The sequence below is a fragment of the Lithobates pipiens genome, unplaced genomic scaffold, assembly GCF_037356315.1.
Source record: "Lithobates pipiens isolate NorthernLeopardFrog02 unplaced genomic scaffold, aLitPip1_a1.2 Scaffold_157, whole genome shotgun sequence".
Lineage (NCBI taxonomy): Eukaryota > Metazoa > Chordata > Amphibia > Anura > Ranidae > Lithobates > Lithobates pipiens.
The window spans coordinates 1,586,272-1,658,360 of NW_027507746.1; the positions used below are offsets into that span (position 1 = coordinate 1,586,272).

Below are 72,089 nucleotides of genomic sequence, written 5' to 3' on the forward strand. Positions count from 1 at the left end.
GGCAGGGGGGCCCGACTAGAGGAGGTTCCTGGCCGCTCTGTGTGCAATTTCATTGCACAGAATAGTTAAAGAGGAGGGCCGTTTAAAAAAAATAAATAAAATTAAAAGTCAGCAGCTGCAAACTGCAGCTGCTGACTTAATAAGCCAACTTACCTGTCCAGGGCGCCCGCGATGTCGGCCGCCTGAGGCCGACCCGTCCCTCGGCTCTCGGGTCCAGGCGCCGCCATTCCTTCTAAGGGAGACAGGCAGTGGAGCCTTGCGGCTTCACTGCCCGTTTCCTACTGCGCATGCGCGAGTCGTGCAGCGCTTTGTGAATGGGACGCGCTGTGTTCTGGGACACACAGTTCCCAGAACACAGCGCGACCCATTACCCAGAAGACAACGCGACGAGGGAGAAGAAAGAAGATCTCCGCGGAGGAGGAAGAGGAAGATTAGGATTACGTGCCTAGCAACAGGCATTTCTGGTAAGTAAAAAAAAAATTTTTTTTCATTTTTTTTTTTTTTTTAGATTTTTTTGTAATTTTTAATATATTTTTTTTTTCCAGGGTGGCCCTCCACTTTAAGTATAGACATGTTTGTCCTTTTTTCTTTTTCTTTTAATTACCTTTACAACCCCTTTGAATGGTTTAATTGTACATGTTTTAATTAAGAACAATGACAAATTATCAGCAACCAACAAGGCACAAATAATGCATTAAAACCAATTACATGAAACATCTCAGAACCCAATACAAACATCATATAAATAAAGCACCCAAAAAAATCCCATAGTAAACAATTGTTATTGCACTTGAAGTGGACACAATCTTGGAGAACATAAAGGAAAAGTGGATCCATGATTACACAAGGAAAAATATCTCTATTTTTTTATAGAGAAACATAATTATTTTTATTTATAATTAAGATAATGTCCTGTAATCATGGACATGCCTAACATAATTTGTTGTCCTGGCTTCTACAAGGGGAAGAACATTCCCATTCTAATATTCTTTTTATATCCTTTATCTTCTTAAACATTCTTCTGTATCCTGATTTAGAGAACAAAAAATCTAGAAAATGTGATAAAGAAGAACATTGATATTCCACAAAGTATTGCGTTATTTATCATAATATTTAGACATAAAACCAAAAAAATCCAAAAAGTGCCAATGCCACATTCACACGGTTTATATTTTTGGTCACAGGCAGATTCACTACGATTCTGTCCTGACATCTAGCGCAGGTCAATATGTGGCCTCATGGCAGCCGCGCCTGTGCGCCAAGGAGCCGCAGATTTTCTTGCAACAGCGCCCGCAGTGCTGTGCCGGGAGTGCGTGTTGGCTCATCAAAAACTCCTGATAGGTGCTTGCCCTTAAACATGAACTACGTGACAGTCTACCAAAAAATCACCCCAAAAAACATAAAGACGCTCTTGCTTGACAGTTAAGCACTTGCAATTCAACACAAGCAACATTTCGTAACTTAACCCCTTCAATACCGGGGGGGGCACTTATACACCTTCCTGCCCAGACCAATTTTCAGCTTTCAGCGCTGTCGCACTTTGAATGACAATTGCGCGGTCATGCTACACTGTACCCAAACTACATGTTTATCATTTTGTTCCCACAAATAGAGATTTCTTTTGGTGGTATTTGATCACCTCTGGGATTTTTATTTTCTGCTAAACAAATAAAAAAATGACTGAAAATTTAGAAAAATAAAAGTTTTTTTGTTTCTGTTTCAAAATCTTGTAAATAAGTTTCCTCCTTCACTGATGGGCACTGACGGGGTTGCACTGAGGGGCACTGTTGAAGTAGCACCAACGAGGTGGCACTGATGATGGGTACTAATATGCGGCGCCAATGTGGCACTGATAGTCGGCAGTGATATGCAGCACTGATGGGTACATATAGGTGGCACTGAAAGGCAGCTTGGATGGGCACTGATAGGCGGTACAAATGGCCACTGATATTCACCACTGATGTACACTAATTGACGGTACAGTACGTATGGTACTCAATGCTTCTCCACATCCGTCTTTCCCTCTTCTAATGTTGGGAGGTACAGTGGTGTGAAAAAAGTGTTTGCCCCCTTCCTCATTTCCTGTTCCTTTGCATGTTTGTCACACTTAAGTGTTTCGGAACATCAAACCAATTTAAACAATAGTCGAGGACAACACAAGTAAACACAAAATGCAATTTGTAAATGAAGGTGTTTATTATTAAAGGTGAAAAAAAATCCAAACCATCATGGCCCTGTGTGAAAAAGTGATTGCCCCCCTTGTTAAAACATACTATAACTGTGGTTGTCCACACCTGAGTTCAATTTCTCTAGCCACACCCAGGCCTGATTATTGCCACACCTGTTCACAATCAAGGCATCACTTAAATAGGAGCTGCTTGACACAGTAAGGTCCACCATAAGATCCTTAAAAGCTACACATCATGCCGAGACCCAAAGAAATTCAGGAACAATTGAGAAAGAAAGTAATTGACCCAAAATTACCCCAAGAGTGCAGCAACGACTCATCCAAGAGGTCACAAAAGACCCCACAACAACGTCCAAGGAACTGCAGGCCTCACTTGCCTCAGTTAAGGTCAGCGTTCATGCCTCCACCATCAGGAAAAGACTGGGCAAAAATGGCCTGCATGGCAGAGTTCCAAGGAGAAAACCACTGCTGAGCAAAAAGAACATCAAAGCTCGTCTCAATTTCTCCACAACACATCTTGATGATCCCCAAAACTTTTGGGACAACATTCTGTGGACCGATGAGACAAAAGTGGAAGGCCGCGTACACACGCGCGGACTGTTCGGCCAACTTTGTCCATCCAACAGTTTGAGCGAACAGTCCGCTCAAACTTAGCATGGACGGACATGGCCACACACGACGAACGAACAGTTTGCTGAAACCGTGCGCGATGACGTGAACGGCACGTACGACGGGACGCAAAATACGACGTCCTATACACTGCATTATAACTTTCGGCTTGAAAATCCTTTCTGAGCATGCGCGGAACTTAGTTTGACGAACAAGCCTACACACGGGCGGACTGTTCGTTGAAACAAGGTTTCAGCGGACAGTTTTTCGGAATTTCCGAAAAACCTTGTCCGTCCAACTGTCCGCTGAAACTGTCCGCTGAAAGCCCACACACGAGCGGACTGTCCGCCCAAACACTGTTCAGCGGACAAAGTTGGGCCAACAGTCCGCGCGTGTGTACGCGGCCGAACTCTTTGGAAGGTGTGTGTCCAAGTATATCTGGCGTAGAAGGAACACTGCATTTCAGAAAAAGAACATTATACCAACAGTAAAATATGGTGGTGGTAGTGTGATGGTCTGGGGCTGTTTTGCTGCTTCAGGACCTGGAAGACTTGCCGTGATAAAAGGAACTATGAATTCTGCTGTCTACCAAGAGATCCTGAAGGAGAATGTCCGACCATCTGTTCGTGTACTCAAGCTGAAAGGAACTTGGGTTCTGCAGCAGGACAATGATCCTAAACACACCAGCAAGTCCACCACCGAATGGCTGAAGAAAAACAAAATGAAGACTTTGGAGTGGCCTAGCCAAAGTCCTGACCTGAATCCTATTGAGATGTTGTGGTATGACCTTAAAAAGGCTGTTCATGCTCGAAAACCCTCTAATGTAACTGAATTAGGACAATTCTGCAAAGATGAGTGGGCCAAAATTCCTCCAGGACGCTGTAAAAGCCTCATTGCACGTTATCGCAAACGCTTGGTTGCAGTTGTTGCTGCTAAGGGTGGCCCAACCAGTTATTAGGTTTAGGGGGCAATCACTTTTTCACACAGGGCCATGATGGTTTGGATTTTTTTTCACCTTTAATAATAAACACCTTCATTTACAAATTGCATTTTGTGTTTACTTGTGTTGTCCTTGACTATTGTTTAAATTGGTTTGATGTTCCGAAACACTTAAGTGTGACAAACATGCAAAGGAACAGGAAATGAGGAAGGGGGCAAACACTTTTTCACACCACTGTATAATTCTCATTACTACTGCAAAACTTATCTCCTCCCTTCTGTACTCTGATCTCTGTGCCCTATAATCTTCATCCAGCCTCACCCTGTGTAGGAGGACGTCACCCCTCCCCCATCCACATTCCTCTCCAGAGTCAGAGACGTTCAGTTTAGTCTCTCTTCTGCTGTCAGCGATGGCGTCTGGTGATCTGAGAGCTGAACTGAAATGTTCCATCTGTCTGAACATTTATACCGATCCTGTAATGCTGAGATGTGGTCACAACTTCTGCCGGGTCTGTATTGATCGTGCGCTGGATACACAGGAGGGGTCTGGAGGATATTCCTGTCCTGTATGCAGAAAAAGTTTCAGGAGTCGTTCTGCACTGCAGAGGAACATAACACTACGTAACATAGCAGAGACTTTCCTGTCTCCTCAGTCAGATCGGGAGAAGTCCGGGGTCTTCTGTACTTACTGTGTGGACTCTCCTGTACCTGCTGTTAGATCCTGTCTGCACTGTGAGGTTTCTCTGTGTGATAAACACCTGAGAGTCCACAAAAAGTCCCCAGAACACGTCTTATGTGACCCCACCTTGTCCATGGAGAGCAGGAAATGCTCCGTCCATAAGAAGATCCTGGTGTATTACTGCACTGAGGATGAGACCTGTATCTGTATTTCTTGTTGTATGATTGGAGAACATAAAGGACATAAGATGAAGTCACTGGATGAGGCTTCTGAGAAGAAGAAGGAGCCACTGAGGAATGTTCTGCAGAAACTTCTGACAAAGAGAGAGAAGACGGAGGAAAGAGTCCAGAGTCTGCAGGAACACCGGAGGAAAGTAGAAGAAGAAGCAGCCGGTGACACCGAGAGAGTCACTGCCCTGTTTAGAGATCTCAGGAGACGTCTGGAAGACCTGGAGAAGAGAGCCCTGAGGGAAATCTCCGGGAGGGCAGAGCGGATCTCCATCTCCATCCGGGATCTGGAAATAAAGAAGGAGGAGCTGTCCAGGAAGTTGCGTCACATTGAGGAGCTGTGTAACGTGACGGATCCACTGACTGTCTTACAGGAATCAGACACAGGTGACTTGTGTGATACTGAGGATGGAGATAATGAGGACAGAGAGAGACATGAGGAGCTCCTCCATGATGGAGGGGGTCTGGATGTGGCGGGGGTCTTACAGAAAGGTTTATCTGATATAATAACAGAGGTAAATGTATACTTCCCTATACAGCGAGCTGCAGACATATTACTGGATGTAAACACAGCTCATAATTATCTACAGATATCAGATGACAGGAAAACCGTATCCATGGCAGATATAGAGCAGAATTACCCAGAAACACCAGAGAGATTTCGGAGTCCTCAGGTGTTGAGCAGTCGGAGTTTCTCCTCAGGGAGACATTACTGGGAAGTGGATGTCGGGGGGGCAGATGGATGGAGAGTCGGGATGTGTTACCCCAGTATGGAGAGGAGAGGGGGGGAGTCATTGATTGGAAGGAATAAGAAGTCCTGGGGATTGGAGAGGGATAATAATCAGTATAAGGTGACACATGACAGGGAAATGATCCTCTTACCCCCCAATCCCTCCAGTAACAGAGTCAGGATATATCTGGATTATGAGGCCGGGCGGATCTCCTTTTATGATCTGGGTGACCCGATCCGACACCTCCACACCTTCACCACCACCTTCACTGAGCCCCTCCATGCTGGGATATATGTATGGAGAGGTTGTATAAAGATATGTGGGGGGAGGCGGGAGATGTGAGAACTGCGCCCACAGTCTGGTGATGTCACACAAAGCATTGGAATTCATTTATCGGGTAACTCCACTTTTGTTGAGAAATAAACATTCCCCTCGGGGTGATCTCTGTACATTGTAAGGATCAGAACAACCTTTGCTGTAGATTCACACCTTTTGCAATTCTGAAAAAAAATCCCTGTTTGTTCCTTTCTGCCTCTGTCCTGAGTGGGTCTAATGGGCGGGGTTTCTTAATGATCAGTTAGCTGTGCACCTGCAGGGCTCTAATGAGGAAAGTGGTGGGGTCTGCATCCCTTTAGATGTGATTTCCTATTGGAAGTATCTCTTCCAAAAATTACATTTGTGTTGCAGGGGATGCCTGAAATCTGACTTGTATCTTAGTGCAGACTTGTGGGGAAATCAGTCAGCCAATCATACAAGTAGGAAATTATGTTGCTGAGGGGTGTGGTCAGCACACTCTCTGTGTACACAGCACCTCCAGGTGGCCATTGTATTTACAGAAAATTACAGATTAAAAAGAAAAGGCCATTTTTAATAACATTCAATTACAATATGACTTGTGTCCCGATTGTATGCACTGGATTATTTTTTCTTTATTTGATGTCCCCCCCCCAACAAAAGTGAAGTCACCCTTTACTATTCATCCAATAGTATACAGCAGTGGGCGGGGCTTCAGTCTCCGGAAGGTGTTTCTACTATAAATAAATGTGAGATTTCTTATTGATGGCTGTGATTGGGTAGAATATCTGTCCAATTACTGGAGTAAAGCCGGATGCACACTATACAACTTCTGTTGTATGATTTCCCTTCAACTACGTAGTACAAGGGCCTTCCTGATTGGATAAAAATGAAAAGTGTTTAGGTGTGACCTCATATTATACGGTTTTGGAAAATCTAAAGTAAAAAATCTACAGAAGATTGTATAGTGTGTGTCCAGCTTTAGGCCTGATTCACATCAATGCCATTTTTAGTGCTTTTTTTGCATTTTGCAGATTTGCACTACAGAACGTCTTCCATAGGAATCCATGTTATATGGACTGTAGTGCAAATCTACAAAATTTAAAAAAGATCCATGACCAGGATCAGACATGGGGGGAGGGGTATGGTCACTGTGATGGGATGAATGGGGTCACCTCTCCTCTCTCTCCTCCTTGCCCCTCCCTCTCCTCCCTGCCCCCCCTCTTTCTCCTCCCTGCCCCTCCCTCTCTCCTTCCTGCCCCTCCCTCTCCTCCCTGCCCCTCCTCTCTCTTCTCCCTGCCCCTCCCCCTCGTCTCATCCTCCCTGCTTCACCCCCTCCTCTCTCTCATCCCTACCCCTCCCCTTCTCTCTCACCCCTCCCCCTCCTCTCTCCACCCTGCCCCCCTTCTTCTCTCTCCTCCCTAGCCGTCCCCTCCTCTCTCTTTCTCCTCCCTGCCCCTCCCCATCCTCTCTCACCTCCCTCTCTCTCCTCCCTGCCCCCCTTCCTCTCTCTCCTCCCTGCCCCTCCCCATCCTCTCTCTCCTCCCTGCCCCACCCCCTCCTCTCTCCTCCCTGCCCCATAATTTCTCTCCTCCCTGCCTCTCGCCCTCCTCATCTCTCTCCTCCCTGTCCCTCCCCCCTGCCCCTCCCCTTCCTCTCTCTCCTCCCTTCCCCTCCTCTCTCTCTCCTCCCTTCCTCTCTCCTCTCTCTCCTCCCTACCCCTCCCCTTCTTCTCTCTCCCCCAACTCTCTCTCCTCCCTGCCCCCTTCTTCTCTCTCTTCCCTAGCCCTCCCCCTCCTCTCTCTTTCTCCTCCCTGCCCCTCCCCATCCTCTCTCTCCTCCCTCTCTCTCCTCCCTAGCCACCCCTCTCCTCTCTCCTCCCTGCCCCCTTCCTCTCTCTCCTCCCTGCCCCACCCCCTCCTCTCTCCTCCCTGCCCCTCCCCTTCCTCTTTCTCCTCCCTGCCCCTCCCCCTCCTCCCTTCTCTCTCTCCTCCCTTCTCCCCTTTTTTCTCTTCTCCCTGCTCATCCCCCTTTCTGTTCTCCCTGCCCCTCCCTCTCCTTCCTGCCCTCCCCTTCCTCTCTCTCCTCCCTGCCCCTCCCACGCCTTTCTCTCCTTCTTGCCCCTCCCTGTCCCTCCCCCACATGTGGTCCCTCTGTGCGTGGTGGCAGCCTGTCAGGTTTTTACTTCTATCTGGGGCTCCATTAGAGAGATTTCTCCTAATTTCTTGTCCCGGTGACAACATTTATCTAGACAGGAAATGTGGGAACTTTCCACCAGGAACACAGACTGACATAAGAATGATCTGTTTAGTATAATAAGGAAGGGGGAGGTTTGGAGTCCCTGTCAGGTTTTTATATGTCTGTGTCCCATTGTCACCAGGACAGGAAGTGAGGGGAAATCTCTCTAAGGGAGCCCCGGTCTCCCCCTCCTCACCCTCCCCCACCAGAGAAGACGATATTCTACAGAGACACGTCATACATTAGTCTAGTAATATGTAGAATAGACGGGAAGAGGGTGAGAGCGGGGAACATGCTGATCACTAATATACATCACAGTGCTGCCTGCAGTCACACCCTCTGATTGGCTACTCCGGGTCTCACACTCTGCAGTACTGTCCACCATCCACCGCATTACCACTTCCCACCTGTAGGACTTCATATGACATCCTGGACTTTCAGGGGTTGTAGCTGCAGCTACAGTCATCATCCCGGTATCTTTCTTTTCAGCCGGTGATTTCCTGTCATGTAAAAGTCATCCTAGTGACTGATTAGCTGCTAGATTGCTTTTACAGGCAGCGAAAGGGGACATCCCCTCCCCCCTCCCCTCCCGCTGCCTCTCCAGGCTCTCCTATGTGATCGGGGAGCCCGGTACTCAACCCGACAATTCCCCCGAGTTTCCATAGAGCTGGCTGTGGACTGGATGGTCCCGGCCATCTCTATGGTCCTGGGAGGCTGGAAGTGATGTTGTGATGTCACTTCCTGTTCTAGAAGATGTAAACACCCCCATTTTTTTTCCCTGGATGAGTATATCTCATACTTTCCAGGGTAGAGGAGAGATCTGAGGTCTTATAGGCCCAACATCTCTCCATAAAGAGGACCTGTCGTGTCTTATTTCTACCACAAGGGATTTCCTGTTATAGCAATAAAAGTGATAAAAAAATAAATAAATACATAAATAAAGGTACAGTTTAAAAAAAATAAAAAAATAATAATACATATTTTTTTGTGTCCCCACCCCCCTGTGCTCACACCCTTATGTAAGTTGCGTCCATATATGTAAATGGTGATTGCCCCACACATGTGAGATATCACCACAAACCTTATAGTGAGAGCAATAATTCTATCACCAGATCTCCTCTGTAACTCTAAACTGGTAACCTGTAAAAAGAAAAATAATCATGGAGATTAAGTATTGTAGTTTAGCGCCATTTTACGAGTGTGCGCAATTTGGAAGTTTGACATGTTTGTTATCTATTTACTCAGCGTAACATTATCTTTTATACTATACCAAAAATTGGGTTATTGATTGTTTGTTTTTTTGCATTAAAATTAATTAAAGTGTCTTTTTCCCAAACAATTTGTGTTTAAAAAAATGCAGTGTAAATACCGTGTGACATAAAAAAAAATTGTAACAACTGTCATTTTATTCTGTAGGGCCTTATATGTATGTGTGTGTTTTTATATTATAGTTCTTCTCTTTATAGTACTTGGCAGTGTTACAGATATCTATGGAAGGAGGTTCCTTATCACAGTGGTTCTCAACCTCAGTCCTCAACTCCCCCCAACAGGCCATGTTTGCAGGTTTTCCTTTATCTTGCACAGGTGCTTTAATGTGGATGTAAACCCGATTCATGAAATGTGAGATGGGCACATATAGCTGCAGTGTTTTCTTATCTCTCGTCAAAGCACTGAGTCCATTGGCTTTCTCCTGCTCCATTCTTCTGTTATCAGCCTGACAAGTTCTCAGAGACAGGAGATAAAAGCAGCCTGAAATTTGTGTCTTGGGAGGTTGCTATAAATAGATCAGCAGAGAGCTTGCCTTCTTCCAGCATAGCTCTGCACAATACTTCCTTCCTTTGCCAATGTTGAGTAGGGGGTGTGTGCCTTTCCTCCAATCAGCTGTCTTGGATGTGTGCCCAGACTTCACTCTCAGTGCTGAACAGGTAGAGAAAATCTGTAAGAAGATGTGAACTTTGTAAAGAATATATAAAGCTGAAGACAGCAGATATACCTGTAATACTTATATAGGGAGATGTGTTTAATCTCTGTGCATCATCTGAAGCTATTCACATCACTGGGTATATGGAGGGTTCACATCCACTTTATATCACAGTCAATGGCTTGGTATATTGGATAGCTATTTTATCTAAGAGAAATTTCCAAAACATGGGGTGTAGGGGGTATTTGAGGACCGGGATGAGAACCACTGCCTTATAGAATTTCTAGGAATGACAAGGATAATCATTGAGGGTGAGGGGTTTTGGTCTCCCCCAATGGATTCTCCTATCATGGTGTAGCAGCTCCAATGGTGGTTTCCAGGTTTCTGTAACCAAAGCAACAGCACTCTTTGTTGTATACAAATGTCGTTTTTTTCTTGAAACATTTTGTAGTGTTGATTCTGAAACAATCCTCCATTAATTTTCTCCCTGAAGAAGCGGGTGACAATCCAGGAAACGTGTTGAGTTCAATCATAGAATATAAAAGTGGGACACATTTGTACAAATTAATTTGTGAAGGTGGAGATGACCATAAGTTCTGGAAATGGATAAATGATGTACAAATTATCTATGGCATATGGAGGTTATTTGAATGTATCGTTCTCAATGAATTTTTAACTTCATATTTTTTTCTGCAATAAAGTATTTGAAATTTTAATATATTTTGTGTGAGTTACGCCTCAAAAATCCTGCTATTCAATTGACACATTCTCTATATACATTGCCAATCTGGAGAGACACATTCTCTCCGCAGTGCCAAGAGCCTGAGCCACCATGAGCCTCTTGTGTGTTGGGATCTGGACAATGGCAGACCCATCGCTGGGGTGTCTGTGCCCACACCAGGGTCCAAAGGACTGAGAGGCTGAGAGGTCTCCTGCCATGCCAAAACCCAAGGCTGGAGAGACCTGTTGCCATGTGAGTGTCTATACCTGAGCTGAGAGATTGAGCTGCCGGGACCTGACTTCAGAGATCTGCAGACTGCCAAATGATCTGGACCAGATTTCTGTGTACCAGGAGGGGTGAGCTGACCATCCGTGTTTATCCCAAAACAGTTCAGGCAATAGGGATTTCTCTTTGTTCAGCAGATCACTAGCCATCTACTGCACACTCTAAAAGAGACAGCAACACATACACCACCTACAGAAGGGTCCCAATGAAAGCTGGCCAACACTAACAATTAGGTGCCAATACTTTATAGTCATCTGCAGGGGTACCCCATTGCCAGGAATGTATAGCCATCTACTGCACACTCTAAAAGAGACAGCAACACCTGCACCACCTACAGAAGGGCCCCAATGAAAGCTTTCCAGCACTATTAGGCACCAATTCTTTACAGACACCTGCAGGGGTACCCCATTGTCAGGAACAAATATACCCACCCACTATTGGGGCTGTATTCTTGGTGCACACATGAGGACCTTTATTTTCTTGGTTTAGGTGATGCTAATACTTTAACTCTGTTTGCATCAGTTGTAATTTGGTATAACAATGCTACAGTTAAAGTTATTGCCAGGTCATCACCCAGTTATCTAGTACAGAATCTTTAACCCCTTCCGCCCAGCATATTGTAATATGACGGCCTGGGCTAGAGCCCTACTCTTCTGGGAGGATATCCTATGATGTCCTCCTAGGATCGCACCTCGTGCACACCCCACAGGCCGCACTCCGGCATGATCTGTCACCTGCAGTGTCTAACGACAGATCACTCTATTGGCCTGCTGCCAGTACCATGTGATCACAGTGGCCAATCACAGCAGATCACATAACAATTGTACACGATAAAATACATTGTTTCATACCACTCACTGTGTACAATTGAGATGAGCTCTGCGATTAGTCCCATTGATTATATGGTACAGACAGGGCCAATCACAGCTAGTCATAATAGTAAACACTGAATTAATAGTTTTCATTCAGAAAAATGGTTGCTTATAACTGTACAATTCACAATTATAAGCAATCATAGTGTTTAAAAAGAAATACAAATCCTGATCACCTAGCCAGAGTAGGTAACACTTTATTGCTCTAGTCACTGTTTGTAAAAAATAAAATAAAAAATTGTATAAAAAAATAAAAGAATATAAAAAAAAAATGAAAAATAATTACTTGTCTTTAATTTCTTACTGTCACCAGTCAGTGTCCCTGATGATCACCACCACACCAGTTATATGATGACGCTCTACTGCTCTGCCAGTATGTAAAAAATTGTGCAAAATGTTTTTTTTTTTAGTTTCTTCATTTTCCAAAAAATTGTGACAACAAAACTTCAAAAAACTTGCCATGACTCTTACTAAATACATTGAACTGTCTAATTTTCAAAAAGCGGTCATTTGGGGGGTAATTGCACTGTCCTGTGTTTTCAAGAAACGAGATCGGCCATCAGCACATCAGGATTGATCAATTTTTCAGATACAGTGCCTTGAAAAAGTATGCATACCCCTTTTCCACATGTCATGTTACAACCTAAAACGTAAATGTATTTTATTGGTATTTTATGTGACAGACCAACACAAAGTGGCACATAATTGTGAAGTGGAAGGAAAATGATAAATGATACAAATAAATATGTGAAAAGTGTGGGGGGAGGTATTTGTATTCAGCCCCATTTACTCTGATACCCCTAAATAAAATCTAGTGGAACCAATTGCCTTCAGAAGTCACTTAATTAGTAAATCTAGTCCATCGATCATGTGTCATTTAATCTCAGTATAAATACTTCTGTTCTGTAAAGCCCTCAGAGGTTTGTTAGGGAACCTTAGTGAAAAACAACATCATGAAGGCCAAGGAACACACCAGACAGGTCAGGGATAAAGTTGTGGAGAAGTATAAAGCAGGGCTAGGTTATAAAAACATATCCCAAGCTTTGAACATCTCACGGAGCTCTGTTCAATCCATCATCAGAAAATGGAAAGAGTATGGCACAACTACAAACCTACCAAGACATGGCCGTCCACCTAAACTGACCGGCTGGGCAAGGAGAGCATTCACCAGAGAAGAGCCAAGAGGTCCATGGTAACTCTGGAGGTGCTTCAGAGATCCACAGCTCAGGTGGAAGAATCTGTCTACAGGACAACTATTAGTCGTGCTCTCCACAAATCTGCCCTTTATGGAAGAGCGACAAGAAGAAAGTCATAAGAAGTCCTGTTTGTAGTTTGTTAGAGGCCATTTGGAGGACACAACAAACATGTGAAAGAAGGTGCTCTGGTCAGATGAGACCAAAATTGAACTTTTTGGCCTAGAAGCAAAACGCTATGTGTTGGGGAAACTAACACTGCACATCACCCTGAACACACCAGCATCATGTGGTAGGGATGCTTTTTTACAGCAGTTACATGGAAGCTGGTCAGAGTTGATGGGACGATGGATGGAGCCAAATACAGGGCAGTCTTAGAAGAAAACCTGTTAGAGTCAGGGGCGCATGCCCCATAGATCGTGGAAGTCGTCTCTAACGAGAGCTCCGCTCCTCACAGGGCTTTCGGCCACAAAATGGAGTAATCTCGCTCCCTAAAACAGCACAGGTCATAGGCATCCCCGCACACAAGTAATTGTGCATGCCTACGTCGAGAAAGAAGAAGCAAGGAGGACAACAGAAGTCCTTCAACCACTACCTCCTGAGATCTATGGAGTGGAACAGCATGGCAAAAAATGGCACCAGTCCTCAGAACACCTCACCTGCTGCCTCTTTTCCTACAGAAGAACCAGTGCTGCCAAACAAGGAGATCCCAGGGAACAGTGAGTACACTCCCCTCACGAAAACAGATATGGACACTAGTCTGGGGGCTCTATGCTCTAAATGAATGTCCAATACAACCCTTTCCCAAGAAATCTCTGCACTGGACACATGTACCGACCTATTAGAGAACAAGCATTATGAACTAGCAATAGCTTTCAATGATTTGTCCAGAGAACATGATAGTCTATCCACTGCATGTACACAGCTACAAGCACATGTGGAGGATTTGGACAATAGAAACAGGAGGAAAAATCTCAGGATCAGAGGAGCCCCTGAATCCATCACAGATTTACCTGCATACTCCACTAAATTGTTCCAGTTTCTGCTGCCTGAGCAAAACCCACAATCCTTCATATGCGAACACATACATCATGCATTAAAGCGGAGGTCCACCCTAAAAAAAAAATCATAAAAATGTTCCAAAAGGGGGGGGGGGGGGTGTGGCCGGCAGCCGAAGAGATGTGAGGAGAGAGCTCCCGGAGTATCCAGTGTAATCCAGCGAGTGCAAGCAACGCCAGACAGCACTGTGATTCCCGACTACCCACCACCTCAGCTAACCTCAGCTAGCAAATTGAACAAAAGAAAAACTGGGAGGGGACCAAAAAAGCTGACAGATTTCTTCAGCATGGAAGCTCGTGGGTCCCAAGATGTTGACAAGGCCTATAACTTGCGGTGAGGCCATGGCCGTGACAGAGGCGAATGGACAGGACTGGACTGGGACAAAAATTTGGCCCTGGACTTCATCCAGACCGGCCCACTTTAATTTTGCAAACACACACAAAAACAGTATGTAAACTGTACGCAATTGCGCAAAAAAGCCTCCCCCTTACATCAGAGTCCCCAGAGAGCCCCCTTACATAAGTGTCCTCAGACAGCCCTCCACTTACATCAAGGTCCCCAAAGATCCCCCCATTACATCAGGGTCCCCATATAGCCTTCCCCTTACATCAGGGTCCCTAGAGAGCCCCTCTTACATCAGTGTCCCCAGACAGCCCCCACTTACATCAGGGTCCCCAAAGAGCCCCCCCATTACATCAGGGTCCCCATATAGCCTCTGCCTTACATCAGGGTCACCATATAGCCTCCGCCTTACATCCGGGTCCCCAGAGAGCATCTCCCTTACATCAGGTTCCCCAGAGTGCCTCCCCCTTAGACCAGAGAGAGGGCAGGCAGTGAGAGCTGCCTGCCCACTCTCCAGCACTCCTGTGCTGCCTGCCACACAGCTACAGAGAGCCCATGGCCCGGTAGTGAGCCGGGACCCTGTGGTTGGGGACTCCTGGTCTGACTCTGGGCTATGGGCCCCAGATTCAGGGCTATAGCCCCAAAAGTCCCCCCTAGCTATGCCACTGGCTGTCACTGAAACTGGCCCACTGAGCCATCAGCCCACTGGGAATCTCCCGGTAGTTCTGATGGCCAGTACATGCCTGCGAACGGACCACAAGTAAAGACAGCCGGTACCAGGCATGATCCCCGGGGTACAACAGCATACTCTCCCAATGAGAATCGCTGGTGCAAAGCCCACAAAAAGCATCACAAAAGCCATCGGAGGACCACAAGTATCCAGATGAGCAAGGGGGGCATGATGTGTCACAGGACAGCACTAAAGAGTTCATAGAACAAATGCATGACTTCCCCACCCTGCACCAACCATTACTTGGTACTCAAGTGAAAGACGTTAGTCAGTCTTAAGCCCCATACACACTATCAGATTGTCTGCTGATTTTTTCCATCAGATTTACCAAAACCATATAATATGAGTTCAAACCTTAGGGGTTTCAATGTGTATGCAATCAGGCAGGCCCTTGTACTACATGGTTTTGGTAAACCTGAAGGAAAAAAATCAGCAGACAATCTGATAGTGTGTACGGGGCTTTAGGGGCTCCCTGCACAAGGACTTGATGGAATGTACAACTCAGCTGAAAGCCATAGGAGAGAGAGTATCCCACACTGAGGACAAGATGGGGGAGTTTGCTACAGCCCACAATGAACTTGTAGATGCACACAATGAGGCTGAGGATGAAATTCAAGCGATCAAAAGTAAAATGGCAGATTTAGAAGACCGCAATAGAAGAAACGATGTAAAGCTGAGAGGGGTGACTGAGGATGTACTGCCTGCAGATCTCAGGAAATATGTGCAGAAATTCATAGCTACTCTGCTACCAGAGATACTAGAGGGGGAGGTGATTGTAGATCGTGCACATCGTCTACCAAAGCCAAAGCACCTACCAGATAAAGTCCCCAGAGATGTTATTGCACCCATCCATTTTTTTCATGTGAAAGAAGATCTGATGAGATTCTCCAGGAATTACTCCCCACTACCTGATCCCTATGCTGATATCTCTGTATACTCTGACATCTCACAATACACCATGCAGGCTCGCAGGAATTTAGCAATGCTGACAAAACATCTGCAAAACCATAAAATTCCTTACACTTGGGGATTTCCTACAAAAATCTTAGTCACGAAAGACAACAAAACATTTGTCATAACCAACCTTGAAAATGGATTAAAACTAGCCAGGCAATGGCAGCTTCTCCCGGAAGGTGAGGATCCCTGCACTCCATCACCCCCTCATAACCTACTGCGGTCAAGCCAGCCGTGGTTTGCAAATGCACGGTCTAGCCAGCCGCCAAAAAAAAAAAAGGTGTGTGCGCCTATTACGATGAGTACGGTAGTGACAAAACACACAGCCCGCCCCAAGTTTATGGGGGGGTGGGGCTGCGAGGCCAGTCGGCACAACCCTTTCGCGGCTCTGATCAGTCTCTGCAGCGGCTGTCGCAGCCGAGCACAGTGAAGCCGCCTCCCCCCCAGGATCGTTGTGCCGGGTCCCGGGTGTGCCGACTGGCTCGGATGCAAAGCCATTACCTTGGGCTCTCCGTGTCTGTTCTGAATGGGGGCTGTATTGTGTTAGGGGGGTCTGTGCACTGTAGGGAAGTTGTGTACTGAAGGGGTCTGCACTGTGGGAGGTCTGCACAGTAGGGGTCTGCACTGTGGGGGGGTCTACACTGTAGGGGGGTCTGTACAGTAACGGGGGTCTGTACTGTAGCGGTGCTCTGCACTGTAGCGGGGGTCTGTACTGTAGGGAGAGGGTCTGCCCTGTAGGGGGTCTGTTTAACATGCAGGGAGTCCAGAACTGTTAGGGGGGTGTCTGTAAGGGGGCTCCAGAGGTGCAGCAGGGGGCTGTGTAACGTAAAGGGGTCCAGAAGTACAAGGGCTGTGTAATATAAAGGGGTCCAGAAGTGTAGACTGCTGTGTAATGTGAAGGGGTCCAGAGGTGCAGGGTGCCATATAATGTAAAGGGGTCCAGAGGTGCAGGGTAATGCAAAGGGGTCCAGAGGTACAAGGGCTGTGTAATGTAAAGGGGTCCAGAGGTGCAGGGTTCTGTGTAATGTAAAGGGGTAAAGAGGTGCAGGGTGCAGTGTAATGTAAAGGGGTCCAGAGGTACAAGGGCTGTGTAATGTAAAGGGATCCAGAAATGTAGACTGCTGTGTAATGTGAAGGGGTCCAGAGGTGCAGGGTGCCATATAATGTGAAGGGGTCCAGAGGTACAATGACTGTGTAATGTAAAGGGGTCAAGAGGTGCAGGGTGCAGTGTAATGCAAAGGGGTCCAGAGGTGCAGGGTGCCATATAATGTAAAAGGGGTCCAGAGGTGTAGACTGATGTGTAATGTGAAGGGGTGCAGAGGTACAAGGGCTGTGTAATGTAAAGGGGTCCATAAGTGTAGACTGCTGTGTAATGTGAAGGGGTCCAGAGGTACAAGGACTGTGTAATGTAAAGGGGCCCAGAGGTGCAGGGTGCAGTGTGATGCAAAGGGGTCCAGAGGGGCAGGGTGCTGTATAATGTAAAGGGGTCCAGAGGTACAAGGGCTGTGTAATGTAAAGGGGTCCAGAAGTGTAGGCTGCTGTGTAATGTGAAGCGGTCAAGAGGTACAAGGGCTGTGTAATGTAAAGGGGTCCAGAGGTGCAGGGTGCTGTGTAATGTGAAGGGGTTCAGAGGTGCAGGGTGCCATATAATGTAAAGGGGTCCAGAGGTGCAGGGTGCAGTGTAATGCAAAGGGGTCCAGAGGTGCAGGGTGCAGTGTAATGCAAAGGGGTCCAGAGATACAAGGGCTGTGTAATGTAAAGGGGTCCACAGGCGCAGGGTGCTGTGTAATGTGCAGGGTGCCATATAATGTAAAGGGGCCAAGCGGTGCAGAGTGCAGTGTAATGCAAAGGGGTCAAAAGGTGCAGGGTGCAGTGTAATGCAAAGGGGTCCAGAGGTGCAGGGTGCCATATAATGTAAAGGGGACCAGAGGTACAAGGGCTGTGTAATGTAAAGGGGTCTAGAAGTGTAGACTGCTGTGTAATGTGAAGGGGTCCAGAGGTACAAGGACTGTGTAATGTAAAGGGGTCAAGAGGTGCAGGGTGCTGTGTAATGCAAAGGGGTCAAGATGTACAAGGAATGTGTAATGTAAAGGGGTCCAGAGGTGCAGGGTGCGGTATAATGTAAAGGGGTCCAGAGGTACAAGGGCTGTGCAATGTAAATGGGTCCAGAAGTGTAGGCTGCTGTGTAATGTGAAGCGGTCCAGAGGTACAAGGGCTGTGTAATGTAAAGGGGTCCAGAGGTGCAGGGTGCTGTGTAATGTGAAGGGGTCCAGAGGTGCAGGGTGCCATATAATGTAAAGGGGTCCAGAGGTGCAGGGTGCAGTGTAATGCAAAGGGGTCCAGAGGTACAAGGGCTGTGTAATGTAAAGGGGTCCAGAGGTGCAGGGGGCTGTGTAATGTGCAGGGTGCCATATAATGTAAAGGGGTAAAGACTGCTAATGTATCAGGAGTGATTCATCGACCATGTACGGTCACATCTGGCGCTCCCAGGACACCGGCACATGGCTCCGCAGTGTGGGCTTTTTTTAAGGTGTCCGCTGCTGACAATAGCGTTGCCATCTGCAATCTTTGCAGTCAACGCATTAGTCGCGGTAAGCCCAACACTCACCTAGGGACGACCGCCTTAAGAAGGCACATGAGTAGCCATCACCGAGCCCAGTGGGAGAAACGGAACCCACAAAGCCACACTGCAGGCTCTCACCGTCCAGCCTCGTCTTCTACTTCACCTTCTCCTCTCTCCTCACAATTGTCCTCCACTCCACCTTCCATCACGCCAAGCTCACGTTTTTCTGCAAAAAGGCAGGCTTCCGTGGGCCTATTGTTTGAGCGTAAAAAAATTATGACGCCGGATAACCCTCTTGCTCAACGGTTGATGGCTGGCTTGTCAGAACTCATAGCCCGCCAACTACTGCCATATAAACTGGTGGACTCGGAGGCCTTTCGCAAATTTGTGGCCATTGGAACACCACAATGGAAGGTCCCAGGAAGGAAGTATTTCTCACAGAAGGGCATCCCAGAGCTATATGGCCATGTTCAGCGGCAAGTGAATGTATCTCTGGCACACAGTGTCGGTGCCAAGATACATCTGACCACAGACACGTGGTCTAGCAAACACAGGCAGGGAAGGTATATCACTTTTACTGCCCACTGGGTGAACCTTCTGACAGCCATCAAGCATGTAACCCGTGGCACCCGTGTAGATTTGGTTTTACCGCCAGGGATTGCATGCAGGCCTGGCTCTTCTTCTCCTCCTCCTCCTCCTCCTACTCCATCCTCCTCCCTCTCCTCCTCAGCTGACTCCTCCTTTTCCGCTGCTAGCGTCTCTTCCGCTGCGCCGCCCAAGCTCCCCAGAACCTATTCCACATGCCAGGTGAGACGTTGCCATGCCGTGCTGCGTCTGTTGTGCCTGGAAGCCAAGAGCCACACTGGCCCGGCACTCCTTTCAGCTTTGCGTTCACAGGCAGATCAGTGGCTAACACCGCTCAATTTGACAGTTGGTAAAGTGGTGTGTGACAACGGTGCCAATCTGCTTAGCGCATTGAAACAGGGCAAAATTACGCACGTGCCATGCATGGTACACGTCTTAAACTTGGTCGTGCAGCGATTCGTTGTCAAATACCCTGGGGTCCAGGACATCTTGCGGCAGGCAAGGAAAATCTCGGCCCATTTCAGAAGATCTTACACGGCCATGGCTCGCCTTGCTGACATTCAGCAGCGACACAATCTGCCGGTCAGATGTCTTATTTGCGATTGCCCGACGCAATGGAACTCAACCTTCTATATGCTTGATAGGCTGCTCCAGCAGAAACGTGCAGTTAATGTCTACCTGTATGAACTCTGCGGCAGAACAGGTTCTGGAGAGCTGGGGTTTTTTTCACCGCGCCAGTGGCTGCTCATGCGCGACGCATGCAGACTTCTGCGGCCATTTGAGGAGATCACCAAACTGGTCAGTCGCAGCCATGGCGCCATCAGTGACATCGTGCCTTCTTTATGGAGCGTGCATTGCGTCGTGTCATTGATCAAGCTGTGGAGGAGCAGGAGCGGGAAGATGAGGAAGTCGCAATGCTGGATGAATTCCCAGGGGGGGCTACTCTATCTGAGACAAGTCAACAACAGGAGTCTGAAGAGGAGTCAGAGGAGGATGGTGCCGGGGCGGATGAGGAGGAGCAAGAAGAGCATGCTTTAAACCTTTCTGGGATCCCTGTTGTGCGTGGATGGGGAGAGGAGAATGAAGAGGACGACATTATCCTGGATGATGAGCAGGAGCCAGGCCACCACACCGCTTCCACTTTAGTGCAAATGGGGGCCTTCATGCTCCAGTGTTTTAATAGGGACCCCCGTATAAAAAGCATAAGGGTCAAGGACCAGTACTGGGTGGCAACGTACTTAGACCCCCGGTACAAACACAAAATGGCGGAAATGTTACCGCCGTCACAGAGGGCTGTCAGAATGGAGCACTTCCAGGCCTTGCTTCGAGAAATGCTGCATTCTGCTTTTTGCGTGCGCTGGCAGAGGAGCAATTCCCACTCCCAGAGAAGGAGTTGCGGGTACTAATCCAACAGCGCCTGCAAGAAGAGGCCGGTTTGAAGATGAGTTGGTGACTTCTGATATGAGGTCATTCTTTCAGCCGACCCATCGACAGGTGTCATCCGGATCCAGCATCAGGGAACGCCTAGACCGTCAGGTGTCCAACTACATTGGTTTAACGGCCAATGTGGACGCTCTGAGGAGTGATGAACCCCTGGACTACTGGGTGGGCAGGCTTGACCTCTGGCCAGAGCTTGCCCAATTTGCAATCGAACTGTTGGCTTGCCCCTCGTCCAGTGTCCTGTCCGAAAGGACGTTCAGCGCAGCAGGGGGGATCGTGACCGATAAGCGTACTCGCCTAGCTCACAACAGTGTTAACTACCTCACATTTCTAAAAATGAATGAGGAATGGATCTCGGGGGAATTCAACACATGTGACCAGTAGACCATGTATATGTCTATAAACAATTTATTTAATCGAGCACACAGACCTTCTTTCTTCATTTGGCTCACTTCCTTGTCCAAAAAAAGCACACCGTACTATTGTTTGAAGAGGTTGAGCGGTGTCATATTTCTACTGGGGCTGCTTATTATGAGGGGCTCCCACCATCCCTGTGCTGTGCTGACTTCCTCCTGGGGCTGCTTAATATGAGGGGCTCCCACCATCCCTGTGCTGTACTGACTTCCTCCTGGGGCTGTACCTCTGCTGTGCATATTATGAGGGGCTCCCACCATCCCTGTGCTATGCTCATTATGAGGGGCTCCCACCATCCCTGTGCTGTGCTGACTTCCTCCTGGGGTTGCTTTTTATGAGGGGCTTCCACCATCCCTGTGCTATGCTGACATCCTCCTGGGGCTGCTTATTATGAGGGGCTCCCACCATCCCTGTGCTCTGCTGACTTCCTCCTGGGGCTGTACCTCTGCTGTGCATATTATGAGGGGGTATCCACCATCCCTGTGCTATGCTCATTATTAGGGGCTCCCACCATCCCTGTGCTGTGCTGACTTCCTCCTGGGGCTGCTTATTATGAGGGGCTCCCACCATCTCTGTGCTATGCTGACATCCTCCTGGGGCTGCTTATTATGAGGGGCTCCCACCATCCCTGTGCTGTGCTGACTTCCTCCTGGGGCTGCTTATTATGAGGGGCTCCCACCATCCCTGTGCTATGCTGACATCCTCCTGGGGCTGCTTATTATGAGGGGCTCCCACCATCCCTGTGCTATGCTGACATCCTCCTGGGGCTGCTTATTATGAGGGGCTCCCACCATCCCTGTGCTGTGCTGTCTTCCTCCTGGGGCTGTACCTCTGCTGTGCATATTATGAGGGGCTCCCACCATCCCTGTGCTATGCTCATTATGAGGGGCTCCCACCATCCCTGTGCTATGCTGACTTCCTCCTGGGGCTGCTTACGGTGCAGGTGTCAGTGCTGTATATCACGGTGCAGGTGTCAGTGCTGTATATCACGGTGCTGGTGTCAGTGCTGTATATCATGGTGCTGGTGTCAGTGCTATATGTCACAGTGCTGATGTCAGTGCTCTCTATCATGGTGCTGGTGTCAGATCACTCTATCACGATGCAGGTGTCATTGCTGTATGTCACGCTGCTGATGTCAGTGCTGTATATCATGGTGCTGGTGTCAGTGCTGTATATCACGGTGCTGGTGTCAGTGCTTTATGTCACGCTGCTGATTGCAGTGCTCTCTATCATGGTGCTGGTGTCAGATCACTCTATCGCGGTGCAGGTGTCATTGCTGTATGTCACACTGCTGATGTCAGTGCTATATATCACGGTGCTGGTGTCAGTGCTTTATGTCACGCTGCTGATGTCAGTGCTCTCTATCACAGTGCTGGTGTCAGATCACTCTATCACGGTGCTGGTGTCATTGCTCTATGTCACGCTGCTGGTGATCATCTCCTGCACCCTCTTCTTTGCCTACCCTGACCTTCCCTCTCCTCCATTGCCTTCATGCGCTCCACAGTCCTGAATTGTCACATATAAAATTCACATATAAAAAAAGAATGCTTTTAGTTGTCGATCCCAGATTCACCTCATACATGTGTTATGTCAGTGGCCATGTGGTGGGACTATGTTTGCACAGCTAGTAATTATTTAGTGGCTGCAAATTTGACCTGTAGGTTTGCAAAGTTCGCCTCCCATTGAAGTCAATGGGGTCCGCCGCGAACGTTACGGTTCGCGAACTATCGGCCGCGTTCGCGTTCTGCGAAACGTCCCATCGGAAGTTCGTCCATCACTAGTGGCCGGTAGCTTGGAGGGAAGAAGGTTTGCTTCGCAATTTGGCGGCATTGGAATTGTTCCCCATTGTGTTGGCAGTCGAGCTGTGGGAAGGGGAATTTCAAAATTGTCACGTTCACTTTCATTGTGACAATCTGGGGGTGGTGCAGGCCATCAATAACAACACTGCGTCTTCTCCTCCAGTAGTGCACTTGCTGCTGTATCTGGTTCTTAAGTGTTTATGTATTAACTGTTTTGTGACTGCTGTGCATGTTCCTGGGGTAGAAAATTCTGTGACTGATGCGTTGTCTCGTTTCCAGTGGGACAGATTTCATCAACTGGCACCAGAAGCGGAGGTACACGGGCTTCCTTGCCCGAGAGGTTATGGGACATCGCATTACCACTGCCCAGCTGTTGATTCGACAGTGGGTGTCGGCGGCTACCTGGTTCGGCATACAGTAGGGTCTGGCTGGAATGGGGTACCTTGTTGCAGGAGGTCGGGGATTGCAGTCATGAGGAGGGTAGGGTCCATTTGCTGCTGTATTTTATCGGTCGTAATTTTGAAAGTGGGTGTCGGTGTCGTATATGTCACAGAAACTGGCCGGGCTGACCTTTATGTTCCAGTTGGCGGATCAGCGGGACGCTACTAAAGCTTTTGTGGTGCGACGTGCTATGCGCGGTTATAGCGCTGGTCGCACGGCAGCTGACTCCAGACGTCCAGTTTCGTTTCAGCTGTTGGGGGAGGTGGTGAAACAGTTGCAACATGTTTGCGTTTCACAGTTTGAGAGGGTCCTATTTCTGGCGGTTTTTGTGCTTTCCTTCTTTGGGGCTTTTCGGGTAGGGGAGATTGTGAGTAGGAACAAAAAAGGTGATGGGGTTTGGACGTGAGCGAGGTGTTCGTGCAGGGTGGGATGTTGGGTGTGTTCCTGCGCAGGTCCAAGACGGATCGGTTGGGCAAGGGGGTTTGGGTAGAATTGAGGTCGATCCGAGGCTCTCCAGTGTGCCCGGTGGCGTCTGTGGGGGAATTTTGCCGTGTTAGGCCCCGGAGGGAGGGGGTTTTCCTCCTCTATGAGGTTGGCACGGCTTTGTCCCGATTTCAATTTCAATCGGTGTTTAAAAAATGTCTAGTCGCAGCGGGGGTGTCGGTGAAAGACTACTCCTCACACTCATTCCGCATTGGGGCTGCCACTGAGGCGGTCAGGTGGGGGTTGGATGACATAGCGGTTCAGAGTATTGGGCGTTGGGAATCGACGCGCTTTAGGTTGTATGTTCGCCCTCATCTGTTGTGAAGTAAGGGGTAACGCTAGGGCCAAGCCGGGTTGGGGGGGTTAGTGGTGTTGGGGCTTGTTTCTCTTCTCTTTCCTGAAATCGTTGCGCAGCCTTATTCCCCTCCCGCCCCAACCCTATTCCTGTTGTTTTTATTTTCTTTCAGAATCTGAGGCCTGTTTGCTGTGGATCCTGGGACACTCATATGTGTATTGGGGTGCCAGGAGAGCTGAGGTCCGAAGGAATGTGAGGTTGCTGGGTTTGTCCAGGGAGGAGGGCACGGTTCGCTGGTTGGGTATCCTGGGGATGCTGTCGTCTAGGGTAGTACCAGAAATGCACAGGTATGCTCGCTTAGATCGCCCCCTAATGTGGTCCTGTTTCATGTGGGGGGGAATGACCTGGGGTTGCGGTGTGCTAGGGAATTGACCAGGGACATAAAATTTGACCTGTTAAGTTTGCAAGCCTCTTTCCTGATACGGACCTTTATATGGTCCGATATTGTGGCCAGGATGGCTTGGCGTTTAGCACGCTCTGTTGCGGGTTTAATTAGAGCCAGGGTGAAGGTGAATAAAGCGGTGGCCAAGTTTTTTGTCCGGAATGGAGGTTTGGCGGTGTGTCATCGGGACTTGGAGGAGGAAACATGGCGTTTTTTGTGCTCGGATGGCATGCACCTGAATGCCATAGGGATTGACCTTGGGCAGCTGGGTGTACAGGACAATGTGCAACGGGCAGTTAGGATGTGGAGGGCGACACGCACGTAAGGTATCACGTGTGTGTGCTGTGGCGTTAGGTCTATGGGGTCTTTGAAGGTGGTGCTGGAAAAATAATGGAGGTTTAAGGGGGTTGGGCACACATGGAGGTATGGGTGTCCTTTTTCCCTTAAAATGTTAATAATGGAATGGAGGAGGTTGTATCTGGAAGGAAGTTGCTGGTTGTTCCTGAGCTTGCGTAATACACAGCGGGGGACCTGTTTATGGTTTACCGATACAACTGGTTGGATAAAAATGCTAATTTACCTTCAAAGACCCCTAGATAAGAAATGGGATAATGCTGGATGTACATATTTGGTTTATAATGTTTTTTGTTGAAAATGTATTTATATGCATTAAGTTATTGTCATTCGACTCCAAAAAGAGAATGTGTCGTCTGGTCATTTGTTAGATAAGTCATAGAGGGTATAGGTGGTCATTAGAAAGAGCCTCATGAGTAGGGATGAGCCGAACACCCCCCCCGGTTCGGTTCGCACCAGAACTTTAGAACGGACCCCAAATTTGTATGAACGTTAGAACCCCATTGAAGTCTATGGGACTCGAACGTTCGAAATTAAAAGTGCTAATTTTAACGGCTAATATGCAAAATACTGTCCTAAAAAGGGTTTGGGGACCTGGCTCCTGCCCCAGGGGACATGGGTCAATGCAAAAAAAAACTTTTAAAAACGGCCGTTTTGGCGGGAGCAGTGATTTTAATGACGATTAAAGTGAAAAAAAAGTGAAATATTCCTTTAAATATGGTGCCTGGGGGGTGTCTGTAGTATGCCTGTGAAGTGCCACGTGTTTCCCGTGTTTAGAACAGTCCCTGCACAAAATGACATTTAACGGAAATAACGTCATTTAAAGCTGCTTGCGGTTTTAATGTTATATCTGGTTCCGGCAATATGGATGAAAATCATTGAGAAAAATGGCATGGGTAGCCCTCCCTGCCCATTACCAGCCCCTTTGGGTCTTATACGCATATTAAGGGGAACCCCGTACCCATATTAAAAAAAGGAAATACGTGTGGCCCCCCAGGCCCTATATACTCAGAACAGCAGTATACAGGCGGTGCAAACAAGACAGGGACTGTGTAGGTTTGTTGTGTTAAGTTGAATCTGTTTGGAATTTTCAACTGGTACATTTTTAAAGTGTGTAAAAAATGTAGTGCAAGCGCTCAGCCTATACACACTTCTTATAGTGCTACAAAATAATATGTGCTCAAATATATGTATAGTATTACCCAAAGGGAAAAAAATATAGATACACTGTAATAAAAATACAGAATATGAAATTGTATAAATATATACAGTGACCTATATATATACCAAAAGAAGAGGGTAATAGGATGTTGTATCTCTAAAAGAGAAAACAGTGACTATGAATATCTGTAAACAATAAACACAGTGATAAAATCCATAGATAACTGTGAAAACAGTGACTGTGAATGTCAATAAACAATAATCTCAATAATGAAGTCCATAAATGAATATATAGTCCAAAACAATCGTGCAGAGTGCCAGTAGTGACCAGGATCCTGTGATATTGTGACCGAAAAGAACAATGTTCCACCAAGTGACAATCCCACCACCTTGTAGGGTGTAGGCTTACCAGATCTATGTGACCCTAGTAGGCATACGCCTCAGGGGTCAATCAAAGCTTGCGATCCCAACCAAAGAATGGTCTCAAGGATTAGGTGTGTCAGTCATGGCATATACGATCCCAACAGATGGCTAGATGTGGTCAATATTCCTCATGTGCATATATAGATCCAACAATGATTCAGGCATGAAAGATGAGAAGACAGAACCGACATGGCATAATAACGTCTTTAAAAAAACTTTAATAAAAAATATTTTGGTAAAACTCACATTTCCAAAAAGTACAATCAAGCGTGTCAGGATAAAAATGGCAGTAGCGGAGTCCTCCCGACGCGTTTCGACCCACCGGTCATCATCTGGGGTGGACTCACACTACTGTCCTACTGCCTTATATAGGTACTCACACAGTGAAGTGGTGGCAATCCTCCATGTGTTGTGATTATGCCCACTTCCGGTATATTAAAGATGGCGGACGAGCGTGCGTTCCACGCCTCGATTGCAATGCGTTCCACCAACATCATTTAAGCCCAGAAAACCTAATTGGAAGTGAGGGTAATTCTACTTCCGGTATGCGGAAAAAATGGCGGCCCGGCGTGCGTTCCACGCCTCGCATTGGGTGCGTTTCACCTATCCATATTGATATGTAAAAAGAGGATATAGGCACGAACCTATTTTTTATGGTCCATATATGGAACGAGCCAACATATAATAAATTTGAATGCTGTGGGCTCACAAGTTATCAGAAAAAATGTCCAGAACCCTTTTTAGAATGGTGATCAGAAACCGGAAGTGAGCATCCACAAGACCCGGAACCGGAAGTGATTGTCCATCACTTCCGGAGCGGAATGAGGATGTAAACAAGACATCAATGCAAAGAAATCACTATCTATTCTCTTATACAGATAAAAAGGTAGCGCTAATGACACCTAATGGCCACTAATAAGATTGCAACTAGATATGCAGAAAATAAGCCATCTTTACATTACACTGTGCAGAAAATGCAACTCACACTAATGACACCTAATGGCCACTAATGAGATTGCAACTAAATATACAGGAAATAAGCCATCAATACGTTACAATGTGTAAAAAATGCATCTCATGCTGCAGACTAATAATTTTATGGTCACAATGACCATATACCACAACATTGAATAAATATTATTAATATGGTCATTCCAAAAAATTAAAAAATAAAATAAAAATATAGATGTAAAAAAAATAGAGATATACAAAAAAAGGTAATATCCACGGAAAAAGCATACCCAATATCAGACTACATATCACTAATGCCAGAAGGTCCTACGAATCATCAATAAACGCATTGATGTCCCACTCCACATTCATACCGAGTGGGGAGTGGGACTGAAGTTCGTATATCCAAAAAGTTTCAAGCCTGGAGACCCCACGAGTGAGGGGTCCCCCTCTCCAAGGTGGAATATATTTATCTATCACGATAAATTGAGTGCCACGTAGATCGTTACTGTGGCATTTCCTATAGTGTCTCGGCACCGTGTGCTTAGATAATTTACTTCTGATCAGGGAGATATGTTCGCCGACCCTTGTGGAAAAAGTTCTGGTAGTGCGGCCAACATATTGCTTCCCACAGGGGCAGGTTATTAAATAAACCACATATTTAGTTTTGCAAGTGCAAAAACATTTAATTGAATATCTTTTACCAGTTACAGTGGATGTAAATTCTGAAATTTTTCGTTGTGTCAGTGCATTATGTTGACACACACTACATTTTTTGCACGGAAAATAGCCTACCATGTTATGAAAGAAAGTAGGCTGTGTTGGAGGGTTAATGATGTTGGGGGCAATTTTACTTTGCAAGGTGGGAGCCCCTCTGAAGAGAACATTAGCTCTTTCAGGAAGATTAGGACCCAATACAGGATCTCTTCTCAAAACCTCCCAATGTTTACTCAAAATCTTTTTTACCTGCCTGTGTTGTATGTTGAAGGTGGTTGTAAAGGACCATTTAAACTTCTCTCTATCATTACAGGGGGTTTTCACCTGCAGGAGAGTGTCCCTATTTATATTCAAGACTTCCTGTAGTTGTGTTTCCAAAGTCAGTGCATGATACCCCTTATCTAGGAACCGTTGTTTTAAACAGTTTGCCTGATCCACAAAGGTGCAATCGTCAGTACAATTACGCCGCAGTCTAATAAATTGACTGCGTGGAACGGAGGTAAGCCAACTTTTATGATGGCAACTGTCCATGGCAATATAGCTGTTACGGTCAGTGGACTTAAAGTGGGTTTTAAAACTGAAACCTCCTGGGGAAATTCCAATCTCCAAATCCAGAAATTGAATTCTGTCAGTACTGGTCTGGAAAGTTAATGAAATTCCCCTGTCGTTATTATTCAAACCACTGAAAAATTCAAGAAGAGCATCGAGTGTGCCCCCCCATAGGAGGAGGATGTCGTCTATGTATCGGACCCACAAAATCAATGATGGGCTCCGCTGGGCATAGACGACATCCTCCTCCCATTTGGCCATGAAAAGGCCAATCTTTTCATGGCCAAATGGGAGGAGGATGTCGTCTATGCCCAGCGGAGCCCATCATTGATTTTGTGGGTCCGATACATAGACGACATCCTCCTCCTATGGGGGGGCACACTCGATGCTCTTCTTGAATTTTTCAGTGGTTTGAATAATAACGACAGGGGAATTTCATTAACTTTCCAGACCAGTACTGACAGAATTCAATTTCTGGATTTGGAGATTGGAATTTCCCCAGGAGGTTTCAGTTTTAAAACCCACTTTAAGTCCACTGACCGTAACAGCTATATTGCCATGGACAGTTGCCATCATAAAAGTTGGCTTACCTCCGTTCCACGCAGTCAATTTATTAGACTGCGGCGTAATTGTACTGACGATTGCACCTTTGTGGATCAGGCAAACTGTTTAAAACAACGGTTCCTAGATAAGGGGTATCATGCACTGACTTTGGAAACACAACTACAGGAAGTCTTGAATATAAATAGGGACACTCTCCTGCAGGTGAAAACCCCCCGTAATGATAGAGAGAAGTTTAAATGGTCCTTTACAACCACCTTCAACATACAACACAGGCAGGTAAAAAAGATTTTGAGTAAACATTGGGAGGTTTTGAGAAGAGATCCTGTATTGGGTCCTAATCTTCCTGAAAGAGCTAATGTTCTCTTCAGAGGGGCTCCCACCTTGCAAAGTAAAATTGCCCCCAACATCATTAACCCTCCAACACAGCCTACTTTCTTTCATAACATGGTAGGCTATTTTCCGTGCAAAAAATGTAGTGTGTGTCAACATAATGCACTGACACAACGAAAAATTTCAGAATTTACATCCACTGTAACTGGTAAAAGATATTCAATTAAATGTTTTTGCACTTGCAAAACTAAATATGTGGTTTACTTAATAACCTGCCCCTGTGGGAAGCAATATGTTGGCCGCACTACCAGAACTTTTTCCACAAGGGTCGGCGAACATATCTCCCTGATCAGAAGTAAATTATCTAAGCACACGGTGCCGAGACACTATAGGGAATGCCACAGTAACGATCTACGTGGCACTCAATTTATCGTGATAGATAAATATATTCCACCTTGGAGAGGGGGACCCCTCACTCGTGGGGTCTCCAGGCTTGAAACTTTTTGGATATACGAACTTCAGTCCCACTCCCCACTCGGTATGAATGTGGAGTGGGACATCAATGCGTTTATTGATGATTCGTAGGACCTTCTGGCATTAGTGATATGTAGTCTGATATTGGGTATGCTTTTTCCGTGGATATTACCTTTTTTTGTATATCTCTATTTTTTTTACATCTATATTTTTATTTTATTTTTTAATTTTTTGGAATGACCATATTAATAATATTTATTCAATGTTGTGGTATATGGTCATTGTGACCATAAAATTATTAGTCTGCAGCATGAGATGCATTTTTTACACATTGTAACGTATTGATGGCTTATTTCCTGTATATTTAGTTGCAATCTCATTAGTGGCCATTAGGTGTCATTAGTGTGAGTTGCATTTTCTGCACAGTGTAATGTAAAGATGGCTTATTTTCTGCATATCTAGTTGCAATCTTATTAGTGGCCATTAGGTGTCATTAGCGCTACCTTTTTATCTGTATAAGAGAATAGATAGTGATTTCTTTGCATTGATGTCTTGTTTACATCCTCATTCCGCTCCGGAAGTGATGGACAATCACTTCCGGTTCCGGGTCTTGTGGATGCTCACTTCCGGTTTCTGATCACCATTCTAAAAAGGGTTCTGGACATTTTTTCTGATAACTTGTGAGCCCACAGCATTCAAATTTATTATATGTTGGCTCGTTCCATATATGGACCATAAAAAATAGGTTCGTGCCTATATCCTCTTTTTACATATCAATATGGATAGGTGAAACGCACCCAATGCGAGGCGTGGAACGCACGCCGGGCCGCCATTTTTTCCGCATACCGGAAGTAGAATTACCCTCACTTCCAATTAGGTTTTCTGGGCTTAAATGATGTTGGTGGAACGCATTGCAATCGAGGCGTGGAACGCACGCTCGTCCGCCATCTTTAATATACCGGAAGTGGGCATAATCACAACACATGGAGGATTGCCACCACTTCACTGTGTGAGTACCTATATAAGGCAGTAGGACAGTAGTGTGAGTCCACCCCAGATGATGACCGGTGGGTCGAAACGCGTCGGGAGGACTCCGCTACTGCCATTTTTATCCTGACACGCTTGATTGTACTTTTTGGAAATGTGAGTTTTACCAAAATATTTTTTATTAAAGTTTTTTTAAAGACGTTATTATGCCATGTCGGTTCTGTCTTCTCATCTTTCATGCCTGAATCATTGTTGGATCTATATATGCACATGAGGAATATTGACCACATCTAGCCATCTGTTGGGATCGTATATGCCATGACTGACACACCTAATCCTTGAGACCATTCTTTGGTTGGGATCGCAAGCTTTGATTGACCCCTGAGGCGTATGCCTACTAGGGTCACATAGATCTGGTAAGCCTACACCCTACAAGGTGGTGGGATTGTCACTTGGTGGAACATTGTTCTTTTCGGTCACAATATCACAGGATCCTGGTCACTACTGGCACTCTGCACGATTGTTTTGGACTATATATTCATTTATGGACTTCATTATTGAGATTATTGTTTATTGACATTCACAGTCACTGTTTTCACAGTTATCTATGGATTTTATCACTGTGTTTATTGTTTACAGATATTCATAGTCACTGTTTTCTCTTTTAGAGATACAACATCCTATTACCCTCTTCTTTTGGTATATATATAGGTCACTGTATATATTTATACAATTTCATATTCTGTATTTTTATTACAGTGTATCTATATTTTTTTCCCTTTGGGTAATACTATACATATATTTGAGCACATATTATTTTGTAGCACTATAAGAAGTGTGTATAGGCTGAGCGCTTGCACTACATTTTTTACCGATTTTCCAGCTAAAAAAAATCCCTAGTTTTAGCGTGTTGGCTGCTCATCATATACATTTCTTTGTATTTATCTATTTCAATTTATAATTTTCCTTTTGCGCAATATTGTTGGTGTACACATTTTTAAAGTGTAGCTCCAGTCAAAAAAACAATTTTTAAGCTTTTTGGAAAACCTAGGGAAGGGTTATCACCCCTGTATAATTAGTTTTGCCGTCCGTCTTTTTCAGAGCACGCAGACAGCACGCACAATCTCCTACCGCTGACTGCAAGCTCTATTTAAAACGAGCAAGATAGTTTGCTATATATCGATGGATATAGCGGTGTATACTGGGTTCAGAGCACGCAGACAGCACGCACAATCTCCTAACACTGACTGAAAGCTCTATTATAAAAGATAGATATATTGCTAGCTATATAGGTGTATACTGCGGTCAGGGCATGCAGACAACAACCACTACAGAAGAGCAAGAATGAAAAATCGGCCGATAACGATCGGTGTATACTGGGTACACAGAACACCCACTAACTGCTACAGATGCCAACACACTACACAAGGCCGCCGCGCTGGCGGCCTTATATAGTGTGGGGCGTGTACTACACAGCCTGAGCTATGATTGGCCACAGGCATCCTGCCTGTGGCCAATCATGGCTCTCCTTGCTGCCGGGGGTGTGATTGGCCAAGCATGCGGGGTCACAGTGCATGCTTGGCCAATCATGAGCCAGCAATGCACTGCGCCATCGCAGTGCATTGTGGGCCGTGAGCGCCACACGAATTTGGCGCGAACGGCCCATAATGTTCGGAATTCGCCGAACGGGCAAACAGCCGATGTTCGAGTCGAACGTATGTTCGACTTGAACACGAAGCTCATCCCTACTCACGAGTAAGCACATCCCCTAGTCATGAAGACATGTTTATGGGGTACAAAGGCTGCAGTAGATGCCGTGTTTAGTGTAAGCTCTGACTTTATAGAACCAAATCCCTTTTCACCATGATGTACTCATCTCCACTTTTCATCTCATGTCTTCTCCACACCCGTCTTTCCCTCTTCCTCTCTTCTAATGTTGGGAGGTATAATTCTCATTACTACTGCAAAACGAATCTCCTCCCTTCTGTACTCTGATCTCCGTGTCCTATAATATTCATCCAGCCTCACCCTGTGTAGGAGGACGTCACCCCTCCCCCATCCACATTCCTCTCCGGTGTCAGAGACTTCCAGTCTCATTTCTCTTCTGCTGTCAGCGATGGCATCTGGTGATCTGAGAGCCGAGTTGGAATGTTCCGTCTGTCTGAACATTTATACCAATCCTGTAATGCTGAGATGTGGTCACAACTTCTGCCGGGTCTGTATTGATCGTGTGCTGGATACACAGGAGGGGTCTGAAGGATTTTCCTGTCCTGAATGTAGAGAGAAGTTTCCGGATCGGCCTGCACTGCAGAAGAACAAGAAACTATGTAACATAGTAGAGACTTTCCTGTCCACTCAGCTAGATCGAGAGGAGTCCGGGGTCTTGTGTACTTACTGTGTGGACTCTCCTGTACCTGCTGTTAGATCCTGTCTGCACTGTGAGGTTTCTCTGTGTGATAAACACCTGAGAGTCCACAAAAAGTCCCCAGAACACGTCTTATGTGACCCCACCTTGTCCATGGAGAGCAGGAAATGCTCCGTCCATAAGAAGATCCTGGAGTATTACTGCACTGAGGATGAGACCTGTATCTGTGTGTCCTGCAGTTTGGCTGGAGAACATCGGGGACACCAGGTGGAGACACTGGGTGAGGCTTCTGAGAAGAAGAAGGAGACACTGAGGAGTGTTCTGCAGAAACTTCTGACAAAGAGAGAGGAGACGGAGGAAAGAGTCCAGAGTCTTCAGGAACACAGGAGGAAAGTAGAAAAAGAAGCAGCTGGTGACACCAAGAGAGTCACTGCCCTGTTTAGAGATCTCAGGAGACGTCTGAAAGAGCTGGAGAAGAGAGTCCTGAGGGACATCTCCGGGAGGGCAGAGCGGATCTCCATCTCCATCCGGGATTTGGAAATAAAGAAGGAGGAGCTGTCCAGGAAGTTGTGTCACCTTGAGGAGCTGTGTAACGTGACGGATCCACTGACTGTCTTACAGGAATCAGACACAGGTGACTTGTGTGATACTGAGGATGGAGATAATGAGGACAGAGAGAGACATGAGGAACTCCTCAATGATGGAGGGGGTCTGGATGTGGCAGGGGTCTTACACACAGGTTTATCTGATATAATAACAGAGGTAAATGTATACTATATACAGGGGGCTGCAGACATATTACTGGATGGAAACACAGCTCATAATGATCTACAGATATCAGATGACAGGAAAACTGTATCCTGGTCAGATATAGAGCAGAATCACCCAGAAACACCAGAGAGATTCCAGGATTATCCTCAGGTGATGAGCAGTCAGAGGTTCTCCTCAGGGAGACATTACTGGGAAGTGAATGTCGGGGGGTCAGGTTGGTGGAGAGTCGGGATGTGTTACCCCAGTATAGAGAGGAGAGGGGTGGAGTCATGGATTGCATATAATAAGAAATCCTGGGGATTGGAGAGGTATAGAAATCAGTATTCGGTGATACATGACAGGAAAGAGACCCCCTTACCCACCAATCCCTCCAGTAACAGAGTCAGGATAGATCTGGATTATGAGGCCGGGCGGATCTCCTTTTATGATCTGTGTGACCCGATCCGACATCTCCACACCTTCACCACCACCTTCACTGAGCCCCTCCATGCTGGGATAGGTGTATGGAGAGGTTGTATAAAGATATGTGGGGGGAGGCGGGAGATGTGAGAACTCCACCCACAGTCTGGTGATGTTAGACGGAGGAGGGGATTTATTAGAATATTCATCCAATAGTACATAGCGGTGTAAAAGTAGCTTAACCACTTAACAACCGCCCCATAGCCGAATGATGGCTACAGGGCGGTTGTTTAACTCTAAGAGGCCGTCATATTACGTCCTCCCAGAATTCTGCTCTCACGCGCCCCCCTGGGACACGCACTTGAGAGTATCCGTGACCGCCGGGACATCACTGATAACGGTAAACGGCCGCTCATCGCGCCTGTTTACCACATGATCGCTCCGTCAAATGACGGAGCAATCACTTGTAAACAAACCGACGTCTTGTTATGACACCGGTTCCTCCCTCCCCTCTCTGTACCGATCGGTACAGCGGAGGAGGAAGAGATCGGTGTCAGCAGCGCTGTGGGCTGGATCTGCAGTGCTGGTCACCGAAAATGAACCCCTCAATTCCCTGCCAATACCCTGCCAATACCATACAATACCCTGCAATACCAAATGCTCTGCAATACTCTGCAATACCCTGCAATACCCTGCAATACCCTGCAATACTCTGCAATACCCTGCAATATCCTGCAATATCCTGCAATACTCTGCAATACTCTGCAATACTCTGCAATATCCTGCAATACTCTGCAATATCCTGCAATACCCTGCAATACCCTGCAATACCCTGCAATACTCTGCAATACCCTGCAATACCCTGCCAATACTCTGCAATACCCAATACCCTGCAATACTCTACAATACCCAGCAATAATCTGCAATACTCTGCAATAGCCTGCAATACCCTGCCAATACTCTGCCATTTTTTTTTTTTTTATTTCAGGCTTCCCAGCCTAGAGGTGAGATGTGGGGTCCCCATATGACCCCATATCTCACTGTAAAGAGGACCTGTCATGCCATATTCCTATTACAAGGGATGTTTACATTCCTTGAAATAGGAATAAAAGTGATCAAAACATTTATTTTTGGGGAAAAAATGTCAAACTAAAATAAATAAAGTAAAATAAACAATAATAAAAAAAATAATTTAAGCGCCCCTGTCCCCATGTGCTCGCATGCAGAAGCAAACGCATACGTAAGTCCCGCCCACATATGAAAACGGTGTTCAAACCACACATGCGAGGTATCGCTGCGAACGTTAGAGCGAGAGCAATAATTTTGGCCCTCCTCTGTAACTCAAAACATGTAACCAGTAAAACAATTTAAATCGTCGCCTATGGGGATTTTTAAGTAGCGACGTTTGGTGCCATTCCACGAGCGTGTGCAATTTTGAAGAGTGACATGTTAGGTATCTATCTACTCAGCATAACTTCATCTTTCACATTATGCAAAAACATTGGGCTAACTTTACTGTTTTGTTTTTTAAGCACAAAACAGTTTTTTTTCCCAAAAAAAACACGTTCGAAAAATTGCTGCGCAAATACCGTGCATGCTAAAAAGTTGCAACGACCACCATTGTATTTTCTAGGGTCTTTGTTAAAAAAAAATATATAATATTTTGGGGTTCTATGTAATTTTCTAGCAAATAAATGATGATTTTTACATGTAGGAGAGAAATGTCAGAATTGTCCTGGGTGCTCCAGAACGCCTGAAGGTGCTCCCTGCATGTTGGGCCTCTGTATGTGGCCACGCTGTGTAAAAGTCTCACACATGTGGTATCGCCGTACTCGGGAGTAATAGCAGAATGTGTTTTGGGGTGTAATTTGTGGTATGCATATGCTGTGTGAGAAATAAACTGATAATATGACAATTTTGTGGGGAAAAAAAAGGAAAAAAAAATCTTGATTTTGCAAAGAATTGTAGGAAAAAATGACAACTTCAAAAAACTCATCATGCCTCTTACTAAAAACCTTGGAATGTCTTATTTCCGAAAAGGGGTCATTTGGGGGGTATTTGTACTTTTCTGGCATGTTAGGGTCTCAAGAATTGAAATAGGCCGTCAGTACTTCAGGTGTGATCAATTTTCAGATATTGGCGCCATAGCTTGTGGACTCTATAACTTTCACAAAGACCAAATAATATCCACCAATTTGTACTTATTTTTACCAAAGATATGTAGTGGTATAAATTCTGGCCAAAATTTATGAAGAAAAATTACTAATCTGCTAAATTTTATAACAGAAACAAAGAAAAATAAAAAAAAATTCAGAATTTTCGGTCTTTTTTTCTTTTATAGCACAAAAAATATTAAAAAACCCAGCGGTGATTAAATACCACCAAAAGAGTAATTGTCATTCAAAATGTGAGAGCACCGAAAGCTGAAAATTGGTCTGATTATTAAGGGTGTTTAAGTGCCCAGTGGTCAAGTGGTTCATATCCACAAAAGCTTTGAAATGATGATTGTGAGACAAATTTCTGAATTATGTCTGAGTCAGCTTGAATCAAACCGTGTGATTTATTATACACACAAAAATAGGAAAATAAGTACAATAGTTGTACATTAATACAAAATAAATGTAACTTCAAATACGTTTCAAGATATGAAAAAGTCCTGTAAGACGTGTGAGACCATGTGCTTCTGGAATTCAAAGATGGCCGATTTATTCCTTTGTGTGCTGAAGAAAGTCTGTATGCTGTAGAAGTCGATGTGATGTAGATGGCAGGAAGAGAAGAGACCCGGCCGCTTCCCGCTAAAGCCTTTTATAAACTTCTGCATTTTTTGTTTAACCGCTTCAGCCCCGGGAAGATTTTACCCCCCTTCCTGACAGGAGCACTTTTTTGTGCGATTCGGCACTGCGCCGCTTTAATTGCGCGGTTGTGCGACGTTGTACCCGAACAAAACTGACCTCCTTTTTTCCCCCACAAATAGAGGTTTCCTTTGGTGGTATTTGATCCCCTCGGCGGTTTTTATTTTTTGTACTATAAACCAAAAAATGCGCCAATTTAGAAAAAAAACTCATTATTTTTTACTTTTTGTTATAATAAATATCCCCCCCCAAAAAAAAAAAAAATTATATATATATATATATATATATATATATATATATATATATATATATATATATATATTAGTTTAGGCCGATACGTATTCTTCTACATATTTTTGTTAAAAAAAAAAAAAAAATCACAATAATTGTTTATTGATTGGATTGCGTAAAAGTTATAGCACCTACAAAATAAGGGGATAGTTTTATGGCTTTTTTATTATAATTTTTTTTTTTTTACTAGTAATGGCGGCGATCAGCGATTTATATGGTGACTGCGGCATTATGGCGGACACGTCGGACACTTTTGACACATTTATGGGACCGAATATTTCAATGAGTATGCTAGAAAATTGTATAAGACCCGCCCTAATAGCACACTGCTCTGCGCTTCTGGATAAAATAAATAAATAAATATAATATAAATAAAATGAAAATTATCAATTAATCGATTTCAAATCACAAATCATCTGAATTAATTATATAACAGAAAATGCTGCTTTTATGTCAAACAATATCTTAAAAATATATAAAAAAATTCAACCTTAATAAAAAGAGTCCACTTTTCATATATAGCAGAGCATAAACACTTTAATCAAAATGAATAACTGTTGATTTCTTTCAGCGTTCTGAAAAGATGGTGCTCGATAGGGATTTAGACAGTTCTTATTGTGATTAAATAGAGGAACAGCTTCCACCGCACGATTCACCACTTGTGGTTCAAACGATCCCCCTTTGGGGATAAACTCACCAAACGCCTGAAACAATGAGCCTTCAATGTACCATTAATGAACTCTTCTTTGGCCACTAGATGTCTCTGCTATTGACATGGGGCTCCAATATACCATATGAAAGGAACAGAACATGCAGACATAGCGTAATTCTGCTTTTCACCTTTTATTATTCTAATGCCCCCCAATACAGATATGCGTACCAAATATAAACATCACAACAGCATTAAAAGTATGTACTGTGCCTTATTTCCGGATCCCGGTTTGCCAAAGGACCAGCAGGCGTTCGCTGTGTACAGCAGCGATTCACTTCCTGCTTCCCGGGCTCCTTGGAACGCAGAGTTGAAGCGCACACGTCACTTCCGGTTCATTACGTCACTGACGCATTTCGTCATTTCCGACTTCGTCTGAGGGCGTAATCAACAAAACCGGAAGCGTTCTTTTATATATGTCACGGTCCAATCCGCACCCCCTGCAGCATAACAGACAGGACATTCCTCTAATTGTAACCGATATCTTCGGATGCCTGGATTTCATGCATGTCAGTGATCGGAAATAATGCGGACCTTATATTAACCATTAAAGCTATACAGGATGTGCAATAATATACATATTCCTCAATGATATGCCTTATATCTATGTGACTATACTTCCATATAATATTGCATACATCAACTATTTCATAAAAAGAGAAAATTAAAACAATTAAATAAAATTAAGAAACTATGTATACATATATAAATAAAAAAAAGAGATAAATCACATTTTTTTAAATTTTTTATTATTATTAAATACCTCATAAAAAAAAAGTTCATTTCTAGTTTGTTATGTGTGTGTATTATCCTTTACCATTAAAATATCGTTGAATTTCATAATTTGCAATGATTTTCAATCTCAATTATGATATTAAATTGGTCGATTTAATCGCTCATCTATGTGTGAATAAGCCAATGTTTTTTTATTTATTTATTCTAAATTAATAATAATACGTTAGTATATTTTGAGTATATACTAGAACCATATTCAACATCTAGATTACACTAATTCATTGATTAGAAATTATTAATCGTATATTTAAAAAGGTTAGAACCATTATAAATTTATAAACCAGGGAATAATTTATAACTTCTAGGAGTTCAATGCCATAATAGACCATTCCTTTATATTATAATTAATTAATCAATAGCCTCTCAATGATTAGATAATAGATCGCTGAATAAATTTTTGTTCAAATAAATTGTTAAAATTATTTTTTTGTTGTTGTTTGTTAAAAAATATATAAAAAATCCATATGTAACAAAGTTCATATGTAAAAAAATTCATATATAAAAAATTAAAAAAATTATTTATATATTGCACAAGTAGACCCATTTAAAATGAATACTATTATAAATGTATACATACATACATACTATATGGACTCCATCCCATTTATTTTATAGGGTCATTACTGGATATTTGTGTACTTTCATCTCGTCTTTTTCATGCAAGATGATTGTCAGGTCACCTTGAGGCGAGGTGACAGATGCACACCGTAGGGATCAGGAGTGCACCGCAAGGTTGTGGACCCTACGGCTGACTGCTGCGGACGGGAGACAGATCCCACTGGGGTTAGAGCGTAAGATTCCCTGGGGCACGGAGTCTAAGGCCGCGTACACACGGGCGGACTGTTCGCCCAACCTTGTCCGCTGAACAGTGTTTGGGCGGACAGTCCGCTCGTGTGTGGGCTTTCAGCGGACAGTTTCAGCGGACAGTTAGACGGACAAAGTCTTTCGGAAATTCCGAAAAACTGTCCGCTGAAACTGTGTTTGAGCGAACAGTCCACCCGTGTGTGGGCCTGTCCGCTGTACTTTCGAAATGAGCGGACTGTTCCCGCTCGGAAAGTCCGCCCATTTCGAGCGCGTGTACAGGTAGGCGGGGCCCGCGAAGGAGACATCGCGGGCTCCGCCGCCTGGAATGGGCTTAAAGGGGAACCCCAACGCCGAAAAAAATCGGCGTGGGGGTTCCCCCAAAGTCCACACCAGACCCTTGTCCGAGCACGCTACCCGGCCGGCCAGGAAAGGGGGGCGAGCGAGCGCGCCCCCCCTCCTGAGCCGTACCAGGCCGCGTGCCCTCAACATGGGGGGGTGCCTTGGGGAAGGGGGGGCCGCGCGGTCCCCCCACCCCAAAGCACCTTGTCCCCATGTTGATGAGGACAAGGGCCTCTTCCCGACAACCCTGGCCGTTGGTTGTCGGGGTCTGCGGGCGGGGGGCTTATCGGAATCCGGGAGCCCCCTTTAAGAAGGGGGCCCCCGGATACCGGCCCCCCACCCTATGTGAATGAGTATGGGGTACAATGTACCCCTACCCATTCACCTGTGAAATAAAGTACAAAAAAAAACACAACACAGGGAAAAAATATTTTATTGCACAGCTCCGGGGGTCTTCCGTCTTCGGGGGTCTTCTCGCCGGACTCCTCCGCTATCTGTGTGTAGCTCTTTTACTAGCGGAGGAGTCCGGCTTTCTTCCTCCCCGCCGCCGGCCTCTTCTCCCGACTTCGGGGGTCTTGTCCCCCTCTTCGGTTCTTCTGCCGGGCCACCGCGCCTTCTTGTAGCTCTTTTGCAGGCGGTGGCCCGGTCTTCTGTCGCCGCTGCCTTCCGTTCTTCTGTCGCCGCCTTCGGTTCTTCTGCCGGGCCACCGCGCCTTCTTGTAGCTCTTTTGCAGGCGGTGGCCCGGTCTTCTGTCGCCGCTGCCTTCCGTTCTTCTGTCGCCGCCTTCGGTTCTTCTGCCGGGCCACCGCGCCTTCTTGTAGCTCTTTTACAGGCGGTGGCCCGGTCTTCTGTCGCCGCTGTCGTCGCCGCCGCCGCCGCCTTCCGTTCTTGTTCTTCTTCTTGTTCTTCTTCTTCTTCTCCTGGAGATGTTGACTCGACGAGCTCTCCGGCCGGAATGCCAGGGCCGCGCTGTGCGGTCACTTATATAGTGACAATGGGGCGGTGTCACATGGTATATGTCACATGGGTTGGTCACATGGGTTGATGTCACATGGGGACTATGACATCGTAAGGGGGCGGGGTCACCATGTGACCAACCCATGTGACATATACCATGTGACACCGCCCCATTGTCACTATATAAGTGACCGCACAGCGCGGCCCTGGCATTCCGGCCGGAGAGCTCGTCGAGTCAACATCTCCAGGAGAAGAAGAAGAACAACAAGAAGAAGAACAAGAACAAGAACGGAAGGCGGCGGCGGCGGCGGCGGCGGCGACGACAGCGGCGACAGCGGCGACAGAAGACCGGGCCACCGCCTGTAAAAGAGCTACAAGAAGGCGCGGTGGCCCGGCAGAAGAACCGAAGGCGGCGACAGAAGAACGGAAGGCAGCGGCGACAGAAGACCGGGCCACCGCCTGCAAAAGAGCTACAAGAAGGCGCGGTGGCCCGGCAGAAGAACCGAAGAGGGGGACAAGACCCCCGAAGTCGGGAGAAGAGGCCGGCGGCGGGGAGGAAGAAAGCCGGACTCCTCCGCTAGTAAAAGAGCTACACACAGATAGCGGAGGAGTCCGGCGAGAAGACCCCCGAAGACGGAAGACCCCCGGAGCTGTGCAATAAAATATTTTTTCCCTGTGTTGTGTTTTTTTTTGTACTTTATTTCACAGGTGAATGGGTAGGGGTACATTTTACCCCATACTCATTCACATAGGGTGGGGGGCCGGTATCCGGGGGCCCCCTTATTAAAGGGGGCTCCCGGATTCCGATAAGCCCCCCGGCCGCAGACCCCGACAACCAACGGCCAGGGTTGTCGGGAAGAGGCCCTTGTCCTCATCAACATGGGGACAAGGTGCTTTGGGGTGGGGGGGCCGCGCGGCCCCCCCTTCCCCAAGGCACCCCCCCATGTTGAGGGCACGCGGCCTGGTACGGCTCAGGAGGGGGGGCGCGCTCGCTCGCCCCCCTTTCCTGGCCGGCCGGGTAGCGTGCTCGGACAAGGGTCTGGTGTGGACTTTGGGGGAACCCCCACGCCGATTTTTTTCGGCGTTGGGGTTCCCCTTTAAGCCCATTCCAGGCGGCGGAGCCCGCGACGTCTCCTTCGCGGGCCCCGCCTACCTGTACACGCGCTCGAAATGGGCGGATTTGCCTCCTCCTTACGTGGGCGAGTCCGTTCATTTCAAAAGTTGAGCGAACTGTTTGGCAAACAGTTTGCTGAAACAGTCCGCTCGTGTGTGGGCAAGTCCGCTCATGCAAATTTTGAGCGGACTGTTTGCCGAAACTGTTTGACAAACAAGGTTGGGCAAACAGTCCGCGCGTGTGTACGCGGCCTAAGAGCCAGCAGGTGTTCACCAGAGCCTCGAGTGGTGAGGATGGACTTGGCTGCAACTGGCTCCAGGTCGCGACCCCCAGGGTCCCTCAGCTCACACCCACAGTAGGCAACAGGAGGATAGGGATGGTGAGGGACAAAGCCAAGGTCGGGGCCACAAGCAGACAGGAAAAGTCAGTGACACGCCAAAAGGTCAGGATCACAGGCAAACAGGGATAGTCAAAGACACGCCAAAGTCGGTAACAGAACAACAGAAAAGCACACGGCAGGTAACAGGAAGCTAATACACAAAGGAATACACAATGGTTGATCAGCACTGTTGGCTAGCAGTGCACAGGTTAATATAAGGTTCCCTGATAGGGCCTGGGGTGGAGCCATGCTTAGAGGAGAGGTTATAAAAACCACCAGGTGGAAGTGGCTGGCCTCTTAGTCTGAACACATGAGGGGAGGTAAGCAAACAGGAAGATCACTGCATAACCATGACAATGATCCCTATTTATTCTTTTCATATTAGTGTGATCAGGTGTCACTTATAAAGCAATTTATGTCTAGCTCAATGTTCAGGCCCTTGGGACTTAGAACATCAACTAAGTATATCCATTGAGTTTCGTGTTTTGACAGTTCACGTACCAAGTTGATCCCTCTCCAATAAGGTTTAATCTGTTCTATTCCCCAAAATTGGAGGCCTGTAGCGTCCATATTGTGTTTGAGTTTGAAATGTAATGACACATTATGGTCTTTGAATCCAATTTTGATATTGTGTATATGTTCGGCAATTATCACTCTTAATTTTCTCTTTGTCCTCCCAATGTACATCAAACCACAAGGGCATGTTAGAGCATATACTACGTGAGTGCTATTACATGTGATAAACTGTTTAATAGTAAACACTCAATAATTTGATGATGATGAGAAATGTTCCAAGAATCTAACATGTCTCGTAACTTCCCGACAGGCTTTACATCTGCGGAAGGCAAAAAAAAAATGTTTCGATCCCAAAAAGTGGGTGGAGGCTTCGGGGGATTAATTACTTTTTTTATAATTTTGTTGCCAAAACTTGGTGCTTTCCTATAGATAAATTGAGGTTGGGATGGCAATGTAGGGTTTAATTTGCTATCTAGCAGCAGGATATGCCAATGCCGTTTAAAAATATCTTCTACCTCTTTATATTGTGTATGAAAGTCTGAGATGAATCCCCATTCATTGTCCCGTTTGGTTACAGCCTGATCCCCTGGTGCTGTTCCAGTTTTTTTTTAGGCTTTTTGTCTTGTAAGCACACTGATCTTGAAGTGTTCCCCACTTCTTTAATCACTTTTTTCAATTCTTGTTGGTTATACCCTCAAGCAGAAAAATCTCCCTGCTAGTATATTGGCCTGCATGATATAATTGTCAAATTCTGAGCAATTTCTCCATACTTGTATCATCTGACCTTTCGGAATATTCCGTAACCAGTGAGGATGATGTGGGTAAGTAACTGTTACGGTCGTTTTTTTTTTGTTAAAGTACTTTTGTTTCCAATTTGTCACTTTTTCTATAAATGGTCACATCAAGGAAATTAATTTCCTCTTTATTCCATTCCGAGGACAAACTGATGTTGCGGTCATTCATATTACGTTTTTTAATAAAAAATTTGAATTATTCTAAATTTCCAGCCCAAATAAAAAACAAATCATCAATAAAACGTTTATAGAAAATCAATTCAGGAGGAGGATTACTATATATGACCTTGTCTTCCCATTCGGCCATAAATAGGTTGGCTATACTGGGTGCGAATTTTGCACCCATTGCCACACCTCTTTTTTGTAAATTAAATCCTCCATCATACCATAAATAATTGTGACCGAGGCAAAAGTCCAATACATCTCTAAGAAATACTTTTTGGACATGGGGGAGATCTTCTCTTTGGCTGAGTGCCCAATTTAATGCTAAAAGGGCATCTTCATGTTGGATGATCGAGTATAGTGATGCTACATCTGCCGTAAACCAAAAAGACTTCACTTTTTTCTTTCAAATCTACTTTTTGTAGAAAGTTTAAAAAGCTTTTTGTATCCCTTAAATATGATCTCGTGTTTAATATGCTTTTTTGCAAAAAAGTATCTAAGTATTGGCCCAATCTTGATGATACCGATCCAATACTATTCATAATTGGTCTGGCTGATGGATTCTTCGAATCTTTATGTATTTTGGGTAAGGTATACAGTGTCGGTACTCGATTACTTAGAGGAAGAAGATACCTTTCCTCTTTATTTGTGAGAACACTTTTTCTTTACCCCAAAATCAACCAATTTCTCCAAGTGATTTTGGTATGCTCGGGTGGGGTCTGCATCCAATTTTGTATAAGTTTGAGTGTCTGATAACATCTTGATTAGATTTGGTTATGATAAAAATCTTTAGTAAGAATGACCACTCCTCCTCCTTTGTCTGCTGGACGTATTATAATTTCTTTCCGTTTTTCCAGCATCTCAATCCCATCATTTATATGTCTAAAGTGTGGTAATCTTTTAGGTTTTAATGTTTCTAGGTCTTGTAGGACTAAACCTTTAAAGACCTCTATTTGGTGATTGGGATGGTTAGGTGGATTAAAAAGAGATTTATTTCTCAGACCGCTGTTTATTGCCATATTTGTATATGTTATTGGTGGTCCCATTCAAGGATTACTCCCCAAGAAATGTTTTTTCACGTTAAATTTACGTATATACTTATAGACATCTATGAATACATTAAATTGATTCACTGTTTTTTTCATTCCACACATGAGACCCATATTTAAAATGTTTTGTTCTTTATGAGTTAAATCTACTTGTGCTAAATTAAAAACACCACCTATTCCGATTCTCTTCTTCTTTTGTTGGATCCTCCGACCGGCCCTGCAGCCCCTGGATTTATTTCTCTCCATGTGGGTAGTGCTCTGCTGTTTGGTGGCGGGCAATCTTTCTGTACATGGTTTACGGGGCGTGTCATGTTTTCTGTACCGTTGTATCGATTTGTACATCTGTTGGTGGTATGGTGGTTTTCCCCTGTGGGGATGAAAACCCTGACCTCTTTACATTATTATTATTTAATCATAATTATAATTAATTAATTATAATATATATATAATAATTATAATAATTAATCATTAATCAATTATTTAATCCAGGACACATATGAATTACACAGGTTCTGAGGCTGATGTGATGCAGTTAAGGCACCAAGTGAGTTTAATTATCACCTTAATCAACCACAGAAATTGTGTAATTAATGTGTGTCCTTGATTGAAGGGATGATGTGGCAACCCTAGCCTGGAGAGGCCCACTAACTGAACGATGACAGTATGTGGGAGCTAACCTTCAGGGAGGCCTGGTGAGGCCTAGTACCTGACAACCACAGTATGTGGGAGTTCACCTTTAGGGAGGCCTGGTGAGGCCTAGTACCTGACAACCACAGTATGTGGGAGTTCACTTTTAGGGAGGCCTGGTGAAGCCTACTACCTCATAACCACGATAAGTGTGAGTTAACCTACAGAGAGGCCTATAACCTCTCACCAGGTAACCACCTTAAGTGGAATCAAAGTATGTTGGAACTCAACTCCAAGGAGGCCCGGTGAAGCCTACTACCTGACAACCATGACATGAGGAGGCTTACGTTCAGGGAGGCCTGAAGAGGCCTACTACCTGAAAAGCATGCTAAGTGGAAACACATAGTTTGTGGGAGCTCACCTACAGGGAGGCCGAGAAAGAACAACTACCTGACAACCACCATACTTGAAGACTCACAGTATGTGGGAGCTCACTTCCAGGGAGACCTGGTGAGGCCTACTACCTGACAACCAACATATGTGGTAGAACACCTCCAGGGAGGCTTGGAGAGTCCTACTACCTAATAGCCATCCTAAGTTCACAGTATGTATAGGCTCACTTCCAGGGAGGCCTGATGAGGCCTACTAACTGACAACAAAAGTAAATGGGAGCACACCTACAGGGAGACCTGGAGAGGCCTACTAACTGATATCCATCCTAAGTTCACAGTATGTGGGGGCTCACTTCCAGTGAGGCCTACTACCTGACAACCATGACACGTTCAGGGAGGCCTAGATAGGCCTACAACTGGATAACCACCATTCTTGGAAATTCAAAGCATGCAGGAGATTGCTTCAAGGGAGGCCTGGTGAGGCCTACTACATGACAACCACAATATGTGGGAGTTCACCCTTAGAGAGGCCTAGAGAGGCCTACTACCTGATAATAGACTCGCCTTAGGGGATGTGCAACTTATTTTTCAGAGAGGCCTGGTGAAGCCTGATAACTTTCAACCACATTTTATGGGAGCTCTCCTTCAGAGAGGCCTCATGAGACCTACTATCTGAAAGCCAAGACACGTGGGAGCTCAAATTCAGAGAGGCCTAATGAGGCCTATTACTTGATGACCACATGATGTGGGAACTCATCTTCAGTGAGGCCTGGAAAGGTCCTCCACCTGACATCCACAATGTTTGGGAGCTCACCTTTCAGGGAGGCCTCTATAGGCCTACTAGCTAATAGCGAGTCAGCCTGGCAGTCCAATTGACTGTGTTTGAGGCTTTGCTTTTAAAAAGCGGGAATTCAACTTCAGGGAGGCCTATGAGGCCTGCCACCTAGTATCCACAGTATGTGAGAATTCACTCTCAAGGAGGCCTAGTGAGGCCTACTACCTGACCACCACAAAATGTCAGAGCCCACCTTCAGGGAGGGCTGAAGAGGCCTACTACCTGAAAACAGTCTAACAGCTGGATGCTGCGAGCCCTAGATCTGGACTACTTACAGTCCAAAGGCGGCCTCCTAAGGCCCGCCAGAGTGGGCTATATGGTGACTGCTGCTGGGGACATGCCTAACAGGGAGGCCTGGTAGGGCCTACTAGCTGATAACGAGTCGATTCTGATACTTTAACGAACACTGCTGTAAGCATACTAATTAAAAAACTGTTCTATAGTTTTATCCTAGTTTATGTTCCACAATGTTGGGACCCACCTTCGAGGAGGCCTGTTAAGGCCTACTACCCATCAGTGAGCATACCGCCTGAACTACCAGGGCCAACCACCGAAGGTGAGCTGACTTAGGATCCCTATTGGGGGCTACCCTCTCAAGGAGGCCAGCTGGGGCCTCCTACCTAACCATGCAGCCTTTGTGGCAGAAAACTGTTACTACAGCACTTACAGCATCCTGGTACCTAATCACATTGCCAAAGGCAGTGTACTCAGCAAGAAAGCAATACCCTTATAGCAGGGGAGTACAACATACTCCACTCTGCCTAGTGGAGGCCCCATTTTAAGGGCCTACCTACTACATGCATGGGCATTAGTGATGGACGAACGTTTCGCCCGGCGGTCGTTTCGCGGCGAATTTCCGACATTCGCGGTCCGCACGTTCGAACGCCTTTTTCCGTCGTTCGCCGCGGCGGACTTACGTGTTTAATGTATACAAGAACTTTAACCTTTGGTGACACGTTTATCATGTGATACAGGACAGCCAATTGAGACATGACAGCACATGGACACTTGGACATTCCCCCTAACCTATAAATACACCCGATCCGGTGGCCATTTTACATTCTTTCTTCTGTTACGATAGGGACAGGTTCCTGTGTGGAGTAGGGAGAGATAAACCACTAGCTATTTGGTACACAAAAGTTCTTTTCAGGACTGGTATAGGTGTTAGGTGTTGATAGGTTTGCTGTGCTGCTGATTCTTGCAGCAGCCTGAGTGTCTTTTGTTAGTTTAGAGAAAGGGAAAGGACGGTGTGTGCTACAGGGACAGCCAGATTAGTCTTTCATCATCATCATCATCATCATCATCATTAGCTGTTACTATCAAGGTCCACAAAAGAGCTGTTCCAGTAACCACTAATCGTTCTCTTTTTTTGCCAATTTGTATAGGGACAGGAAGGAAGCAGTGTTGTCAGGCAGTGAGGGTAATTTTAAAGACTTGCTGTTATTATTAGTTCCACAAAGGTTCTTTTCAGGACTGGTATCAGTGGTACAGTAATAGGCTTGTACATGTATAATATTCTTTCTTCCAAATATAGAAAGGATATTATACTTGACTGCTGCCCTTCTGCTGCAGTCTGCTAAACATTCACAACTCACTTGTTCCACAAAAGTTCTTATAAGGACTGGTAACTTGGTATAGGGTGCTACGGTACATAGGCTTGAGTGCGGTACAGTCTGCTGTTCTGTAAGGACCGCTATCGGTCCACAATAGATAGGGTTGACGTGCACCACTGCTGACCGCTGCCCTATACTGCAGCAGTCCTTCAGCGGTATAGGGACTGACGTACAGTCTGCTAATCACTAACACACAACCTGCTTGTTCCACAAAAGTTCTTATAAGGACTGGTAACTTGGTATAGGGTGCTACGGTACATAGGCTTGAGTGCGGTACAGTCTGCTGTTCTGTAAGGACCGCTATCGGTCCACAATAGATAGGGTTGACGTGCACCACTGCTGACCGCTGCCCTATACTGCAGCAGTCCTTCAGCGGTATAGGGACTGACGTACAGTCTGCTAATCACTAACACACAACCTGCTTGTTCCACAAAAGTTCTTATAAGGACTGGTAACTTGGTATAGGGTGCTACGGTACATAGGCTTGAGTGCGGTACAGTCTGCTGTTCTGTAAGGACCGCTATCGGTCCACAATAGATAGGGTTGACGTGCACCACTGCTGACCGCTGCCCTATACTGCAGCAGTCCTTCAGCGGTATAGGGACTGACGTACAGTCTGCTAATCACTAACACACAACCTGCTTGTTCCACAAAAGTTCTTATAAGGACTGGTAACTTGGTATAGGGTGCTACGGTACATAGGCTTGAGTGCGGTACAGTCTGCTGTTCTGTAAGGACCGCTATCGGTCCACAATAGATAGGGTTGACGTGCACCACTGCTGACCGCTGCCCTATACTGCAGCAGTCCTTCAGCGGTATAGGGACTGACGTACAGTCTGCTAATCACTAACACACAACCTGCTTGTTCCACAAAAGTTCTTATAAGGACTGGTAACTTGGTATAGGGTGCTACGGTACATAGGCTTGAGTGCGGTACAGTCTGCTGTTCTGTAAGGACCGCTATCGGTCCACAATAGATAGGGTTGACGTGCACCACTGCTGACCGCTGCCCTATACTGCAGCAGTCCTTCAGCGGTATAGGGACTGACGTACAGTCTGCTAAACACTAATACACAACCTGCTTGGTCCACAAAAGTTCTTATAAGGACTGGTAACTTGGTATAGGGTGCTACGGTACATAGGCTTGAGTGCGGTACAGTCTGCTGTTCTGTAAGGACCGCTATCGGTCCACAATAGATAGGGTTGACGTGCACCACTGCTGACTGCTGCCCTATACTGCAGCAGTCCTTCATCGGTATAGGGACTAAGAGTTTTGTCACAGGGTCATTTAAAAAATGACAGGCAGAGGAAGAGGCAGGCCCTTCCGCAGGGGTGGTAGGGGTAGGGCAGGAGCAACAGGCTTGAGCCAAAGTGGGAAGTTGCAGAAGGTGCGTTCAATTACTTTAAAGGATGCACCAGACTTGGTTGAGTGGCTCGCTCAGCCTTACTCTTCTGCACCCTCCTCATCCTCTCGATCTGCACCCTCTTCTTCACTCTCTGCTATGTGCACCCCCAAAGACACTACCACCAACAACACGACCACCACCACCACCACCACATACCTTCCGCTTGAGTCACTGGAATTATTTTCCGATCCATATCAAGAGGACATTTCTGATGCGCAGCCACTCTTGGTATTGGATCAGGAAGAGGAGGTAGCAACAAGCGCTACTCAGCAGTCTGACGACAGTACCCAGATCAGCCCAAGGAGGAGGTTGGTCCCCGGTGTTGCTGCCTACTCCGAGATCTCTACTTATAGCGGTGGGGAAGGTGACGTTGATGATGACGTGTCTAGTGATGTCACGTGGGTGCCCACAAGAGAGGAAGAGGAGGGGAGTTCAGAGGGAGATATGGACCAGCAGATAGGGAGGAGAAGCAGGAATAACTTACATTGCACAGGAGGGACAAAGCAGACTGCAAATGTATCAGGAGCGAGTCATCGACCATGTACGGTCACATCTGGCGCTCCCAGGACACCGGCACATGGCTCCGCAGTGTGGGCTTTTTTTAACGTGTCCGCTGCTGACAATAGCGTTGCCATCTGCAATCTTTGCAGTCAACGCGTTAGTCGCGGTAAGCCCAATACTCACCTAGGGACGACCGCCTTAAGAAGGCACATGAGCAGCCATCACCGAGCCCAGTGGGAGCAACGGAACACACAAAGCCACACTGCAGGCTCTCACCGTCCAGCCTCGTCTTCTACTTCTCCTTCTCCTCTCTCCTCACAATTGTCCTCCACTCCACCTTCCATCACGCCAAGCTCACATTTTTCTGCAAAAAGGCAGGCTTCCGTGGGCCTAATGTTTGAGCGTAAAAAAATGATGACGCCGGATAACCCTCTTGCCCAACGGTTGGCGGCTGGCTTGTCAGAACTCATAGCCCGCCAACTACTGCCATATAAACTGGTGGACTCGGAGGCCTTTCGCAAATTTGTGGCCATTGGAACACCACAATGGAAGGTCCCAGGAAGGAAGTATTTCTCAGAGAAGGGCATCCCAGAGCTATATGGCCATGTTCAGCGGCAAGTGAATGTATCTCTGGCACACAGTGTCGGTGCCAAGATACATCTGACCACAGACACGTGGTCTAGCAAACACGGGCAGGGAAGGTATATCAGTTTTACTGCCCACTGGGTGAACCTTCTGACGGCCGTCAAGCATGTAACCCGTGGCACCCGTGTAGATTTGGTTTTACCGCCACGGATTGCATGCAGGCCTGACTCTTCTTCTCCTCCTCCTACTCCATCCTCCTCCCTCTCCTCCTCAGCTGCCTCCTCCTTTTCCGCTGCTAGCGTCTCTTCCGCTGCACCGCCCAAGCTCCCCAGAACCTATTCCACATGCCAGGTGAGACGTTGCCATGCCGTGCTGCGTCTGTTGTGCCTGGAAGCAAAGAGCCACACTGGCCCGGCACTCCTTTCAGCTTTGCGTTCACAGGCAGATGAGTGGCTAACACCGCTCAATTTGACAGTTGGTAAAGTGGTGTGTGACAACGGTGCCAATCTGCTTAGCGCATTGAAACAGGGCAAAATCACGCACGTGCCGTGCATGGCACACGTCTTAAACTTGGTCGTGCAGCGATTCCTTGTCAAATACCCTGGGGTCCAGGACATCTTGCGGCAGGCAAGGAAAATCTCGGCCCATTTCAGAAGATCTTACACGGCCATGGCTCGCCTTGCTGACATTCAGCGGCGACACCATCTGCCGGTCAGACGTCTTATTTGCGATTGCCCGACGCGATGGAACTCAACCTTCTATATGCTTGATAGGCTGCTCCAGCAGAAACGTGCAGTTAACGTCTACCTGTATGAACTCTGCGAAAGAAACGGTTCTGGGGAGCTGGGTTTTTTTTCACCGCGCCAGTGGCTGCTCATGCGCGACACATGCAGACTTCTGCGGCCATTTGAGGAGATCACCAAACTGGTCAGTCGCAGCCATGGCGCCATCAGTGACATGGTACCTTATGCCTTCTTTCTGGAGCGTGCATTGCGTCGTGTCATTGATCAGGCTGTGGAGGAGCAGGAGCGGGAAGATGAGGAAGTCGCAATGCTGGATGAATTCCCAGGGGGGGCTACTCTATCTGAGACAAGTCAACAACAGGAGTCTGATGAGGAGTCAGAGGAGGATGGTGCCGGGGCGGATGAGCAGGAGCAAGAAGAGCATGCTTTAAACCTTTCTGGGATCCCTGTTGTGCGAGGATGGGGAGAGGAGAATGAAGAGGACGACATTATCCTGGATGATGAGCAGGAGCCAGGCCACCACACCGCTTCCACTTTAGTGCAAATGGGGGCCTTCATGCTCCAGTGTTTTAATAGGGACCCCCGTATAAAAAGCATGAGGGTCAAGGACCAGTACTGGGTGGCAACGTACTTAGACCCCCGGTACAAACACAAAATGGCGGAAATGTTACCGCCGTCGCAGAGGGCTGTCAGAATGCAGCACTTCCAGGCCTTGCTTCGAGAAATGCTGCATTCTGCTTTTGCGTGCGCTGGCAGAGGAGCAATTCCCACTCCCAGAGAAGGATTTGCGGGTACCAATCCAACAGCGCCTGCAAGAAGAGGCCGGTTTGAAGATGTGTTGGTGACTTCGGATATGAGGTCATTCTTTCAGCCGACCCATCGACAGGTGTCATCCGGATCCAGCATCAGGGAACGCCTAGACCGTCAGGTGTCCGACTACATTGGGTTAACGGCCGATGTGGACGCTCTGAGGAGTGATGAACCCCTAGACTACTGGGTGGGCAGGCTTGACCTCTGGCCAGAGCTTGCCCAATTTGCAATCGAACTGTTGGCTTGCCCCTCATCCAGTGTCCTGTCCGAAAGGACGTTCAGCGCAGCAGGGGGGATTGTGACCGATAAGCGTACTCGCCTAGCTCACGACAGTGTTAACTACCTCACATTTCTAAAAATGAATGAGGCATGGATCTCGGAGGAATTCAACACATGTGACCAGTAGACCATGTATATGTCTATAAACTATTTTTTTAATCAAGCACACAGACCTTCTTTCTTCATTTGGCTCACTTCCTTGACCCAAAAAAGCACACCGTACTATATGCCCCTACCCTCCTCTTTGAAGAGGTTGAGCGGTGTCATATTTCTACTGGGGCTGCTTATGATATCCCTGTGCTGTGCTGACTTCCTCCTGGGGGTTCTTATTATGAAGGGATCACACTATCCCTGTGCTGTGCTGACTTCCTCCTGGGGGTTCTTATTATGAGGGGATCACACCATCCCTGTGCTGTGCTGACTTCCTCCTGGGGCTGCTTACGGTGCTGCTGTCAGTGCTGTATGTCACGGTGCTGCTGTCAGCGCTGTATGTCACGGTGCTGCTGTCAGCGCTGTATGTCACGGTGCTGCTGTCAGCGCTGTATGTCACGGTGCTGCTGTCAGCGCTGTATGTCACGGTGCTGCTGTCAGCGCTGTATGTCACGGTGCTGCTGTCAGCGCTGTATGTCACGGTGCTGCTGTCAGCGCTGTATGTCACGGTGCTGCTGTCAGCGCTGTATGTCACGGTGCTGCTGTCAGTGCTCTGTATTACGGTGCTGCTGTCAGATGCCTCTATCACGGTGCATGTGTCATTCCGGTATGTCACGCTGCTGGTGATCATCTCCTGCACCCTCTTCTTTGCCTACCCTGGTCCCTGACCTTCCCTCTCCTCCATTGCCTTCATTAGCTCCATAGTCCTGAATTGTTAGAACAAATTCCCAAATAAAATAAAAATGCTTGTAGTTATCGATCCCAAATTCACCTCATACATGTATTATGTCATTGTCCAGATGGTGGGACTACGTTTTACCCCCTAATAATTACCACGTGGCCGCAAATTCGACATGAAGGTTTGCAAAGTTCGCCTCCCATTGAAGTCAATGGGGCCCGCGGCGAACGTTCGGTTTCGCGAACGTTTGGGTCCGTTCGCATTTCGCTTTCGCGAAACGTCCCGTCGGAAGTTCGTCCATCACTAATGGGCATCAGCTCATGGCAATGCTCTGGCTTCAATGGAGCGGAGTTCAAAAACCATAATGAAATGTAGTTTAGAACTCTCCACTCGATTGGAGCCATCGTGCTGTGAGGTAGATAAATACAGAGATGAAAACGGAGTACTAAAAAATAGTTAACGGGGGAGTAACAACCATATGCCCCTTAAAAGTTAGACAGGGAGAGGGCCTGCAAGTGGCTCCAAAGGGTGACAGCAGTGATTTGTCCTGCTCCCAGCCTAGGGGAGCGGGGGGGGGGGGGGTTGATATTGCAAGCCAACTGACTTCAACCCAACGCTCGAGCGATTTAGCTCAACGGGCTGAGTGGAGCCAGCTCTAGAGGCAAAAATCATATGCTAACTCTGTTCAACAGGGTCTGGCAAACTATCACTTCGCAGAGTGAAAGATGGCCTAACCCTGCCTGAAGGATCATACCTCAACTACCACTCTGCATTACTCTATCACCCCTGAATGCAGTGAAAGGGGCAGGCCTTGGCCAACAACTCCCATTTATGGCAGGAGGCTGTAATCTAGGCGAGGAAGCCTAACACACATAAGAATGCGGCAGCTATGCTTAGCACTAACTCTAGCATAGCCTAGGCCAGCTACAGAGGCAGCCCGGTTGAGGGCCAGCCTACAAGCATAGATCTACCTGAGGGCTCAGAGGAGCCACCGCCGACTTTGTTGGGGGGCTGTAAAACCACTCAACCTACTGAGCTACCTACTGAGCTCATGGGAGCGAAGTACTCAGGATACCAATGTCAACGAACCGATAGGTCGGACATAAGATCTATCTGAAGCACCAGCGCCAGTCTAAACCTCAAAGCAAAAAAATTCTTTTTTTTGGAGAAAGACCAATTACTCTACCCCTGGGTGGCTAATAGCCCGAAAAGCTAACAGAGTAATGAGTGGTGGCACACCTCGCATACTTCTCGGAATATGTTATGACAAGAAGGCCATCACATACTCATAAAGGAAGCCCCATTTTGTTTTGACCTTCTACCTAACCGTTCTAGACACCTAACAGGGGGGCTTCAGGGCCCTGAAGTCTGAAAACGTACTTTACCTTATTCCTCCTTGTTATAGATGACCCCCTAGGTCTACACAGGTAATGAAATCTATAGAGAACTATAGAGAAATACATGTCAGTGGTAATTGGACACACAGATATTCTTAAAAGACCAATCAGCTCACCTGCGGCATGCGGAGTGAAGACTCACTAGAAAGGTCTTGTGATCGTGGGGTCCACCTTACATGCTGCACTCTCACTAACCAAGCCGAGGCGGGCCATAGAACATTGTTCTTCTTTGTGCATAAGACTAGCCTCAGGCCTGAGGAAAGAAGCGCCTGGGGAGTCGCAGAAGAGAGGAGAGGGCTAATATATAATCATGCCCTCAGGGGAGGTGATCCAAGATCAACGCAATGTGCGTTTTGTGCTGGATTACCTACCTCCGACCCCTCTTCTCGGTGGATGCTTGCCTTTGCTGTGTCTTACTCCTCCATGGTGGGGGCACAGGAGAGGCAATAGTGGACCTCTGGTCCTGTCTACGGACCGAGAGAGGGAGAACACTTATGCCATGTACACACGACCAGACTTTTCGAGGGACTTGGTCAGACGGTCTTTCCGACAGACTTTCGGCGGAGTTCCGACGGACTTTCCGAATGAACGGACTTGGCCACACACAATCACACCAAAGTCTGACGGATTCGAACGCGATGACGTACAACCGGATTAGAATAAGGAAGTTCATAGCCAGTAGCCAATAGCTGCCCTAGCGTCGGTTTTTGTCCGTTGGACTAACATACACACAAACTTATTTCTCGGTCCGGCAGAGTTCTGGTGGAAAAATTTAAAACCTGTTCTATTTCTAAAGTCCGCTGGATTTTTGGCAAGCAAAGGTCCGATGGAGCCCACACGCGATCAAATTGTCCGACGGACTCGTTCCGTCGGACCTTTGCTGTCAAAAAGTCTGGTCGTGTGTACGCGCCATTAGATGCAGAGTGGAAGGAAAATTAGTAAACGTTGTTAGACCACAACAGTGTGCGATTGAACAATGTTAAAGGATTAGTTCACCTCAAAATTAATATTTCCAAATAATTTACTCACCCCAATGCCATCCAAGATATCCATGTCTTTCTTTCGTCAATGGAAGAGAAATTACGTTTTTGTTGTGTAGTATGGGTCTAGATTTATAATTGATTTACAAAGAACTTGGTATTATGAGTTATTAACTATGATCGTTTTAAGGCGATTACATATATATATATATGTGTGTGTATGTATATTTTTGCACACATTGATTTCACTGAGCTCACAGATAGTCAGTCACTCACAGATGGTCACATTGTCTTGGGACCATTGTGGCTAGTCTTTTGTGGGTGCCAGATAAAACCAGCTTTTTTGCGCTTCTTTCAAGCCTATAAATGACCAGACAATACCCAAGGCCAGTAAACTTCACCTAGGATGGAAAGTGCCTAGGACTTGCATAGATTGTCGATCTCCAAAAAAAACGTCTGAAGATTTCAGAAGTTGAGGGGTTCCCTGGATTGAATGCTGAATTTATCCTTGTAATGTATGATCTGTAACACATCTGTAACTGAAGCTAAGTAAATCTCCTTTTTATTATATTCTTTGTGTGTGTTTTAATCCTTGCATTTACTGACTACAGATCTGAAAGGGTAAATATCTGAATGAACCTATGGTTAAATGTAAGGCCGCGTACACACGCGCGGACTGTTCGCCCAACCTTGTTCGGCAAACAGTTTGTCAAACAGTCCGCTCAAAATTTGCATGAGCGGACTTGCCCACACACGAGCGGACTGTTTGACGAACAAGGTTGGGCAAACAGTTCGCTCAACTTTTGAAATGAACGGACTCGCCCACGTAAGGCGGAGGCAAGTCCGCCCATTTCTAGCGCGTGTACAGGTAGGCGGGGCCCGCGAAGGAGACGTCGCGGGCTCCGCCGCCTGGAATGGGCTTAAAGGGGAACCCCAACGCCGAAAAAAAATCGGCGTGGGGGTTCCCCCCAAGTCCACACCAGACCCTTGTCCGAGCACGCTACCCGGCCGGCCAGGAAAGGGGGGCGAGCGAGCGCGCCCCCCCTCCTGAGCCGTACCAGGCCGCGTGCCCTCAACATGGGGGGGTGCCTTGGGGAAGGGGGGGGCCGCGCGGCCCCCCCACCCCAAAGCACCTTGTCCCCATGTTGATGAGGACAAGGGCCTCTTCCCGACAACCCTGGCCGTTGGTTGTCGGGGTCTGCGGGCGGGGGGCTTATCGGAATCCGGGAGCCCCCTTTAAGAAGGGGGCCCCCGGATACCGGCCCCCCCACCCTATGTGAATGAGTATGGGGTACAATGTACCCCTACCCATTCACCTGTGAAATAAAGTACAAATAAAAACACAACACAGGGGGAAAAAATATTTTATTGCACAGCCGGGGGTCTTCCGTCTTCGGGGGTCTTCTCGCCGGACTCCTCCGCTATGTGTGTGTAGCTCTTTTGCCAGCGGAGGAGTCCGGCTTTCTTCCTCCCCGCCGCCGGCCTCTTCTCCCGACTTCGGGGGTCTTGTCCCCCTCTTCGGTTCTTCTGCCGGGCCACCGCGCCTGGTCCGGTGGCCCGGTCTTCTGTCGCCGTCTTCCGTTCTTCTGTCGCCGCCTTCGGTTCTTCTGCCGGGCCACCGCGCCTTCTTGTAGCTCTTTTACAGGCGGTGGCCCGGTCTTCTGTCGCCGTCGCCGCCTTCCGTTCGTGTTCTTCTTCTTGTTCTTCTTGTTCTTCTCCAGGCGATGTTGACACGTCGCTCCCTCCGGCCGGAATGCCAGAGCCGCCCTGCGCTGTGACTTATATAGTGACAATGGGGCGGGGTCACATGGTATATGTCACATGGGTTGATGTCACATGGTGACCCCGCCCCCTTACGATGTCATAGTCCCCATGTGACATCAACCCATGTGACCAACCCATGTGACATATACCATGTGACCCCGCCCCATTGTCACTATATAAGTGACCGCACAGCGCGTCCCCGGCATTCCGGCCGGAGAGCTCGTTGAGTCAACATCTCCAGGAGAAGAACAAGAAGAACAAGAAGAAGAACACGAACGGAAGGCGGCGACGGCGACAGAAGACCGGGCCACCGCCTGTAAAAGAGCTACAAGAAGGCGCGGTGGCCCGGCAGAAGAACCGAAGGCGGCGACAGAAGAACGGAAGACGGCGACAGAAGACCGGGCCACCGGACCAGGCGCGGTGGCCCGGCAGAAGAACCGAAGAGGGGGACAAGACCCCCGAAGTCGGGAGAAGAGGCCGGCGGCGGGGAGGAAGAAAGCCGGACTCCTCCGCTGGCAAAAGAGCTACACACACATAGCGGAGGAGTCCGGCGAGAAGACCCCCGAAGACGGAAGACCCCCGGCTGTGCAATAAAATATTTTTTCCCCCTGTGTTGTGTTTTTATTTGTACTTTATTTCACAGGTGAATGGGTAGGGGTACATTGTACCCCATACTCATTCACATAGGGTGGGGGGCCGGTATCCGGGGGCCCCCTTCTTAAAGGGGGCTCCCGGATTCCGATAAGCCCCCCGCCCGCAGACCCCGACAACCAACGGCCAGGGTTGTCGGGAAGAGGCCCTTGTCCTCATCAACATGGGGACAAGGTGCTTTGGGGTGGGGGGGCCGCGCGGCCCCCCCCTTCCCCAAGGCACCCCCCCATGTTGAGGGCACGCGGCCTGGTACGGCTCAGGAGGGGGGGCGCGCTCGCTCGCCCCCCTTTCCTGGCCGGCCGGGTAGCGTGCTCGGACAAGGGTCTGGTGTGGACTTGGGGGGAACCCCCACGCCGATTTTTTTCGGCGTTGGGGTTCCCCTTTAAGCCCATTCCAGGCGGCGGAGCCCGCGACGTCTCCTTCGCGGGCCCCGCCTACCTGTACACGCGCTCGAAATGGGCGGACTTTCCGAGCGGGAACAGTCCGCTCATTTCGAAAGTACAGCGGACAGGCCCACACACGGGCGGACTGTTCGCTCAAACACAGTTTCAGCGGACAGTTTTTCGGAATTTCCGAAAGACTTTGTCCGTCCAACTGTCCGCTGAAACTGTCCGCTGAAAGCCCACACACGAGCGGACTGTCCGCCCAAACACTGTTCAGCGGACAAGGTTGGGCGAACAGTCCGCCCGTGTGTACGCGGCCTAACACAATATTTAACCCCTTGATACATGTTGGAAAACATTTCTGGATGTTTCTCCACAGAATGGACTTCAATGGCTACCATCATTTTTCAAGCAGAATTGATTCCGTTTCAGGTGCTGGTCTCTGAAGAGCTTTAATGATCCCAGCTGAGGTTTAGGGGTTTATCTAGCGAAACGATCCCTCATTTAAAAAAAAATTAATAATAATTTATATACTTTATAAGTGCAATTATTTGTGAGCCTGTATACCAAGCACCAAGGAAATACGTCATCACTGAAAGGTCACGCTCGAATTCCTGGCGAAAGTGCCCATATGTGGAAGTACCATTTGTAAACAGTGGGGCGGTACTTCCGCAAGCTCGGGTGCCATTGAGAGCTACCTTTCAGTGATGACGTAGTTCCCTGTGCTTTCTATACTGGCTCAAGATGAATATTTGCACTTATAAAGTATATAATCATTTTTTTCTTTTTAGAAAATGACTGATCGTTTAGCTAGATGAGCCGCTAATCCTCAGCTGGGATGGTTGAAGCTCTTCAAAGGCATTTGAAACTGAGTGAGTGTCTACAATTGTCCCTATCCCTGTACATTGCACACTCACATCGGTCCCTACCCTCAAGGAGCCCACAGTCCAAGGTCCCCATTCATATACTAGGGGCCAATTTTGGACAGAAGCCAATTAACCTCCCTGCATGTCTTTGGAGTGTGGGAGGAAACCGGAGTACCCGGAGGAAACCCACACAGGCACAGGGAGAACAAGCAAACTCCATGCAGTTAGTGTTGTGGTTGGGATTTGAACCAGTGACCTTGTTACTGCTAGGTGAGAGTGCTAACCACTGCACCACTGTGCCACAGGAAGTGATGCTCCTGCAGGTGTATAGCATTTCCATCGCAGAAGTTTGAACAAGAGAGTGTGGAGAATGTGCCCTGGAGGATTGTTCTTTGCCTTGCTGACCCACGATTTGGGGTAAGAGTGCCCATGCCCATCGCCTTGGTGTTGGAGGCACATTCCTGGGTGTTGTGTGAAGATATTCCCCTCATGTGATAAGGCCGTGTCAGCTTTTCCCATAGGAGTTACAACATCTTAATATCACACCTATGAATGTGGAACATTGAATTCTCTTATGAACTTCTATAGGATAATCAATGAGGAGCATTGTGTTTGGTTCAGCGTGTGCTTCTCACATGAACTACATACATTGGTATTTTTTCCCTCTGGCGTTCTGCTCTGTATGGAGTACAGGGGTATTTGCAGGATCACATCCCGGCTGTTCACATTCAGGTACTGAGTACTTGTATTATGTTTATATCACTAGTTTTGATGCATATAGTATTTGTGTCTCATTTTACACCATAAGTACACTAATCCTTGAGGGTTTTTGTAAATTTTTGTATCGCTGCATTTTCTACTTTTTATTTTCATTTGGACAATATGTCTTATTGTTGATGCTGCTGCTATATATATTATAATTGTTTTGTCGCTAGTAGCACAATTTTTTCCACATATATTACATATACTCCTATGCTATACTGCCTGTCCGCTGCTGAGGAGAGACCGGATGTTTTCATCTATCAATCCATGAAGAGCAGAGATAAGGAGGAGGATGGATCCGCCCCGATCTACATCGAGCTGTGTGTGGGGGACTGGGGGGTGTAGTGCAGGAAGTAGTAGTCAGTGAATGTGTCAGGTAGGTCAATCAGTGTATGTGTCAGGAAGGTAGGTCAACCAGTGTAGGTAGGTGAGTGTTTAAGGCAGGAGGGTCAGCGTATATGTCAGGTAGGTAGGTCAGTGTTTAAGCTAGGTGGGTCAGTGTATGTGTCAGGAAGGTGGGTCAGTGTATGTGTCAGGTAGGTAGGTCAGTTTTTACGCTAGGTGTTTAAGCTAGGTGGGTCAGTGTATGTGTCAGGAAGGTGGGTCAGTGTATGTGTCAGGTAGGTAGGTTAGGGTATGTGTCAGGAAGGTAGTTCAGTAAGTGTGTCAGGTAGGTAAGTCAGTGTATGTGTCAGGTAGGTGGGTCAGTGTATGTGTCAGGTAGGTAGGTCCGTTTTTAAGCTATGTGGGTCAGTGTATGTGTCAGGTAGGTGGGTCAGTGTATGTGTCAGGAAGGTGGGTCAGTGTATGTGTCAGGTAGGTAGGTTAGGGTATGTGTCAGGAAGGTAGTTCAGTAAGTGTGTCAGGTAGGTAAGTCAGTGTATGTGTCAGGTAGGTGGGTCAGTGTATGTGTCAGGTAGGTAGGTCCGTTTTTAAGCTATGTGGGTCAGTGTATGTGTCAGGTAGGTGGGTCAGTGTATGTGTCAGGAAGGTGGGTCAGTGTATATGTCAGGAAGGTGGGTCAGTGTATGTGTCAGGAAGGTAGGTTAGGGTATGTGTCAGGATGGTAGTTCAGTAAGTGTAAGTTTGGTGTATGTGTCAGGTAGGTAGGTCAGTGTTTAAGCTAGGTGGGTCAGTGTGTGTGTCAGGTAGGTAGGTTAGGGTATGTGTCAGGAAGGTAGTTCAGTAAGTGTGTCAGGTAGGTAGGTCAGTGTTTAAGCTAGGTGGGTCAGTGTATGTGTCAGGTAGGTGGGTCAGTGTATGTGTCAGGTAGGTGGGTCAGTGTATGTGTCAGGAAGGTAGTTCAGTAAGTGTGTCAGGTAGGTGGATCAGTGTTTAAGCTAGGTGGGTCAGTGTATGTGTCAGGTAGGTGGATCAGTGTATGTGTCAGGTAGGTGGGTCAGTGTATGTGTCAGGTAGGTAGGTTAGGGTATGTGTCAGGAAGGTAGTTCAGTAAGTGGGTCAGGTAGGTAGGTGAGTGTATGTGTCAGGTAGGTGGGTGAGTGTATGTGTCAGGTAGGTGGGTCAGTGTATGGGTCAGGAAGGTGGGTGAGTGTATGTGTCAGGTAGGTGGGTAAGTGTATGTGTCAGGTAGGTGGGTCAGTGTTTAAGCTAGGTGGGTCAGTGTATGTGTCAGGTAGGTGGGTCAGTGTATGTGTCAGGTAGGTGGGTCAGTGTATGGGTCAGGAAGGTGGGTGAGTGTATGTGTCAGGTAGGTGGGTCAGTGTATGTGTCAGGTAGGTAGGTCAGTTTTTAAGCTAGGTGGGTCAGTGTATGTGTCAGGTAGGTGGGTCAGTGTATGTGTCAGGAAGGTGGGTCAGTGTATGTGTCAGGAAGGTGGGTCAGTGTATGTGTCAGGAAGGTGGGTCAGTGTATATGTCAGGAAGGTAGGTTAGGGTATGTGTCAGGACGGTAGTTCAGTAAGTGTAAGTTTGGTGTATGTGTCAGGTAGGTAGGTCAGTGTTTAAGCTAGGTGGGTCAGTGTGTGTGTCAGGTAAGTAGGTTAGGGTATGTGTCAGGAAGGTAGTTCAGTAAGTGTGTCATGTCAGGTAGGTAGGTCAGTGTTTAAGCTAGGTGGGTCAGTGTATGTGTCAGGTAGGTGGGTCAGTGTATGTGTCAGGTAGGTGGGTCAGTGTATGTGTCAGGAAGGTAGTTCAGTAAGTGTGTCAGGTAGGTGGGTCAGTGTTTAAGCTAGGTGGGTCAGTGTATGTGTCAGGTAGGTGGATCAGTGTATGTGTCAGGTAGGTAGGTTAGGGTATGTGTCAGGAAGGTAGTTCAGTAAGTGGGTCAGGTAGGTAGGTCAGTGTTTAAGATAGGTGGGTCAGTGTATGTGTCAGGTAGGTGGGTGAGTGTATGTGTCAGGTAGGTGGGTGAGTGTATGTGTCAGGTAGGTGGGTCAGTGTATGGGTCAGGAAGGTGGGTGAGTGTATGTGTCAGGTAGGTGGGTCAGTGTATGTGTCAGGTAGGTAGGTCTGTTTTTAAGCTATGTGGGTCAGTGTATGTGTCAGGTAGGTGGGTCAGTGTATGTGTCAGGAAGGTGGGTCAGTGTATGTGTCAGGAAGGTGGGTCAGTGTATGTGTCAGGAAGGTGGGTCAGTGTATGTGTCAGGAAGGTGGGTCAGTGTATGTGTCAGGAAGGTGGGTCAGTGTATGTGTCAGGAAGGTAGGTTAGGGCATGTGTCAGGATGGTAGTTCAGTAAGTGTAAGTTTGGTGTATGTGTCAGGTAGGTAGGTCAGTGTTTAAGCTAGGTGGGTCAGTGTGTGTGTCAGGTAGGTAGGTTAGGGTATGTGTCAGGAAGGTAGTTCAGTAAGTGTGTCATGTCAGGTAGGTAGGTCAGTGTTTAAGCTAGGTGGGTCAGTGTATGTGTCAGGTAGGTGGGTCAGTCTATGTGTCAGGTAGGTGGGTCAGTGTATGTGTCAGGAAGGTGGGTCAGTGTATGTGTCAGGAAGGTGGGTCAGTGTATGTGTCAGGAAGGTGGGTCAGTGTATGTGTCAGGAAGGTGGGTCAGTGTATATGTCAGGAAGGTAGGTTAGGGTATGTGTCAGGATGGTAGTTCAGTAAGTGTAAGTTTGGTGTATGTGTCAGGTAGGTAGGTCAGTGTTTAAGCTAGGTGGGTCAGTGTGTGTGTCAGGTAGGTAGGTTAGGGTATGTGTCAGGAAGGTAGTTCAGTAAGTGTGTCATGTCAGGTAGGTAGGTCAGTGTTTAAGCTAGGTGGGTCAGTGTATGTGTCAGGTAGGTGGGTCAGTGTATGTGTCAGGAAGGTAGTTCAGTAAGTGTGTCAGGTAGGTGGGTCAGTGTTTAAGCTAGGTGGGTCAGTGTATGTGTCAGGTAGGTGGATCAGTGTATGTGTCAGGTAGGTGGGTCAGTGTATGTGTCAGGTAGGTAGGTTAGGGTATGTGTCAGGAAGGTAGTTCAGTAAGTGGGTCAGGTAGGTAGGTCAGTGTTTAAGATAGGTGGGTCAGTGTATGTGTCAGGTAGGTGGGTCAGTGTATGTGTCAGGTAGGTGGATCAGTGTATGTGTCAGGTAGGTGGGTCAGTGTATGTGTCAGGTAGGTAGGTTAGGGTATGTGTCAGGAAGGTAGTTCAGTAAGTGGGTCAGGTAGGTAGGTCAGTGTTTAAGATAGGTGGGTCAGTGTATGTGTCAGGTAGGTGGGTCAGTGTATGTGTCAGGTAGGTAGGTCTGTTTTTAAGCTATGTGGGTCAGTGTATGTGTCAGGTAGGTGGGTCAGTGTATGTGTCAGGAAGGTGGGTCAGTGTATGTGTCAGGAAGGTGGGTCAGTGTATATGTCAGGAAGGTAGGTCAGTGTATGTGTCAGGAAGGTGGGTCAGTGTATATGTCAGGAAGGTAGGTCAGTGTATATGTCAGGAAGGTAGGTCAGTGTATATGTCAGGAAGGTGGGTCAGTGTATATGTCAGGAAGGTAGGTTAGGGTATGTGTCAGGATGGTAGTTCAGTAAGTGTAAGTTTGGTGTATGTGTCAGGTAGGTAGGTCAGTGTTTAAGCTAGGTGGGTCAGTGTGTGTGTCAGGTAGGTAGGTTAGGGTATGTGTCAGGAAGGTAGTTCAGTAAAGCCCCGTACACACGAGAGGACTTATGTCCGACAGACTTCCGAAGGAGTTCTGCCGGAGTTCTGCCGGAGTTCTGCCGGAGTTCTGATGGACTTTTCGGCGGAGCGGACTTGGCCACACACAATCACACCAAACTCCGACGGATTCGAACGTGATGACGTACGACTGGATTCGAATACGGAAGTTCATAGCCAGTAGCCAATAGCTGCCCTAGCGTCGGTTTTAGTCCGTCGGAATAGCACACACACGAGCGGAGTTTTCGAAGGGACCGGGTCCGGCGGAGTTCCGTCGGGAAAATTTGAAGCATGTTCCATATTCTAAAGTCCTTCGGACTTTGGCGAGTCAAAAGTCCGTTGCAGCCCACACACGATCGGATAGTCTGACGGACTCAGTCCTTCGGACTTTGGATGTTGAAAAGTCCACTCGTGTGTATGCGGCTTTAGTGTGTCATGTCAGGTAGGTAGGTCAGTGTTTAAGCTAGGTGGGTCAGTGTATGTGTCAGGTAGGTGGGTCAGTGTATGTGTCAGGTAGGTGGGTCAGTGTATGTGTCAGGAAGGTAGTTCAGTAAGTGTGTCAGGTAGGTGGGTCAGTGTTTAAGCTAGGTGGGTCAGTGTATGTGTCAGGAAGGTAGTTCAGTAAGTGTGTCAGGTAGGTGGGTCAGTGTTTAAGCTAGGTGGGTCAGTGTATGTGTCAGGTAGGTGGATCAGTGTATGTGTCAGGTAGGTGGGTCAGTGTATGTGTCAGGTAGGTAGGTTAGGGTATGTGTCAGGAAGGTAGTTCAGTAAGTGGGTCAGGTAGGTAGGTCAGTGTTTAAGATAGGTGGGCCAGTGTATGTGTCAGGTAGGTGGGTCAGTGTATGTGTCAGGTAGGTAGGTTAGGGTATGTGTCAGGAAGGTAGTTCAGTAAGTGGGTCAGGTAGGTAGGTCAGTGTTTAAGATAGGTGGGTCAGTGTATGTGTCAGGTAGGTGGGTCAGTGTATGTGTCAGGTAGGTGGGTCAGTGTATGTGTCAGGTAGGTGGATCAGTGTATGTGTCAGGTAGGTGGGTCAGTGTATGTGTCAGGTAGGTAGGTTAGGGTATGTGTCAGGAAGGTAGTTCAGTAAGTGGGTCAGGTAGGTAGGTCAGTGTTTAAGATAGGTGGGTCAGTGTATGTGTCAGGTAGGTGGGTGAGTGTATGTGTCAGGTAGGTGGGTCAGTGTATGGGTCAGGAAGGTGGGTGAGTGTATGTGTCAGGTAGGTGGGTCAGTGTATGTGTCAGGTAGATCAGTGTAATGGTCAGGTAGGTCACATGTGTTACAAGGGCAGGGCAAAAGAGTGGAGTCAGGGGCGGAGCCAAGGTGGGGCGGTAAAATTGGGTTTTGCCTAGGGTGTCAAAAATTCTTGCACCAGCCCTGATAACACTGCATTACAACAACCTTGGGGCTTGGAGATTTTGCCTCCAACACGTCTTTTTCCTCAGCCCCTCAATAATAAAAGCACCCGTTTTCGTTGTTTATGCTGTGATCCATCTGTTTCGTTTTCATGCGGTGATCATGCATTGGTTCGGCCAATCAGGACACAGTGCGCACAGTGGCGGCTGGTGAAGTTTTTGGATGGGGGGGCGCCAGACCCCGCCCATCATGACCCCGCCCACCATTTTGGCCCCTCCCACTTCTCATAAAACACGCCCCTTATGTAATCGGAAAAAAAATTTGACGTGGGTTCCCCCTCCGAGAGCATACCAGGCCCTTAGGTCTGGTATGGATTCCAAGGGGAACCCCCTATGCCGAAAAAACGGCGTGGGGGTCCCCCCCAGATCCACACCAGACCCTTATCCGAGCACGCTACCCGGCCGGCCAGGAAAGGGGGTGGGGACGAGCGGGCGGCCCCCCCCCCTCCTGAGCCGTACCAGGCCGCGTGCCCTCAACATGGGGGGGGTGCCTTGGGGGAGGGGGGCGTGCGGCCCCCCCACCCCAAAGCACCTTGTCCCCATGTTGATGAGGACAAGGGCCTCTTCCCGACAACCCTGGCCGTTGGTTGTCGGGGTCTGCGGGCGGGGGGCTTATCGGAATCCGGGAGCCCCCTTTAATAAGGGGGCCCCCGGATACTGGCCCCCCACCCTATGTGAATGAGTATGGGGTACAATGTACCCCTACCCATTCACCTGTGAAAAAAAGTACAAAAAAAAAACACAACACAGGGTTAAAATATTTTATTGCACAGCTCCGGGGGTCTTCCGTCTTCGGGGGTCTTCTCGCCGGACTCCTCCGCTATCTTCTTGTAGCTCTTTTACTAGCGGAGGAGCCCGGCATTCTTCCTCGCCGCCGGCCTCTTCTCCCGACTTCGGGGGTCTTGTCCCCCTCTTCGGTTCTTCTGCCGGGCCACCGCGCCTTCTTATAGCTCTTTTACAGGCGGTGGCCCGGTCTTCTGCTGCCGCCGCCGCCGCCGCCGCCGCCCGTTCTTCTTCTTCTTCTTCTTCTTCTTCTCCTTCTTCTCCAGGAGATGTTGCCTCGGCGATCTCCCTGGCCGGAATGCCAGGGACGCGCTGTGCTGCCACTTATATAGGGACAATGGGGCGGTGTCACATGGGTTGATGTCACATGGGTTGGTCACATGGGTTGATGTCACATGGTGACTGTGACATCAACCCATGTGACCAACCCATGTGACATCAACCCATGTGACACCGCCCCATTGTCCCTATATAAGTGGCAGCACAGCGCGTCCCTGGCATTCCGGCCAGGGAGATCGTCGAGGCAACATCTCCTGGAGAAGAAGGAGAAGAAGGAGAAGAAGAAGAAGAAGAAGAAGAAGGAGAAGAAGAAGAAGAAGAAGAAGAAGAAGAAGAACGGGCGGCGGCAGCAGAAGACCGGGCCACCGCCTGTAAAAGAGCTATAAGAAGGCGCGGTGGCCCGGCAGAAGAACCGAAGAGGGGGACAAGACCCCCGAAGTCGGGAGAAGAGGCCGGCGGCGAGGAAGAAAGCCGGACTCCTCCGCTAGTAAAAGAGCTACAAGAAGATAGCGGAGGAGTCCGGCGAGAAGACCCCCGAAGACGGAAGACCCCCGGAGCTGTGCAATAAAATATTTTAACCCTGTGTTGTGTTTTTTTTTGTACTTTTTTTCACAGGTGAATGGGTAGGGGTACATTGTACCCCATACTCATTCACATAGGGTGGGGGGCCGGTATCCGGGGGCCCCCTTATTAAAGGGGGCTCCCGGATTCCGATAAGCCCCCCGCCCGCAGACCCCGACAACCAACGGCCAGGGTTGTCGGGAAGAGGCCCTTGTCCTCATCAACATGGGGACAAGGTGCTTTGGGGTGGGGGGGCCGCACGCCCCCCCTCCCCCAAGGCACCCCCCCATTGTTGAGGGCACGCGGCCTGGTACGGCTCAGGAGGGGGGGGGGGCGCCCGCTCGTCCCCACCCCCTTTCCTGGCCGGCCGGGTAGCGTGCTCGGATAAGGGTCTGGTGTGGATCTGGGGGGGACCCCCACGCCGTTTTTTCGGCGTAGGGGGTTTCCCTTGGAATCCATACCAGACCTAAGGGCCTGGTATGCTCTCGGAGGGGGAACCCACGTCAAATTTTTTTTCAGAAATTTGGCGTGGAGTTCCCCCTTCAGAGCTTATTCTCTGATTGGCCACGGCAAAAGTCGCCTGGCCTGGGGAAACCTTTCTGGCTGTGAAAGCTTTTTGCATTCATTCAGCTAAATGCACGAACATTCTCCACAAAGTAGAGGCTAGAAAGCCTTTATGCGGTGACTCACCTCTCACTGTCTGGCAGCTCCGCTCGGGCTAAGGAACGGAGCTGCCTACGTCACTTCCGGGTTTCGTGAAGCAGCCGAAAGCCGGAAGTGACTGCCTGTCTAAGAGTGACAATGCTCCCGCCCGTAGAATCACAGTGATTTTACGGGCGGAAGCTAGTCGGCGTTCTGCTGTGCGCCGCAAGGCGGGTTTTTAACCCGCAAATGAAGCGCCATGAATGCAATCTTGTGATTGCATGGACGTGGCGCTTCTCATAGTGCACTGTGACCGGCGCCACAGTACACTATGTTAAATTGTTAAATGACATTTTTTTTTTTTTTTTAAATGTCTTAAAGGGCCCGTTTTTTTTTTTTACTTTTTTTTTTACTTTTTTTTTTTACTTTTTTTTTTTTTACACCTAGGGAGAGGGGGGGCGGCGCCCGGGCGCCCCCTATGGGCGGGCCGCCACTGAGTGCGCATTTAGAGGATAGACTGAAAGGCCCCGCCTTGCAGGTGCGATGATGAGTTGATCGTGCATCAGAAGAGCCAAAGAGAATGCAACGTCAGATGATGCTCCATGTCATAAAATTTTCAAAACTTGTTTTTCAATTTGTGCAACGCAAAAGAAACTGTATAAGTGTTTTTCCCTATTACTTTACAATACTTTCTTGATTTGTGTTTTAACCACCTCAATACAGTGCAGTTACACCCCCTTCCTGACCAGACCAATTTTCAGCTTTCAGTGCTCTCACAGTTTGAATGACAATTACTCAGTCATCCAACACTGTATCCATATGAAACTTGCGTCCTTTTTTCCACACAAATAGAGTTTTCTTTTAGTGGTATTTAATCACTAGTGAGTTTTTTATTTTTTGTGCTATAAATAAAATAAAACGTAAATTTTGTGAAAAAAATGCCTTTTTCTTTGTTTCTGTCAGAAATTTTTGCTAATTAGTAATTTTTCTTCATAAATTTTGGCCAAAGGGGGGCGTGGCTTGACCTCGGTGGAGAATGGCTGCCTAATCCTTTAGCTCCGGCCGACTGAGAGACTCTTCAGCCTATATCGGAGGATTTCTACACCCGTTTCACCTCCAGCACCATGGGAACGTCTTCCCGCAGCTCGTCTGCATCCCGCTCCAGATCTCCTAGAGAGCATACCGGGCGCGTGAGTCAGAACATCCCTGAAATGTTCCGGAGCCAGGCCAGCAACATGGCGGCACCACGAGGCACCTCACAAGCCTCAGGCAGATCCCATGCCGCGCGCCAGCGAATCCCCACGGAGGATGAGGGCATTGTACTCACGCCACAACAACAACCGAGTCTGCAAGACCTTAGATCGGTGGCTACCGATATAAAAGAGACTCTAACCGCAGCCCTCACAGCGGCCATCTCTGACCTCAGAGTAGATATTCAGGCTATTACAGGAAGAGTGCAGGAAGTGGAGACGGTAATGGCATCTCATTCCACTGTGCTCCGCCGTTCCTGTCAAGCTATTGATACGCATACCTTACAGCTGAGGGACCTCAACCGACATATCGAGGATCTGGATAACCGCGGTAGGAGGCACAACCTCCGCATCCGTGGCATGCCAGAAACCATCGACGCAGAGCATTTACAAGTGGAGGTAACTTCCCTCTTCAATGACTTACTGGACAGGCCTCCATCTACCCCGATCGGTATGGAGCGTATTCACCGCGCTCTACGCCTGAGGGGTAAGGATTCGGACCCTCCTCGTGATGTAATTTGCTGTGTGATTGATTACCAGCTGAAGGAGGAAATACTGAGGAGGGCTCGGGACGCAAACCCACTTACTCATAATGGTGCAACTGTACAAATGTTCCAGGACTTGTCAGGCATCACCCTGCAGCGCCGGAGGGAACTGCGCCCACTCCTGGAAGTATTGAGGGCCAAGGGAATCCCCTATCGTTGGCGGTTTCCGTTCGGCTTATCTGCGTCTGCACACGGCCGCTCTGCTCTCCTCAGGGTTCCGGAGGATTTACGCTATTTTTGCGAAACACTTGAAATACCGTTCACCGCGGTTCCGGACTGGTATGCGGATTTCAGACCGGCGGCTTTCCGAAGATCTGCTCCGATCGAAGAAGGAATGGATACCCAGGATGCACGCCCCAGGAGGAGAAGATCTCCCTCTGCTCCGAGAGAACATCCCGCTGCTGCTGGTCCGCAACACGGTCTTAGCCCGACCAAGGCTCCTCATCCCAGGAGAGCTCGTCGAGACCGTTGAGGAGCGACGCTGAAAAATCTCTTTGGCTTGCTAAGTCACCTGCTTAGTTTCCTGCATTGTTGACGGGCCCCGCTATCCCGGCTAAGGGATCACTAGAGCATGTCTTTGCTCTGAACTACTTCAATACTGTTTTATGACCCATTACCCTGGCCTCCCTATCGTTGCTTTCGCCCTGGGTAACTACTATTGGATTTTGCCTCAACTCTCTTTCCTAGTGCTGTCTCCCCTTCCCCCTCCTCTCAATGTCAAATATGTGTGATACTATATGATTCATTATTTAACATGGAGTTGCTCTCGGTCCCTTTTGATTAGTTATTAATTTCCTCTTTAATAGTAAAATTTTAGATATTTCTGTCTTGGCTTATTGCTGTCTCGGGGTGTCGTTCCGGGTCAGGGCACCATACATGTGTTCTTGCACATATTTTATTTGTTCCACCTGAGGATGTTATTGCATTACCTCTCCCTAAAGCTCTAGACCAGTGTACTCTCACCAGATTATATTTTAATGGAAGGAGGATAAGAAAAAGGGGAAAGGAAAAAAAAAAAAAAGAGAAAAAAAACTGGTAAACGTATGTAATTGAGGGAATTCTCTCTCCCAATGTCTTTCATTTCTCCACATGTCCCAGTCACTTCCTATTGGATATAGCATGGGAGGGCTTCCACCTGCATCTGATACCCCGAGACAGTTTGCTTGTTCTCCCAATGTTCTCAGGTCCTAGGGAATAGAGGTTTATTTATAAATGGCTATTTTGGTGGTCATATGATTAGCATTAAAACTGGTTAGACACACAGGGTTCTTTTCCTTTTTCTTTTGCCTCTTTTCTTAGCTCTGTCGGTGCACGTTCCTGCTCACTGAGCATACACATTGCCCCACCATTAGCGTGGACATGGCCAAATCAATGTGGCTCCTTATTACACACCGTACCTCAGTCCTGGGGTGTGGGCGAGCTCCCAATTGTCTGCTCTCGCTCTACATGAGCGTTCCTCCCTTAATCTACTTTTTAATCTCTCTCTAGTCGGCTAACGCTAGTCCGTTGTCGTCGCTACACCACTACCCGCTGTCTCTAGCCAACCCCACTCAGTGGACCTATTATTTGGGTTTTTCAACTGTTGTATTAATTCTCCCCACTGCCTCATTTTGGTTTATTTGTTAGGGTTCAGTTTCTCTGTTCCCTACTGATTAGCAAGCAGGCTCTTGCTAATAGCCATATACCTTATTACTGACTTTTAGTGGATATCTTTCTGTTTCCTTTTTTTATTTTTTTTTTTTTTTTTTTTGTGTGTTACCGCACCAGTCTAGTTTCCGGCCTTTGGTTCTGGGCCTACGCCTCCCACAAATTACACTTGCTCCTCTCTGTTAGTGTTCACACGTCCTCAGGATATTAGGTAT

General features: G+C 47.3%; 1 protein-coding gene across 1 annotated transcript; it reads left to right on the top strand.

Annotated features, from left to right (window-relative positions):
- The first annotated feature begins 4,075 nt into the window (after positions 1–4,075).
- Positions 4,076–37,585, top strand: LOC143981418 (uncharacterized). Its single transcript, XM_077479245.1, has 4 exons — positions 4,076–5,706; positions 15,534–16,161; positions 23,028–23,098; positions 32,984–37,585. Exons 1-4 carry the CDS (start codon positions 4,147–4,149, stop codon positions 34,637–34,639), a joined length of 3,915 nt encoding a protein of 1,304 aa, XP_077335371.1. The 5' UTR covers positions 4,076–4,146; the 3' UTR covers positions 34,640–37,585.
- The last annotated feature ends 34,504 nt before the right edge of the window (positions 37,586–72,089 follow it).

Excerpts from the sequence above, each read along its gene's own strand:
- LOC143981418 (XM_077479245.1), top strand. The coding sequence starts at position 4,147 with ATGGCGTCTGGTGATCTGAGAGCTGAACTGAAATGTTCCATCTGTCTG. Across the intron at positions 5,707-15,533 it reads AGATATGTGGGGGGAGGCGG|CTGAAAGCCATAGGAGAGAG; the intron begins GAGATGTGAGAA and ends TGTACAACTCAG. Across the intron at positions 23,099-32,983 it reads AACTGGCACCAGAAGCGGAG|CTGTGTAGGAGGACGTCACC; the intron begins GTACACGGGCTT and ends TCCAGCCTCACC.